The following is a 72,089-nucleotide window of genomic DNA, read 5'->3' as shown; positions in this document are numbered from 1 at the left end:
TGCCCATGAGACTAAGTTGCTTTCCAGAAATTGACAATTTCCAGAAGTGTTTTTTCTCTCTGTTCTATCTCCAGCATAATCAGCATCACAATAACCTGAAAGCTTATACTCTTATGTTTTCTTATACATCAAGCCAAGGTTAGTGGTGCCTTTCAGATATCTCAGGATCCTCTTAACGGTTGTTAAGTGGGTTTCCCTCGGATCTGATTGGAAACGAGCACATAAATGAACACTAAATAGAATATCTGGCCTAGATGCAGTTAAGTATAGAAGTGATCCTATCATACCACGATAGAGCTTCTGACAAACTTTACCACTTGCATGTTCTTTCTCCAGGATGCATGTAGGATGCATTGGAGTCTTAGCGATTGTAGATTCTGTCATGTTGAACTTCTTCAGAAGTTCTTTAGTGTACTTGCTCTGATGGATGTACGTTCCTTCTGGTGTTTGATCAACTTGTATACCCAGAAAGTACTTGAGTTCACCCATCATACTCATTTCAAATTCAGCCTGCATCATCTCAAAAAATTCTTTTCATAGAGATTGATTAGCAGATCCAAATATAATATCATCAACATAAATTTGCATAATTAAGATATCATCTTTGTAAGTTTTACAAAAGAGAGTTGTATCTACTTTACCCCTTACAAACTCATTCTTCAGAAGGGACGAGCTGAGTCTCTCATACCATGCTCTGGGAGCTTGCTTCAGACCATAGAGAGATTTCTTCAATTTGAAAACATGGTTAGGGTTCTTCTCATCTTCAAAACCTGGGGGTTGATGAACGTAGACTTCCTCTGAGATGTAACCATTTAGGAAGGCACTCTTAACATCCATCTGATGAAGAATTATGTTGTGATTCACTGAGAAAGAGATCAGCAGTCTGATTGCTTCTAGTCTTGCTACTGGAGCAAATGTTTCAGTATAGTCTATTCCTTCCTGCTGACTGTAGCCTTGAGCAACTAGCCTTGCCTTGTTTCTGACTACATCTCCTTTCTCATTCAGTTTGTTTCTGAACACCCATTTGGTTCCAATAACATGAACGCTTTGAGGTTTCTTCACTAGGCTCCAAACATCATTCTTGGAAAATTGATTCAGTTCTTCTTCCATAGCCAGAATCCAGTCCTTGTCTTGAAGAGCTTCATCAATTGACTTAGGTTCAATTAAGGACACTAATCCTTTCAGACTGAGCAAGGTCTCTTCAGAGGGTCTGAAGGTTGATCTGGTTCTGACTGGTTCATCTTTGTTACCCAGAATCAATTCCTTAGGATGAGCCGCAGTGATTCTACTCTTCTTCAGAGATTGTGAATCAGAAGGGACCAGCTTCTTCTGGTTCATCTTCTTCTGGCTCATCTTCCACTGGAGCTTTGCCTCTGTCAGAAACATTTATGCTTAAATCTGCAAACTTCTCAACTAGCTTTGACTGATCAGAGTCAAGATTATCATCAAATCTAACATGTATAGATTCTTCAATTGTTTTAGCATCAGTATTATAAAATCTAAAACCTTTAGATCGATCAGAGTAACCAAGTAATAGACATTTAGAAGACTTAGCATCAAACTTATGCAATCTATCCTTAGTGTTAAGAACATAACAAACACAACCATAAGGATGAAAATAAGAAATGTTGGGTTTTATTTTCTTCCACAATTCATAAGGAGTCTGTTCAGAATTGGTCTCACAGAGATTCTGTTCTGAATGTAACATGTTGTGTTTACTGCCTCTGCACAAAAGTGCTTAGCCATGCCAGTTTCTTGGAGCATGGTTCTAGCCATCTCCTGAAGAGTTCTGTTCTTCCTCTCAACAACACCATTTTGTTGAGGAGTTCTGGGACAAGAGAAATCATGTGCAATTCCATAGGAATCAAACAGACTCTCAAACTTGTCATTCTCAAACTCTCCACCATGGTCACTTCTGACACGCACAATCCTACAAGCCTTCTCGTTTTGCACTTGGGCTATGAAGGTAGAGAACACAGAATGAGACTCATCCTTGCGGGTTAGAAATTTTACCCATGTCCAACGGCTATAGTCGTCAACTATGACCATCCCATATCTCTTGCCACCTATAGACTCAGTTTTCACTGGTCCAAACAGGTCGATATGCAGAAGTTCCAACGGCCTTGAGGTAGAGACAACATTCTTTGCCTTGAAAGGGACTTTTGTGAATTTGCCTTTGTGACATGCTTCACAAAGAGCATCTGAAGAGAACTTCAGAGTGGGTAAGCCCCTGACAAGGTTGAGCTTACTCAGCTGAGAAATCTTTCTCATACTGGCATGCCCTAACCGTCTATGCCATACCCATTGCTTCTCATTAACAAAAAGAAGGCACTTCACATTCTGAGCTTCCAACTCAGATAATCTGATCTTATAAAAGTTGTTCTTCCTCTTGCTGTTAAACAGAACAGAGCCATCGATCTGACTTACAGCCCGGCAGGACTTTTGATTGAAAATAACATCATAACCCTTGTCAGCTAATTGACTTATAGACAATAAGTTATGAGTTAAGCCGTCTACCAATAAAACATTGTCAATGCATGGACTACTATCAACACAAATAGTACCAGTACCAACAATTTTACCCTTCTCGTTGCCACCAAAGCCGACTTCGCCTCCAGGCTTAAGTTTTAGCTCTTTGAACATACGCCTTTCTCCCGTCATGTGACGCGAGCATCCACTGTCCAGATACCATGATTGGTGTTTCAGTGGAGCTATCAAGGATATCTGCAACATAGATAATCTTATCCTTAGGTACCCACTTTCTGGGTCCTCTCTTGTTAGTTACCCCAGAGGTTCTGATCACCTTGGGTTTCTCAACATGATAATGTAAAGGAATTTTAGCATGATATTTAGACATGGAAAAGGTTCCCTTTTTGAGAGGGGGGTTAGCAATTTTAACAAGTAATGGTTCAGGCAATATAGTACTAGTGGGTACAAAGCATTCATACAAGGATTTAGCCTTAGGCATAGAAGGCTCATTTCTACTGGAACTAGAATAGCCAATGCCATGCATTCCATTTCTGCTTACACCATATATCATCGAAGCCATTAAGCTTCTATCTACGCTTTTAGCCAGGAATCTTTGAAAGGATTTTTCATACTTAGATTCATTCTTGCAATCAGAGGCATCACAAGCAACTATTTCTTCTAACTTAGCAATCTGGTTCTTAAGCACAGAGTTAGAATTCACTAAAGCATGATTATCATTTTTCAACTCAGAAATAATTTTCTCATGTTCAGAAGGAGTCTTAGAAGCAACAGAGAAATCCTTTTTCAACTTTTTATGCTTAGTCAATAAAGAGTTATACTTATCCATAATATTAGACAAGACATGTTTTAGTTCAGAGGTTGAGAAAGAAGCGAATACCTCATTTTCATCGTCTGAGTTAGGATCTTCTTCTGATGCTGAGTCAGAGTCAGTTGCATCTTTTGAATCTGCTTCTTTGTCTTTGACAATAGCCATGAGTCCTTGAACTTCACCATCAGAGTCAACATCCTCTGACTCTGATTCGTCAAAAGTCACCATCAGACTTTTCTTTGTATTGAAGTGCTTCTTTGGCTTCTTGTCCTTTTTTAGCTTTGGACAGTCACTCTTGTAGTGCCCTGATTCTTTGCACTCGAAACATGTGACTTCCTTGATTAAGGAATTCTTCTGGCCTGATGAGGATTCAGACTTTCCTTTGGCCTTTCCAGAGCCTTTGTACTTGCTCTGCCTATGCTTCCAGATACGGTTGAACCTTTTTGAGATCAGAGTCAGCTCATCTTCATCAGAATCTTCTGATGCTTCTTCAGATTCTTCTGCTTCAGCTTGAATAGCTTTTGACTTCTCAGATTTAGCCTTCTCAGATTTGGATTTCAAGGCTATAGATTTCTTCCTCAGATCCTGCATCTCTGAGCGCTTCAGCTCATGACATTTCAGTATGCTGATGAGTTCTTCTAAACTCATACGCTCAACATCTCTTGTAAGCTCTATAGAAGTAACTAAAGGCATCCAGCTTTCAGGAAGACTTCTGATGACCCTTATGACATGATCTTTTGTAGTGTAGCTTTTGTTGAGAGGTCTTATTCCAGCTACAAGCAACTGAAATCTGGAAAACATATCCTCAATGGACTCGTTAGGCTCCATGATGAAGGATTCATACTTCTGGATCAAAGAAAGCGCCTTTGATTCTTTCACTTTCTTGTTTCCTTCATGAGACATCTTCAAGGATTCAAAGATGCCCTTGGCAAACTCACGATCTGTAATCTTCTGGTACTCTTCATAAGAAATAGCACTAAGAAGAATAGCTCTAGCTTTGTGGTGCTGTGAGTAAAGCTTCTTTTGCTCAGCAGTCATCTCTGATCTGGAGATCTTCTTGCCATCTGCATCAACTGGACGCTCATAGCCATCCATAATAATATCTCAGAGATCTGCATCGAAGCCCAGAAAGAAACTTTCAATTCTGTCTTTCCAATATTCGAACCTTTGACCATTGAACATGGGAGGCTTTGCATTGTAACCATCTTTTTGCATCTCACTGGTGGTAGCCATTTGTTTTTCACAGTGGCCCGGATCACTGAACACTGTTAGGTGTGGTAATCAGAACTTGCGCTCTGATACCAATTGAAGGTATGAAAAACGGTAGAAAGGGGGGGGTTTGAATAACGTTTTCAGAATAAAACTTCCACCTTAAGATTTTAACAAATCTTTCGAGACACAAGTAAGGTGCTTAAGATAAGAGATTAGAAAAGCACACAAGGATTTTATCCTGGTTCACTTGATGAATCACTCAAGCTAGTCCAGTCCACCCGTGAAGGTGATTTCTTCCTTCTTAGAATGAAGGCAATCCACTAATCAGATAATTGTTACAACTGCACTTGAAACCTACAAGCGACTAACAATACACTGACTTAGCTCACACTAAGATTCACTCTCTTAGTCTTCTCTAGGATCCGATCAACCTTGATCTCCTAAAGGTAACTAAACAACTGTTGAAGAAATATTGTTTACAAAGAAATTGCTTCTCAAAAGCTTGTAGTAAACACAACGAATTCAATGAAGAAAGAATGCTTAGAAGATTTGAATATAGCTTGCGCGTGTGAGATTCTTCCAACCGCATCTTTCAATCTTCAGCCTCTATATATACTCCAAGGATTAGGGTTTGAACGCTGCATGGGAATGCTACCGTTGAAGGGCAGATCTGGAATTTCCTGCTTCTGTTGTGGCTGAGAATGTTAGGTTAGGTCGTCAGGATAGTACATTTGCTTTTGTATTTTGGATAGTGACTTGACCTTTAACCTTGTAGACTTCTGATCAGAGGAATGCTTCGTGTTGGAACTTGTGAAGCTCGTTGATCAGAGTCAGAGGGAAGCATGGATCCTCTGACCACTGTACCTTCTGATTCTGAACTCAGAGGAGAAGTACTTGGTCTTCAGAGCCATTTTGCTTCTGGACTTCAGAGTCTCCACTTTTCAGCTTCTGGATCTTCAGAGTCTTCTACACCATCAGAACATCTGAACCTTCAGAGTGTCTGGGTTGTCAGAACGTCTGGATCTTCAGAACTTCAAGTGAGTTGAGTCCATATCAGAGCTTGATTAACTTCAGATCTTCTGAAGCTTTTCTACTGTTCAGATTGAACATAGAGATTGCGAAAGCGTTGCTTGGGTCACTCTTTAAGCACAGTGCTTCTGATTTGTGTGAGTTTGTGTTAAGGTCAGAGCCTGTTAAGAACACACTCAGAAAGCACGTTAGAGTACCATAATTTTTCATACTAAAAAGTTAACTTGTAATCATCAAAACATAGAGTTGTACTACTCGATCAAAACTTGATCTTACAGTTATGTTTCAATAAATCTTAGTGCATATGGAATGTAATGGAATTCTTTCTAATGTTGTTATAGCATATATCTCTTAGTATTGATTCCTCACGTCAAAGAGAGCTTCCAATAGACTTCACAAGTCCGATTCCTCACCACCTATGAGAAGTCTAATTGAAGATTAAGTTTATTTTAGTTTCAGGCCATCAACTACTAGTCGTTACCCTTATTCCTAAGGTGCAAAATGCTCTAATAAATGTAACCCATTTCCCCATTTCTAAACCAAACTTCCATTTGTGCATAGAAAGGTAAGATAACTTGCATGCCTCCAAGCTAATATTATAACAGAAGGCTAGGCTCATAGAAAGAAAACACTTTATTCCATATGAAAACTCAGAAAATTAAAACATAAACAAGTAAGGGATCCATATCCCAAATGCTAAATGAAATGGCTAAGGTAAACATGTTTCTAACCTAAATAAGAGCCTTAGAAAAACTCCACATTGCCTTACACAAGCTTAAACTTCAAAAAATCCAAGATACAAACTAAAAACACTAAGTTCTATTTATAGGAAAAATAAAACGCACAGGCACACATGTGCATGCAGCAAGATGTGTAAGACCCTGAGATTAATAACTAGATTATTTATTTATATTCGTTATATTAATTAATTGATTATTTATATTTTATTATTCTTATGTTATTTTCTGACTCGAACCCTATTATGAGTCATGAAAATTAATTATATGATAATTAAGTTCAGTCTATGACTATGGATGATACTGTAGTCAGCTTAACTAATATCACGAGCCATATTCGCACCCGACTAAGGTCGAGAGTGTCCGAAAAAAGCTATATCCGCTCCTAGAGCACTGTCCAAGAGAATTTTAGAATTGAAGGAAGAATAAGAACCTCTAGGTATTTTTTCCATGACCAGTGTTTCGTTACGGAACTCTGGACTATACGCTTGTTAGGTTTTGCTTCCCGGAAGTCTGTCGAAGCTAGACTTTATCTTCTCGGGGACTTTAATTAAGACCCTGAATAAAGAGTTTTTCTATTCGGAGCTTCTAACAAAGTTTCCATCCGCGTTGCCTCATTCCTTTCAACGTTTGTGATCTTTTTTCCTGAAGGAAGTTTCTTCATCCGACGTCGACTGTAAAAAGTAGTTTTTCGGCGTCAATCGACCCACACCGTCTTTGAGACGTTTTCCTCATTGAAATGAACCTTGATTTGAGTTTCGACATTTTGTCGCCGAATACTCAAGTTTTATCAGCGGATGAAAGTACCAAAACGACCGGAACCGCGAAATCTCAATTTTTCGGATTTCCCCCTCACCTATAAAAAGGGAAAAAATGAGAAATTTTCTTCCCCAAAGTGGCTGAAACTTAGAGAGAAGAGAGAGAGAGAGAGTGGAGCATAGATTTTTCATCATTTGCCCGATCGTCCCGATTTCAGAAGCTACACGTAGGTGCAGAGGTAAGGATGCTTGATCTTACTTCTGTTTCTTCTTCTCGTTGGGTTTTCCCATGTCTTTCTGTGCTCAAAGTTTGGAGCAAAATGTCAAAATGTCCGATAGCTTTGATTTTTCTTTTCAACTAACTTCCCCACTAACCCAACATGCTATAATCACTGTCGGTTTATTCGGATTTGCACCGAGTCGCCGTAGATCTGAGTTTTAAATTCCGAAACCCATTTTCTCTGCGAATTTACATTTTGATTCAAAAAGTCTTGATCTTTCTTAGTTCATTTAGAATTAGTTGCTATAAACGCCCCGATCTACGACCTTGTCAAATTTGAAAAAAAATTTAACTTTGAGTTTTGAGCTTAAAGTTTGGACCCAAAAGCACCTAGTAGCATAGCAATTTCTAAAAAAATTCCGAGCATTGTTTTACCCTAGTTACGACCTAAGATTACCTAGGAATTAAATTAGATCGAAGAAAAAGTTCGAAAAACCCTATTTTTGTAATGGTTGAAACTTATTTGGAGCTGTACCGTGTCCAAAAATAATTTTTTGGGTTTGTATGGCCTGAGCCATAGCGTAGCCCTCTCTGTTGTCAAAATTTTGGCTTTGGTTTCGTGTCAAAACATATTGTTATTTACTTGATTGTTTACAAATACTCTTGATTTATATGCTTGATGAAGTGATGCTGAATGTTTGCTTGTGATTCATGTTGTGAATTGCTTGTGGATGTTGTATTGTTGCATTGTTAGAAAGGAGATAAAGTATGCCATGGGATATGGCGATACTTACGAAAATGGCCCAATGGTTCAGATAAAAGATATGTCTTATGACAATAAAAAGATTTAACATCTGAGGTAGGAGGGTATAGGGAAATAATTCACCAGCTTAATGTGTTATTGATACTTGATTTTGAGAACTAGACCTACCCATCACATGTTAGGAATCACTTTAGGGAGATAGATAATATTAATTATAAAATGAAATTAGTAGATGATAGGTGACAACCTTTTTATCAAATTGGTTATAAAAATTTCATAACCATTACCAGAATGAATAAGAATTTCCTGCCTTAAAACCCAACTACTTGATCCCCATGGATCTCACCTCTAATCACATTGAGGTGTACTTATTTGAAGAGTAAGGTACATATGTTTGTTTCTAGTTCGCTAGAAATTATTGAGGAGAATAAGGGGGCGATGGATGATGTTTGTAAACAAACTCTCGGAGCGACAAGGAGTAGGAAAGTGTTGTCACTGCCACTAATGAGAGTGGGAATACATAGACGCCAATGGGTCTTGTTCAGAGATGAATAGACACGGGACTTACACAACGATACACCTCTCATGTCCGTCTCGGCAGGACCCTTGACGTTGGGGTTGGCATGAAGTTTAAGGCAAAGAGTTGAGTTGTGTATTTATGTCTATGAGCTACTGAGCGATCATGTCCGGTAAAGAGTGGAATGTAAGGAGTGTCCATGTTCCCGAAACGAATTTCCGAAGATTAAAGAAGCCAAGGCTTCGGGCCCTATAAAACATATTCATCACATGATAAAAAAAAAATGAGAACAAAAAGAATGCATTAATATGAAAGTAGCCATGAGAACAATCCTCTCATGTAGATTGTCTAAGGAACAAAAGAAAAAGGACCCATAAATAATCAGTATAGCTCAGAGTCCTAAAATACCCATGTGCTAATTGGTGAAGAGAGAAGCTAGTGAAAGAGCCTCATTAAAACCTCCAAAGGGGAAAACCCAGTGGGAAAAAGCCCAAAGGAGGAAAAAGAGTGCTCAAGCAAAAGCCATCACCAAAAGCAATTACACAAGCTGGGCACTACAGAAAATACGGACTACAATTGTACATATAGTATTATGCAGCAAAAGAGAACCAGGATCCTAAGATATAGCAAAGGCAATTCACCCAAGCAAATTAAAATTACATGCTTATGACAAAAGAGCTTCTCACTAGAATAACAATTGAAACCTTCACTTGAAATTTGATAAGCTCGCAACACTTGCCTTCCAAGCTAATCCAGCATTGTTTCATTATCTAGAGAATATTGGGCTTGCTTGACGTGAGAAAAAAAGACCTGCAGACCTCCATGGCTTTCTTAGGATACCAAATATGATTCATATTTCACAGCAAGGGGATCCACGGTCCAATATCTGCCACAACCAGAACTTCCATGAGAAACCAGAACATGCACCTCAAAACAATAGCCCATATATCCATGATCTTACAAGAGATCATCAAAATGCCACATGAAAGAATCACTCTCAACTCCTTTCTTTGCCAAGAAATATGCCTTGTCATTTGCCTCTCTAAGAATGTGACGAACCTCAAAGCAATTTACCTCAGCTAAAAGAACATCAATGTGGTTCAAAGTATTTAACAACTTCCAAGGACGATTACACAGAGAATTCACCCAAGAAACAGCCACCATGGAATCGCTCTCAATAATCACATTTCTAATAAGAAATTGTTGACAAAAGAGTAAGGCATGATGAATAGCAATTACCTCGGCTTCAAAGGCGTAGCCAAGCCCCAACCGTTTCGAGAAATAACCTATTATACCCCCAGAGGAACTTCTTAAAATTCCTCCAATACCGCAAATTCCGGGGGCACCAGAGCAAGCACCATCCACATTAAACTTGAGCAGCCCCGAGCAAGGAGGGATCCACGACGAGATTTTTCTAGTAGAGACCTTGCGATTCACCTTAAAGTGAACAAACACTCCTCTCCTTCCCTAAGTGAAATCGGCTAGCATACATCATGGGCTAGGTTTTCCTTTTCTCTTCTCCCTTCATAACTTGGCTCAAGCCCAACTAATTACCCTCCTAACTACTGATTAAGAGGATAAAATAAATCAAGGCAAACTCCTTCTCTTGATTTTAGAGAAATAAATTCGGACTTAAGAACTTTCTTCTAGCAAAATTGCTAGTACAATACAGCCTGACCTTCCGTCACTAAAATATGACTATCTCGGGCTACAGAGGTCGGAATGACCTGAAACCAACGAGAGAATTTAGCTAACTCAGAGAGCTACAACTCTCATGAAGCAAGCTTTCCAAGATTAGGTCTTTAAGACCTCTCAAAAATTCCCACAAGGTCACGGACAGATTAGCAATTAAATCAAACTTCACTAGAAATTTCACTTTTATTCAATAAATCACTTAAGCAATACATAAGCAAGGTTAGGGTCTTACACAAAGTATAAGATATATGCACATAAGGCACTCTGTTATACAACTCCCTGTTTCAAGCCAGTTCTCATACCTGAAGGATGAAGTACCATCCCCAAGTTAGGGCCTGAACATACCTTTTATGTAGTCGTTTGCTTTTATAACGCCATGCCAAACATAAGAACTCCCTACCTTGTAGTCTCCATCGAGCACCGAATCATTCCTTAGGTATTTTTGGAACACAACTTGAGTCCAAGGCTTACCTCTGTCATGAAGGAGGCTATCAACAAGTTTCCCTAGGAGGCCTCCCTGTGGAGTAAAATGAGGAAGCTTTGATCCATTCTAGAGAATAGAAATAAATTATGACTGCACACCCCGCATGATTAGATTAATAATCGAAGGTGGTAATCCAAAGTCACATAATGTGGCCCGAAGAAAGTCCCAATTCACATGATCATAGGCTTTCTCTAGGTCAATCTTCAGAGAAACAAGCCAACCACCGTTCTTATGCGAGTGAAGCGTATGCATAAGCTCTTGTGCAAGAATGATGTTTTCCTTTGTGCTTGTTACCGAGATGAAGCTTCCCAGCAGAGGTCCTACCAGGTCTGCATGAAAAGGCCGAAACTTGTTCACCAGCACCTTAGTTATGAATTATAGGCCACATTAAAGAGACTTATTGGTCTAAGGTCTTTCAATCGTAGAGGGTCCTCAACCTTAAGAATGAGAACAATCAGGGTCTCCCAGAGATTGGCCTCTGCCCGACCCTCCCTGAATGCTTGGTCCACCATCCGATGAATATCATGCCCCAGGATGGCCAATATTGTTTGTAGAGAGAACGCCTGAGGATGGCAATATTATTGAGGCGAGTGCTCCTGACTCCTAGTCCACAATTCTCCTTTGGAAAAGTGATTTCCTACCATGGAACCAAATTCCAACTTCAAGTTCTATCTCCTTTTACCCATATGCGATTCCGCAGCTTCCTATCCACAAATTCACACACAGAATCTGGAAGTCATAAAGCTTGCATGGTGTACAATGGTAGGAAAGATTAAACTGACTTGGCTAGGCATATGCATCCAGCTCTATTAAACAACCTGTTCTTCCAAGATGCAAGTCTAGTATTAATTTTATCCATGACAGGAGCAAAATCATTCTTTGTGACCCTGCCTTACAAGAGCGGGAGTCCAAGATACTTCCCCAAATTTGTCGCACACCGGATCCTAAAATCTCCGAAAAACACTATTTGTCGGGTATGGCTATCAACATTAGTTGAACAAAACATCATTGAATTCTCTAAGTTTACCCTCATACCTGAAGCATCATAGAAGCCCTTAGGAGTGTCAACCACTACCTGCATCTAATTCCTAGAGGCTTGGCAGAAGAGAAGGACATCATCAGCAAAGAAAAAGTGAGAGGTTCCCACACCACCCCTCATAATTCGGATGGGATGCCAGGTGCCCTATGCTACTATCTTTTGAATTTGAATTTATAGTCGCTATATGCAGAGAACAAAGTGATAAGGGGATAATGGATCTCCTTGTCAGAGGCTTCGCCGTAGAGTAGAATGAGGAAGCTTTGACACATTCTAGAGAATATAAATAAATTATGATTGCACACCCCGCATGATTAGATTAATAATCCAAGGTGGTAATCCAAAGTCACATAATGTGGCCTGGAGAATGTCTCCATTCACATGATCATAGGCTTTCTCTAGGTCAATCTTCAGAGAAACAAGCCCACCACCCTTCTTATGCGAGTGAAGCGTATGCATAAGCTCTTGTGCAAGAATGATGTTCTCCTTTGTGCTCGTTACCATGATGAAGCTTCCCTGCAAAGGTCCTACCAGGTCCGCAAGCAAAGGCCGAAACCTGTTCACCAGCACCTTAGTTATGAATTATAGGCCACATTAAAGAGACTTATTGGTCTAAGGTCTTTGAACCGTAGAAGGTCCTTAATCTTAGGAATGAGAAAAATTAGGGTCTCCAAAAGATTGGCCTCTGCCCGATCCTCCCTGAATGCTTGGTCCACCATCCGATTAATATCATGCCCCAGGATGTGCCAATATTGTTTGTAGAAAGAACGCCTGAGGATGGCAATATTATTGAGGCGAGTGCTCCTGACTCCTAGTCCACAATTCTCCTTAGGACAAGTGATTTCCTACCATGGAACCAAATTCCAACTTCAAGTGCTATCTCCATTTGCCTATATGCAATTATGCAACTTCCTATCCACAACTACACACACAGAATCTGGAAGCCATAAAGCATGCATGGTGTACAATGGGAGGGAGGATAAAACTGACTTGGCTAGGCATAAGCATCTAGCTCTATTAAACAACCTGTTCTTCCAAGATGCAAATCTAGTATTAATTTTATCCATGACAGGAGCAAAATCATTCTTTGTGACCCTTATACCTAAAGCATCATAGAAGCGCTTGACTTCTCAAAATCATCCTCCGAAAACGTTGTTGGGTATGGCTGCCAAAATTAGTAGAACAAAGCATCCTTAACTTCTCTAAGTTAACCGTCATACCTGAAGCATTATAAAAGCCCTTAGGAGTGTTAGCCACTACCTGCATCTGATTCTTGGAGACTTGGCAAAAGAGAAGGACATGCCTCCACCCGACCCTCCTTAAATGCTTGGTCCACCATCCGATGAATATCATGCCCCAAGATGTGCCAATATCGTTTGTAGAAAGAACGCCTGAATACCATCTACTTCTGGAGCTTTAGAGGGACTCATAGCCATATCAACACTCCTTACTTCCTCCAAGGATACCGAATGAACCAAGTCCATTCTACTCTCTAAGGAAAGAGTGGGGGTAGGGTTCTCCATAATTTAATTCCTGTGTAGCTGAGAATCATTAGCAAACAAGTTAATAAAAAACCTTTGTGCCTCCACCTTCAAGGCCTCCGCATCCGAGCACCATACGTTCTCGCTAGTGAACATCCCATGAATTTTATTGTGTTTCCTCCTTATAATGGTTTGTGTATGAAAGAATTTGGTGTTCCTGTCTCCAAGATTCACCTAGTTTTCCCGTGACTTCTAGTACCACATCATCTTCTTCTACAGAAGTATCTGCTCATACTTCTGACGCAATGTTTTCTCAAGTCGGATGGTTGATTCATGTGCCCACACTTTAAGCTCCCTTTGAAGTCCCTGAAGCAGTCTCTCCACCCTTTTCTTTCTTAGATTAATACTACCAAAAAGTTTCCTTGTTAAAGACCAAGGATGCCTCTATGATTCTATGGAGCTTCCCCGCAAGGGAGCTCGGGGGTTGGCCCCACACTTCCCACACCAAGGGTTCATAGAGAGGGTGTGTCGACCATGTTGCATGAAAGCGGAATGGACGAGGCCCACAATCTCCCAGGGCAGTGGTACACCTAAGGAGAAGTGGACAACGGATTGGACGGAGTAGACACGCGAGAGATGCTCAACATAAGCCTCTTGAAAGAGGCGTCACCATGAAATGTCACCCAATGCCTTGTCAAGTCTCTTTGCCATCACTCGCCTACCATCCAAGGTTCACTGCCATGTGAATCTAGGCCCTGTAAACCCCAAGTCGATAAGCTCGCAAGCTTCCAACATGTATAACATCCTTGATGACCGGGTGTTTAAGTTATTTTTATAGTTTATTTTTATGCATTTTAATATATTATTATTAATACTTTGGTCATTTTAGGTCAATTTAGGATTATTTCATGCATTTCATTATTTTTATGTGTTTTTAGTATTTTTCTATAATTTTTATTTATATTTTATTAGGATTTTCGGATTAATAAAGGGGAGCTGATCTGGTACTGATGGACCACGAGAATTATCATGCACTCGCCGCAAATGGATGGCTGATATTTCGTTGACGCCACATGGCACAATCACGGCGGAGGTCCACCATAAGGCCTGGTTCGCAAAGCACTGGATTCCACCCACTTAAACTTTGGCCCAATCGCCATCTGACACGTGGCACTTTAGATATGTTTCATTTTTATCCTATTCCAAGCGTGGAAAAAGAAACATAACGGAAGGAAAAGGAGGCAGTGGCAACAATTTAGATATTAGGTTTTTGGGATATATTTATAGGGGATTGGAAAGTGAATTAGAGGGGGAGAACGGTTGCAATGTGAATAAGGGAGAAGAAGGATTTTGGCACTCCATTGATTATCATAGGTTTTTCGTCTTTCTCTTTAATTATGTGTGGCTAAACTTCTTAATATTGGGGATTTGATGTAGTTTTCTCTAAACTATGTTTTGATACATTTCAGTTATATATGAATGGTTATTTTAGTTCACGAATTTTTTCTTTATTTTATATTGAATCCAATCGCGAAAGGGTTTCATGCTATCGTTTGCACAATTGGGAAATTGGTATATGATAGGGATCTAGGAAGTAATTGAATAAGGGTCTCTACGCCTTAGGGATAAGGGTAGCAATTTATTTGTGTTTGCCTGAACATGAAATTGAATCTCTAGTTAATTAGGATTAGGTACTAAGGAATTAGCTATCACTAATTAACTAGAAGGGGTGCTTGACTAAGAGATTAGCAAATAAACATATAGGCTTAGCACTATGAACAGATTTAACTAATTTCATATATAATTGAAGTTGGTAGAAACATAGCAAGGGTAAACGAAATCAATTCCCCGGTGCACTTTCCTCTAATTAATTTCAAATCAATAATTGTCTTTTCTACGTTTTCCTATTGCTACGTACCAACAACCAATCATCTTTTACTTTTATTTTTATTTTTGCTTCCTTTCATTCCAAATTTAGTTAACAGAGTATAACTTGTGGTTCGATCTTTTTATTACTTCGAGCAATCTATACACTTGCAGATTTGCTATCAATCATCATGGCTCGCATATCCGAGAATTCGCCTCCCACCACCTCCGTTCGCGAGCACACTTCATTGAAATCACCTAGTGCTACCTAAGGCTTCAGAAAGGCTAGACGGAGAGACTTGAGATGAGACCAAAGATCCTCCCTTCATGTTGGATTAGGACTTGCATACACAATGGAACACAACCATTTCCGGCAACCCTCCTAAATAGACACAGTCACCACCTTGGTATTGATATCGACAACCTGAATGACTTGAGGTATAGTAATAGGTGTCATAACCCAAATCCCGCAGCTGTGACCAGACGCCTCAGAAGCACAAATAAGCTCATATCCCACTCCCCTCCCGAAAGCTTCCACCTTCTCAAATTGGCAATGGGATTTAAAGACTGCAAAAGTGGATGGATGAAAATACTTAATCAAGTCCTTTACCCTACACTTTCCACGAACTCCAACTTCTCCTCTAATGTTCCAAGCTATTACACTCCGATTTTTGCTATCCATAAAAACAGTGGATGTTGTGGTCGAAAGCACTAAGCTACGTCCTTGGTGCATCCGGACACCAAGGGATGCCACTGTGTTGTCCTGGGTCAAAGGTGGACCCATGCTCAATTTCATTCTCCATAAGCAACTTATATCTATTTCCACTATGATGTTGCATGTGTACTACAGATTAGGTTCCATCCTCTAGATTATATACCTTATGCGACCCTAACATTCAAAATTTGGGTGTTATTGTCGACCCATTAATGCTAGGGCTAGCCACCACCATTCTATTATCAGGTGCTGTTAATTCACGCTCATCATGGGCAGCTGGGTCCCTTCTGCTATGTTTGTTTTTCCATGTTAGTTGTTAGTAATGTTAGTATATTAGTCCTCTTTAGGGTTCGAACCCTGAACCCTTCACCCCACCCAACCCTTATGTTCCTTGTTCTTCCACTTGTGTTATCCTTCGGAGACTTTAGGATTTCTCGTAATGTATTGGGAGTACAGGACCACAAGCAGAGCCCATGAACAAAATTAATTTTATTTTCGTCAAATGTATTCATATATGAAAGGCATCAATATATATTAGAAAAGAACAACTTCTAGCATGACGTGTCGCTCCCACAGGCCAAGTTAGTGACGTGTCGCTCCCAGATTAATTCTCACTTAATATTTTACACGTCAGCTCTTCCACCTTGGCCCTACTTGCCACATGTGCCCTGATTTTTCTTTACCTTATTTCTCCTTAACAGCTAAACCTAATGCTCTTCCTCCTCCTCTTTTTTCAATGGCACGGCTCACCCTATCTTTTCAATTGCACGGCTCATCACCTACCAACCTTTCTTCCCCAATTTGTTCCAACCTCTGGGTCGTTCTTCGCCGACCCTCGAAGAGAGCAAGTCCCTTCACAAACCGGAGCAGAAGCAGAGATGGCTGCGTTTAGGGTTTCAAAATGGCCTTATGGGGGGGGGGGGCTGCGTTTAGGGTTTCAAAATGGGGGGGTGGGGGCTGCGTTTTATGTGCTTCTTGCCTCAAGGATGTAGATTCTCCTTATTTCCCCACTTCCAAGTATGCCTTTTTTTTCCTTTGAAACATTGTTTATTTTATTATTGATAATTTCGTTAATTTTTTTTATCTCTCTGCAGGTCTGGGATTATACAAGTTTGGATATGTTAGATATGATGCAAGAGATGTAAATAAAGACTTTCTTGGGTAAGTGTGGTCATCTGTTAAAATAAAGTGAAGCTCTTCACAAAATACCTATTGTGTTACTAATTGCAGAAACATGATCACTCAGGTGCGTAGAAGAGAATAAAGTGATGCATAGTGTCTTATTATCATGTATGAAGGTACTCACATTGTCTGTTTGTGATATGTAGTATGTAATTCTGATATAGTCTTTAAAATCAATTGTAGAAGAAAAAGAGTGTCTTTATCTAAGAGTAAATGAGATTCATTCTCCCGTTTTAATCCGTCACCGCATGCATTTTTTGAGATTTGTAGGAAATTGAGAGTGTTTGTGTTTGTTACTAGGTGGAGGTGCATTGGAAGATAATGGGGATGTTGTTGCTTCTGCTTCGGCTTTTGGGAATCATTGTAACTTCCACCATAATTATTTTAGTATTTTGAATCCTGTTGTGCCGCCTCCTAATGTCATTTTTTACTGTCAATGCAGGCAAAGATTTCGGCATCAGAAATCAAGGACTTTTTTTCTAATGGTGCCCTGTCTATAAGATCGGTGGGGCCAAGCAAGTATTCAAGTTTTTTGGACTATGGATATTGGGTTGCTGATGTTATGTGTTTGATCAATCCTTATTTTGACATGGTTCCAGCATTATGGTGTTCCAACCAAGCCCCGAGCTACCCGCTCCACTAGGGTAAATAAGTTCTGCTTCTCATGTGGTACTGATTAATACTATCTATTTATTTTATAGATTATGAAAACAATCAATTTGATTTTTTAATGCGATGTTTTCTAGGGGAGGGCTACATTTCATAGAAAGGTGGAAGAAAACCAAATGCTCGCATTTGAGTTATTGGCCACCGTAGCAGCCGATTTACTGCAAGAGAATCAGAATCCTACCACTTCTTTCTGCATATGCAATTGAAGGACATGGTGCTGAAGTTTTCTAGCTCTTCCAAGCAATCATCAAGATCTGGACCAGGTTCAAGTTCAAGAGGAATGGGACCAATAGAGAATCTGAGAACACTGGCAGAAGGGGTCCAATACCCTGACATGGGAGGACTTGATTCAACCTCTGCCCGTGCTTGGGAACTCAGAACCTCCTTGAAAATTGTGAGTGGCAGCTTTGTTCCTTTCATAGTTTTAGGTGTTTATTATGTTATTGTTATGATCTTAATTCTTAAATGCTTCGTTTGTTTCTTTTGCTCGCGAGATAGAAATTGAATTATGTTTCCTTCTTCGTGGATGTTTGAAAATTCTCTTACAATTGATTTCGAAGTCAAAATCAATTATGATTTATGAGAGTGGCATATTTTGGAATATTCGTCAATCATCCCATTATCCTATATTTTGGCTGTCAAGAGTCAGTGCATTTATGAGTGTGTATTTGATTCCAGGCTGATCCTGCTGTAGCTGGGGTTCAGTACGACAAAGAGTTCATTGTATGCTCTCTTGATCTACTTTCTGGTCTAGCAGAAGGTCTTGGCAGTGGAATAGAGAGTTTGGTACTCATCCCTAACTTAAATTTCGAAATATGAAAACTTGCATTTCTGTTTGTTAATTACATTTATTTTTCTTAGATATTATTTTCCTGAAGTATTTTCCTTTATTGAGCTCTCAAAAACTTCCATCTATTTATTTTCAAATTGATTGTGGTTGATCCTTTCCCTAAAAGGAATACATTGTCTTCAATCTTTACCTTGCTTCCAAACCTATAGTTTTTGTTTTATGCATAAATCCTTGAAATAGACTGTAATTCTCCATCTTCTGAACTATGTTGTTTGACATGCTGATATATGCTTGAGATTTGTTAAATCAGAATTTGTATGATTTCTTGAGGTTATTACTATTTTATAGGTTTCAGATTCTTCTGAGGGACCTACTTCTGCATAGTTGTATGGATGATGCTCCTGATGTTCGACAAAGTGTTTTTGCCTCAATTGGAGACCTTGCACAAGTAAGTTAAATTTATAGCTGTGGACTATATAGTTATACACCCTTGCACTGGGCATCCATTTGTGAGGAATCCAAATATGATAGTGTTCCAGGATATCAAACTTTTTTAGGGAAGATTAGAGAAGATTTGAAAGGCCCAATTTATCCTTCCATGACCAATCTTTTTTTTTGTCTCAGATATGAATGTTTTCCTTTAGCTACTGGAGGAAAACACATTAGGTTATTAAGATATATTTGTATCCTATCTCGGTGTCATCTAAACCATCCCATTACTCCGTGTATACTGCTAAATATTGTGTTAGCAGAGAGGGCGAATATTCCATTTTCCTTCCTTGATCAAATCGGTTATATAAATTTGGGATCTTACATTTTTTAGTTCATGAATTGTTTGTGTTCTCATGCGAATGAGTGCTACAGGGAATGAATACTCAATGCAACTTCAAACTTGCGTCAATGTTATGTTTTATTAGTGTGAAGTGAAATATGAGCAGGCTTTTGTCTGTCCTTCTGTCTATTGTAGCATTGTGCCTGATTTTTCAAAGTTTAATGTTCCATTTTCCATTTGGCAGGGCCTTATAGCTATAGGGGTGAAGAAGGATCAAATTTTCATTGGTGACATAAATACGCTTTACGAGAGTGGGAATCCTACTGTGGATGTGAAAGTTGATACATACTCTAATGTAAGAAATAGCTTTTAGTCAAATGTTCTTTGTTTTGTATATAGATAGTGTTGCTGCGACTGCTATGCTTGATCTTTGACGAGTGATTTAAGCAAAAGTTCAAACTTTCTAAAACTGGTTCAATTGTATATAGATATAAGCTGAAACCCGTAGTTATTAGTATGTTGCGTCTTTGAAATTCTTACCATGTTATAAACACTGATATTTTCTCTGATTTACTTTTTCAGGTTTCCACAAAAGTGACTTTGAATGATATCTTCCGTAGTAAAAAAGTAGCTTTGAGCTTCAATATGATCACAAGTCAGGAAAGGTGAGTATAATCTAGTTTTCCCACTATGCGATGATGTTAACACTTAATACATGCTTCATAAAACTTAAGAAATGCTGTTTTTTGTTGCTCTTTAACTTACTTTAAAGTTTAAATGTCACCCTTAGTTATCTATCTTGGAAGATTTCGATAAACAAACAACATGACTTCCTTAGAAACTAATCCATATTAGCAAAGTAATGGATTTTAACAGTTTTCAGCGAAGTATTTGTAATCAACAGAAGGAACTGTATTCTGTAAGTTATGCTGAATCACAAGTTGATAAGCTAATGCACCTTATCATTATGTTAAAAAATCATGATTTAGTATCAGCATATGTTTTTTATTTGGTTATTGTACTTTCAACAACAGTGCTGCATAAAGCAAAGAGTTGTTTTAGCCGTTCAACAAATATAATGGGTCTAACATTGCTAGAGGGGTTTTCTTCAATTCATCTTCTTTAGTAGCATGTGATTAGTTTCTCCTTGCAAATAGATCTGATTGGTTATGGCAACCACTGGAAGGCCATAGCCAAAAAGTGGCTTCAATTGATTCTTAGGCTTTCATATCTGTCAGCAAATTTGATTACTATCTTTGCACTATCATAGCAAGATTGATGTTGCACATATTGCTATTATGTTTGGTGGTCTTTAGTCTATTCTACTCTAACATGTCTATCAATCTCACTTTATGAGTTCTTGATTTTCTGTGACTTGGAATGCAGAGATTGTTGGAAGCTACTGATTTGGAAGCAAGTTTCATTTGAATTAGCATAAGTTCATATTAATTCCAAGTTTCTCTAACATGGTATCTAAAAATTTTCTTCTTTGATTACATGTGAGATGTCCAGATATTATAATGACTTTTTTTTTTGGTTTTGTGAAAGTGTGCTGGATAAAGAGTGCTATACTTGATTTGAACTGAGGATGATTGATCTACAGAATAAGCAAGGAACTGCAGATGAATTAGAGGATAGAAGGAGTTCTCAAAATTATTTGCTGGCTTGCAAAAACCATAGTGAATAAGCAAGTAACTGCAAGTGAATTAGAGGATAGGAGTTCTCAAACTTATTTGCTGGCTTGCAAAGACCATGGATATTGTGGGATTCTTCGTCTTTAAACATGTAATATGTTTTAATAACGAGAACTTACAATGGTTGATTTAGTTGGGAAGCTGCTCATTCTCTTTTTTAAATTGTGAATTGTACATGTATGATCTTATCTCAAGACAAGTGCGTTTAATTAAAGGCTTAATTGCAACTTTGGTCCCCAACGTTTACCAATGTCACGATTTTGGTCCCCCACCTAATTTAATTACATGGATAGTCTCCGACGTTGTAGGCCGTGTGCAACGTTAGTCCTACCGTTTATTTCTTAATGGAGGAGGCTTACGTGGACGTCCAGTTGGAGAGAGAAAGAAGGTATGAGGAGAGAGGGAAGCATGTGAGTATCACGTGACCCTTATCTGAACCCATTATACCCAAACCCCTGACCTCCCTGGAACGAAGAAGGTAACGCGATTTAGATCCCTAGGGTTTCAGATTTGGGTATAATGGGTTCATATAAGGTTCACGTGAGTTCACGTGATATTCACGTGCTCCCCCCTCTCCTCAGATCTCCTTTTTCTCTCCAACTAGACGTCCACGTAAGCCTCATCCATTAAGAAATAAACGGTATGACTAACGTTGCACGCAGCCTACAACGTCGGGGACCATCCATGTAATTAAATTAGGTGGGGGACCAAAATCGTGACATTGGTAAACGTCGGGGACCAAAGTTGTAATTAAGCCTTAATTAAATGTTTAATCTATCATGATTATGATTTTTTCCTTGACTTAAAAGTTTGTACGAGAAGTAATATTTTTTCCTTGATTTGTTCCCTGTTGGGTTTTTATGTATTTTATGTTTTGGTTTTCATTTCAAGTTGTTACCATTCTTACTCTTATTTATTTATGATTAGCAGTCAGTTTTATATTGTAGGCATCGGTATTAGAGCAGCAGTGGCATCAAGTTCCGGTTAACTTATAAATGAAACTCTAAGAGCCTCTATTTCTTTAGTCTTTTTTTTTCTGCATATTAATATATCCATGAATGATTTCTGTTAAAATCTCATTTACATATTAAAAGTCATAGGATACTGGGGTACATGTGGTCTTGGGAAATTTTTTTAGCTTTTATCTTTCCACACCTCTTAATTATCTTCAGATTGTCAAGTCTTTATTTACATGTTTAGGCTTTACCTATCTCTGTAAAAAAATGGCTCCCAAGGGGCGTACTTTCATGTTGATCTCTTTTCCTTTTGAATTACTTTCTTGCTGTAATTTTCTGACTTGAAAACCTTTGGATTATGTTCTACAATTCGAAAAGTCATGATAGAGGAGAAGGTTCACATTAACATTGTTGAAACATTGGAGATGAGTGTTGATATTGAGTAGGATAAAGAGTCATTCACACTGAAATGTTTTGCTGCTGCTATTGCTTTTCTTTTTGGACCATGTATGTAATTATTTGGTTGCTGAAAGAATTATTTGAGAGAGAAGCTATAGTCCAATTGGCAAGACAGAAACTTCATTGACTCAATGCATGAGTTTGTTTTTCAATATTGGCAAGGCTTAAGTAGATTTTGTCATTGATAAATGAATCCAATATGTACAGACAACTAAATTTGTGCTTCATTTCTAAATGTAAGCTTGCAATTTAGCAGTTATAGGTGTCTTAAGGTGTTTTAATATTATCGTGTTCCTTTTTATATACTTAAACCGCTTCATTTTTCTTTCTAAGAATTCCATAGCTAAGTTTAATCCTGAAGTGAAGTTCTTGCACTTGCACATTGATTTGCACATTGATCTGTTGATTTTCTTCATCCAAATATTTACTTAAGCATGGACTATATGTAATTAGTAACTGAAATAAGCAGAGAAGGAATTCTGATTACAGATTTTGTCCAATATGTTGAATTGCGACATTACTTTGATACCTGAAAATAGTTGTTCGTCAAATTCACGTCTGCACTTTTTTAGTGGGAATAAAAAAAATAGATATCTATATATAGATAGAGAAAGTCAGCAGTTCCGGTGCGTCTGCTTTATTGTTATGTTATTTATTAGTCACGTACTTTTTGGACTGATGGTCTTCTATGATGCTGAAATGAAGTTCCATGATTCATTCCATAGAGTTTGGCTCTTAACTAGCAGAAGTTGGACAAGATGTTCCAATATATACTGTGAAAGTAAAGTCTCAATTTGCCTCTTTCCTTCTCCTTATGCTTCTCTCTTGATATGCTACATTTAGTTTTCTTCAACTATTTCAGGAAATTCATCCACCACAATTAATCCTTCCACAAGAAGCTTTCCCAAGGCTTCCACCCCAAGATTCATGAAGATATTTGGTTTGAGTTCAAACATGGAATGTGTCAAGTCTTCTGTATGTGGACACGGTAGCAAAGATTCTCACTATGTATCTGATTTTTTTCGTGTTAGTACGGAAACTAAATTGCATTGTTAATGCTCTCCAACAAGTTGATCTTAAATGGGACATATTGTGCTTTATATAGCTTTAGAGCATTGAATTTGAGTTATAATTTATACTTTATAACTGTTTCGTATTCATAGATTTGATTTTAATTTTTCAGCTATTTTCTCCTTAATCCACTAGCCATTTCAAAGTGGCTAATGCACCTTCCATAGTCTATCAAAATTCAATAGATGAAAATGTGACTGACTTTAAGAGTTTTATTTGGTAAGCTAAATTAATATATATGAAGGAGGAGCAAGGGGCTCCTCAATCCCATAATTACAAGGAAGACACAGGCCTGCTTTGGTAAGAACCGCAGCCAAGCTTGGTCACAAGGAAAGAAAGCAAACAAAGATAAAAAAACCAAGAGTACAATACAAGCAGCAGGTCAAAAACTAAACAGCTCACTGTTGCTGCAACAACCTACCCAAATCTAAGAGTGCGAATCAAAGTGTAACGCCCCAATTTCTCAACTGAGGAATCACATTAATAACCTAACAAAGTCTAAGGACTATTCTGCAAATCCCTAAAATCCAAGGGTATTTTTTTTTTCCTGAAAACAACTAAACACTTCGGCTAAAAGGTTGGAAACATATCATAACTTTATTTAAATAACCTGTTTCCCGACATAATAATATACATAACATAGAGTAGTTCACGACACCATAAACGGGGTTCCAAAATAAGTACGCTCACTTAGACAAGTGGCGAAGATAAGGTTTAAACAACAGAGTTTTCAGATGGGGAAAGAAACTCAGACATAGTCCTCCAAAAAGGGAGAAGCAACTGCTTCATCCACCTTTACTCGACCGCCCACGGTCACGATCTCCAACTCGAACAGCTAAGCTTCAGCGGAAGGCTCTCCATCGCCTAATAGCGTTAAGCGCCCAAACAACAAGTAACAAACAGAAAGGGTTAACTCCATGCAATTACCATGTATAAAAGAGAAAATCATGCTATTCAAATTTAATTACCTAGCTTGGTAGATAAACTAGCAACATAACTCAACTCATATATCAACAACTTAACATAGATTAACTCAGATAGTAATAACCTCAACAATGTAACATCAAATAAGATATCAATAAACCAATAACTAAAATCCAACAACATAGGGTCAGGTGTTAGTTCCCTATAATGCAACTATATGCTGCTACCAAGATGGATCGATCAGCAACGTCTCTCAAGACGGGACAAACGTGGAATGACAACCACTGAATGCCACTTAATAACGCCTCAAAAGACGGGACAACCATGTGGAACGATGTTGGTAAATCCGCAAGTGTACGAATCCACCCGGTTTTAAATATCGAACCACAGGGATTGTGAGTGACTAAATTCAGTTTAAGCTTTGAGTTTGAAGGTTGGTTTTATTGAATAAGAGATATGTTGAAGTAGTAATAAGGAAAAAGGAAAATAAAAAGACAATTCAGAAAATAACATGCTTTGGGTTCTTGTTCAACTAGTCAATTTAAGCACATCATTCTATGCACATGTTCTCATGGATCTCTCCTTGATGATATAGCCTAGTTACTCACTTATTGATTCCTCACATAAGCAATTCTCTCATAGTAAAAGCTAAGCCCAATTCCTTGTGTACTTAGTCATTTATATGAGGTTTTAGATCATGCAATTTCAGGCCATCAAACCCCAACCCTTCCTCTATTCCTAGTAGCAAGTATAGAAGGGGTAATCCCAAATCGGTTCCCTAATCTATAACAAACTTCCGTTCTGATTATAGAATAGTATAAAGCAAGCATGCATACAAGCTTAGATTGAAATTCAGAAAATGGGATTCAAGGGAAGAGGAAAAACATGTGGGAAAGAACTTAAGATTATAACTCAAATATATAGAGTCTTACAAAGAAATCCAAAGCAAAAGAAGAGAGATTAGCCAAGCATGGCAAGAACCATGCTTGGCTAAAAACCTGAATTACAAGCTTAGAAGCCCTCTCACACTCTCCTAGATGCTCCTCTACCTCTGAGTTTATGTAAAAATGAAAGTAGTATCCCAGATTCCAAAAGAAAATGACTAAAATCCTATTTATAGGCAAAAATCACGAGTTTGGGCTGTTTCGGTCGCTCAGGCGCCAATTCAGAGCGCCTGAGCGCCAATTCCATGCTGAAACTGAGCCTCTGGAAGGTAATTGGCGCCTAGGCGCCAATTCAGAGCGCCTGAGCGCCAATTCCAGAGCGCCTGAGCGCCAATTCAGAGCGCCTAGGCGCCAATTCCAATTTCTAGAACAGGGCAATTGGCGCCTAGGCGCCAATGGAGCATGCCTAGGCGCTCAGACTCGCTGGAAAGTCCCTTGATCTTCATTTTAACTCCTCTTTATGCCTCTTTAAGCCTCCCTTCAATTCACCAAGCTTCTTGACCTTCCTTCTCCTTCAGTTTCAGACCTGATTACTCTCATCAAAGCTCAAGGAAAAATATCAAGACTACCAACCATTTAATTGCACAAGGGACTCAAAACTAATGACAATTAACAAAAGACTCAAAACTATACTAAAATGCAACTAAAGTCCTTATAAAACTACATAATTACTAAACTAATGCAAATGCACAAATAAAAGTAAAAATGCAGGAGAATGCATGAAACACTACATGAAACATAAGAAAAAGACTCAAAACTAACAAAGAAAAACCCTAAAAACATCATATAAACCCGGGTCATCACACCACTATACTCAACGACAGCTCGCCCTCGAGCGTCACTAAGATTAGCTTACCCTCAAGCACAAAGAATTGCTCCCAACACACATGCCAAAAGAAGGATACATTTTTAGAAAACCGGGGGATCAAGTAAATGCAGTTAGTTCCAAGAGAAAGATTCAACAATCAACTTCATGCTACTCTTAGATAAAGAAGAATTAGAGTCCACTATGAGAAGCATTTAGAACTAACATCCTAGCATGAGACAATTGTTAAGTGCACTGAGCACACAAGCAAGTTCATAGGTTCTGAGAATCATTTCCTCAAGAGCAACTAAAGTTGACAATGCATTATTGAATGAGACTTCAAAAGGGTTATGATGTTGGATAGGTAAAACACAAGGTAGGTGGTCCCTAAGGAAGACTAAGGATGCACAAAATTTGAGTGTGGTCCTTCATGAAAACCGGAGCTTAAAGCAATTGATACTTAGCACACAAGTCTCTCAACCCCCTTTTGTTTCAGAAATTTTTTCTTTTTTTTTTTCGGACTCCACCCATTCCATGGAGTTCATTTTTTTCTTTTGACTTTTTTTTTTGGAACTCCATCCGGCCATGGAGTTCATCTTTTGAATTTTTTGAATTTTTTTTCTTTGGGGCAAGAGACAATTGCATTTTCAATAAACTAGCTCCATTGAGAGTTAAGAACCACAACTCCCCATTTTTTCAACCAAACAACCAGCCCACATAACAAAGGTAACAAAGAAATCTCCATAAGGCTCAAAAGGGTCAACTAGGGACAAAGATGTTATAAAACAATTTCTGAAGTACAAGAAAACCTACCAGTCTCAAGAATGCAAGTCTCCTAAAGCTACACTCAAGGAGGCATAAAATGAAACACAGAACCAAGAAGTGCAAGTGAGTCAGGATCCTCCAGGGAAATTATATAGTGAAGGGTCAAAGATGGACCCTTGTGGACTCACATCAACTATATCCTCAAGACAACACTTAGAAGACCGAAGTCTCGTCCTCTCTTTCCCAAACATACAATCACTCCCCAAAAGAAAGCACAAAGTATCAACTTAAAAACATTTTCAAAACCAGCGTCATGTGAGTGAGCAAGACTTGGGAACATGTCATTTGAGTAAAGGGTAAAAAGACCAAGGTATGAAAGACTCTATAAAAACGAAATGCATGATAAAAAAAAGTTAAACAAAATCTATAAAAGAAAAATATGCTAAAAATGCATGGACTAAAATTCAGAGTAAGAAAAGAACCTCCTTCCAAGTGATTGAGTGCTTCCAAGTGTTCTCCTTTGGTCTTTCAAATGCTGGAAAACAAGGTGCTCAAGTGCTAATTGCCACCGCTCGAGCGCCATTGTATCCTTTTTATTTCCTGGAAAAAAAAAACAGAAGAAACAAAACGTAAAACAGAAAAAAGAAACATGGGTTGTCTCCCATTCAGCCCTAAGTTTGAGTCTTAGGTAGACTTTACCTCAAACTCGTAACTCAAACCAAAAATCACAAACAATCCCCGGCAACGGCGCCAAAAACTTGTTGGTAAATCCGCAAGTGTACGAATCCACCCGGTTTTAAATATCGAACCACAGGGATTGTGAGTGACTAAATTCAGTTTAAGCTTTGAGTTTGAAGGTTGGTTTTATTGAATAAGAGATATGTTGAAGTAGTAATAAGGAAAAAGGAAAATAAAAAGACAATTCAGAAAATAACATGCTTTGGGTTCTTGTTCAACTAGTCAATTTAAGCACATCATTCTATGCACATGTTCTCATGGATCTCTCCTTGATGATATAGCCTAGTTACTCACTTATTGATTCCTCACATAAGCAATTCTCTCATACTAAAAGCTAAGCCCAATTCCTTGTGTACTTAGTCATTTATATGAGGTTTTAGATCATGCAATTTCAGGCCATCAAACCCCAACCCTTCCTCTATTCCTAGTAGCAAGTATAGAAGGGGTAATCCCAAATCGGTTCCCTAATCTATAACAAACTTCCGTTCTGATTATAGAATAGTATAAAGCAAGCATGCATACAAGCTTAGATTGAAATTCAGAAAATGGGATTCAAGGGAAGAGGAAAAACATGTGGGAAAGAACTTAAGATTATAACTCAAATATAAAAAGTCTTACAAAGAAATCCAAAACAAAAGAAGAGAGATAAGAGCCATGCTTGGCTAAAAACCTAAATTACAAGCTTAGAAGCCCTCTCACACTCTCCTAGATGCTCCTCTACCTCTGAGTTTATGTAAAAATGAAAGTAGTATCCCAGATTCCAAAAGAAAATGACTAAAATCCTATTTATAGGCAAAAATCACGAGTTTGGGCTGTTTCGGGCGCTCAGGCGCCAATTCAGAGCGCCTGAGCGCCAATTCCATGCTGAAACTGAGCCTCTGGAAGGTAATTGGCGCCTAGGCGCCAATTCAGAGCGCCTGAGCGCCAATTCAGAGCGCCTGAGCGCCAATTCCAATTTCTGGAACAGGGCAATTGGCGCCTAGGCGCCAATGGAGCATGCCTAGGCGCTCAGACTCGCTGGAAAGTCCCTTGATCTTCATTTTAACTCCTCTTTATGCCTCTTTAAGCCTCCCTTCAATTCACTAAGCTTCTTGATCTTCCTTCTCCTTCAGTTTCAGACCTGATTACTCTCATCAAAGCTCAAGGAAAAATATCAAGAATACCAACCATTTAATTGCACAAGGGACTCAAAACTAATGACAATTAACAAAAGACTCAAAACTATACTAAAATGCAACTAAAGTCCTTATAAAACTACATAATTACTAAACTAATGCAAATGCACAAATAAAAGTAAAAATGCAGGAGAATGCATGAAACACTACATGAGACATAAGAAAAAGACTCAAAACTAACAAAGAAAAACCCTAAAAACATCATATAAACCCGGGTCATCAAACGACAACTACTGGATGCCACTTAATAACGCCTCGAAAGACGGGACAGGTATGTGGAACGACAACCACTGCACTGCCACTAAGTTCAGCCCTATATGCCAAAATCAATCAACAATAATCATGTCTTATCCACTTGAAAGCAGTAATGACGGAAACCCGTAAACGGCCGAAGCCTCTCAGAAAACGGAGACACACATCTCAATAAGTTTACTCGGCCGAAGCCTTCAGAAAACATTTGGCACAAGCCTCAGAAACAGTCAACATAAGCAAGCATACAACATTGCAAGCCTAATAATCATAATCTAGTGCCACTCAATATAAACATCTTCATCTCAAACGCAGGCAGTGCGATAAAAGCAGGCAAGACTCAAATGACGCTCTAAAACTGAGTTACCCTTACCTTCGTGAGTAGAAGTTGGGCATGGAAGTTGTGAACCTAGAATAAGGAAACACAATCATCAACACAAGTCGTACTAGGAGCAACACGATCTACTAATACTAATCGAAATTGTAAAGAAAGCTTCTAAAGCTTCAGAGTTCACATTTAGGCATGAATGGACAACGAAGGCTTCGTTCGCTAAAACGAGCATAACTCGAGCTACAGAACTCGGAATGACACGAAACCAACACCAAAATTTCGACAATTGAAAGAGCTACACAATGGCTCAGGTTATAGAGACCCAAAAATTATTTTTGGACATGGTACCCTAACAAATAGGTTTCGGCCACTCTCAAAAATAGGGTTTCCGAACTTTTTCTTCGATCTAAATCAATTCCTAGGTATTCTTAGGCGATATCTAGGCCAGGGAAACTCTCAGAAAAATTATCGGGTCGAAAACTGTCGCAGGGGTATTTTGGTCAATATTTTTAGCTCGGAAACTCAAAATCAGAATTTCGAAAAACAAATTAGATGGGGTCGATACCAACGACGATTATGACGACTAATCCTACTAACGCTAAGCTCAGTCGAGGGTTTTAAGCCCAAAGGACGGAACTTTAGCCAAAAATGGGTATTATGAGCAGAATTGAAACTCGGCGGCAATTCGGCGAGAATCAGCGAAATGTAATCCGCTAAACATGCTCTTGGGCACGCATGAAATAAGTTTAGATAGAAAGATGAAGTTATTTGGACAGTTTTACAAAAAGCTCAAAACTTTGAGCACAGAAAGACATAGAAAAAAAAACGACAGAATTGACGATCAGAAGTAAGGAATAACATATATACCTTGATGTCGATCCCACGTAACTGGAATCAGGACGATTGAACAAGAAACGAGAAATCAGCTCGGAATCCTCTTGCTCCTCCTTGCTCTCTGCCAACTTGGGGAAAAGTGAGGAATTGTGGACTGATGATGATTTTGAAGGAGAAATGGTGGTGATTAGTATATTTATGTCTTGTGTTGTCAAGTTATAACATATATATAAGTGAATGAAATGGAAAGATATGTACCAAGGATCAGATAAGGACGAATTGGTGGAGGGATAAGGATGGGTAGATATTTTGTAAAGATATTTTGAGAAGATATTTTGTAAACCGGTACAGATTTGTTTAGATATCGGAGGATTTAACTCATAGAGTTAAGATAAAAATATAAGAATGATATATTATTATATCAAAAATTATGGGGAACTCTATGAAATGATAAAATATAAATTTGAATCACTTTGAGCAAAATAAAATGATCTATGAACCAAGAAATGAGTAGAAACTGAGCTAAAGAATAATTGTGAGACAATTAGAGCAAATATGACGTCGTCATATTATGCGTCTGAGCTAAGTACAATTTATAGGAAATGGAACACGCGGAAAAATGAAAATTTCGCGATTCCGATTTTTTTCCTACACATTCCTTCGTGAATCCTAAGATAGGTTCTGGCGACAGAATTCCAAAACTCAAAAGAGGTTTCTTGGAATTAAGGTAGACAATCCAAAGTCGGTGTAAATCTATTTTACCCGAAAAACTACTTTTTGCAGTGAATGTCGGATGGGAAAACTTCTTTCTGAAGAAAGATTGGAAAGCTCGAAAGAAATAGGTGTACGCGTGTGGAATCTTCGTTTGAAGCTCCGAATAGAAAAAGTCTTCATCAACCGTTTATTCTAGGTTTCTTGAGCTATCAGGGTTTTAGTTTCGGCAAACCTCCGAGAACTAGAATCGGACGTTCGTACATTCCAGTGTTTCGCATCGAAACGCTTGTCATGGGAGATTTAAGAGAAGTTCTAACATTTCTCTGAAGATTTTTTTGGAATTAGTTTCCATCGTGTCTTTAAGTGCAAATTAGTCGTTTACTAACGTTTTCGCCCTAAGGCGGAAGTGAATGAAACTCGTGCTATAGCCTATAGCGACTATATAACTATTCTTAACCATTTCCTGAACCTTCTTCTTCATAACCCTAATCCAAACATTAAACGAAAGTCAAGTTCCTCTCACGCTTACAAAGAATCCTACGCGTGAGCTGGAAATTATTTATCTATTAAATTCTAAAATCTTGGGTCTTACACAAAGCATATTGAGACAGTAGCTAGGATTGACATGCCAATCATAAAAAGAACAATGGAATGTTTTTATTTTACCATTTAACCAGTTCCATGCCCTATACTTTGGAGTATCCAAAACCTCCTCAGCATCTAAATGGCCATTGTAAAAAATTATCTTATTCCTTACCAGCATATCGACCAGATGATTTTAAGAGTTGGTCTTTCTTTTGTAACATGGGATTTGCTTTGTTACTGAAGGAAGCCATACACAAGTACTTTTTTACAAACTAAAGAATTAAAAGCTCTCATGGGAAAAGCATTTTACATGAAAATAATTCACGTACAAATTAATAGAAAAATACATGTATATACATTTTTCTTAGTTTTTAATAATTATGAGTATATAGATACAATAATGAAAATTTGGTAGTAAATATATGTCGTACTGGGACTAGAAAAGAAAAGATTAATATATATATATATATATATATATATATATTCGTTACATTTATTTATTTTAATCGCATGAGGAGGAATGTTTTACATATAAATAATTTCATTTTTGTAACAAAAAAACATTTTAAATATAATTTAAAATCATTTTAGTCTTTTTCTTTATTTTTTACAATAGTTTTAGAAGTAAGTACATATATAGAAAAATATGATAATTTGATGTTAAAAATATATCATCCTAAGATTAGAAATCATTATATATATATTTATGTATTAATTACTGGGTTTTAAGCTCAACTCCAACCGGGAGGTACGTACGTAAATTACTTTTAAAATAGTAAAAGAGAGTTCGCTGAGTGGATTCTTAAGGTGAGCGACGGAATGATTGACACCATCGACGAGGATGAGACAACGATTGAGATTCCGTCGGATTAGTTGATCGGACAGGGTCCTGGTCCTCTTCTTGAGTTGGTCAATTTTGCTTATCCGGACTTAGTGGCGAACTTGGAAAATGATTCGTACTTCCAGGAAAGAGTGATTCTCGCCCCTACACTCGAGAGCGTCGAGCACGTCAACAACTACATGATGTCAAAGCTTCCTGGTGTCGAGAGAGAGTACTTGAGCTACGATACCCCGTGTAGATCGGATGAGGATTCCGAGGTTCACGCGGAGTGGTTCACCTTTGAGTTTTTAAACGACGTTCAGTGCTCGGGAATTCCAAACCACAGACTGATATTAAAAGTTGGAGTTCTGATCATGCTTCTACGAAACATAGACCAAGCAGCCGGTCTGTGTAATGGGACCCGGTTTAGAGTCACTCATCTTACTCAGTATATAATTGTTGCGACTGTTTTATCAAGAATCAGGCTGGGTAAAAATGAGTACATTCCGAGGATAACCTTAACGTCTTTTGACTGTGGTCTTCCCTTCAAGTTCTCTCGAAGGCAGTTCCCGGTGACTTTATGCTTTGCGATGACTATAAACAAGAGCCAGGGCCAGTCCCTTTCTCATGTCGGTTTGTACCTTCTGAGGCCTGTGTTTACTCATGGACAGTTGTATGTCGCTCTCTCAAGGGTGAAGTCTAGAAAAGGCCTGAAGGTGCTCATTGTGGATGGGCAAGGGGTAGTTTCGAGCTCCACGCGCAATGTTGTCTACAAAGAAGTTTTTGAGAACGTGTGAGCGGAAAATGACGCGCATGATCACGGTCACTGCAGAGTAACTCAGCTACTGTTTATTAGACATCGTAAAACCGTCCCCTTATATGTTTTGGAGAATTTGAGGTTTCGTTAACCAATCTTCTTATTAGTTAATCAGTCGTTTGCTTCGCATTTCAGACACTTCTATTTCATCTTTGTTTATTATTTATTCAACCGCATGAATTTCAAACAAGTGATTCAATTTAAGACTTTTCCGCCACTATGCTCAGCGTATCAGACACTTCAATTTCATCCGTTGTTTAATATATTTTAAATAATCAACGTATTGACTCATGTATAAAAAAAACGTATTGATTGATGTATCAAATACGATAAATCCGTCCCCTTATATGTTTTGTAGAATTTGAGATTTCGTTAACCAATCTTTTTATTAGTTAATCAATCGTTTACTTCGCATTTTAGACTCTTATATTTCATCTTTGTTTATTATATTTTAAAAAATCAACGTATTAATTTACGTATAAAATACGACATATGTATTCCCTGTGCATCGCACGGGTAAAAAAACACTAGTATATGTAAAAATAACATTAAATATGTAGTCTTTATCGGTAATCATATATTTTGTGATGAAAAATTTTTACTGCTTAAAGAAGAAAGAAACATATTGATCCTAATAACGGCTTTTTGTGTCAAAAGGAAGTAGTCCACCAAGCTTCTTATGCAAATAATCTCTCGGCAACATGTTGCCGACATTTTTTTATTTTTTATTTTTTTTTTAAAGCCAGTACGTAGTTTTCATTAATCATAAGAAAATGCATCTACAAAGATAGCCTCTGCAATTGAGCGAGGAGGATTATCCCACCACACATTAGAGGGGAAATCATTTGCTAAGGCAGCTAAAGAATGGGCAGAATTATTAGCCTTTCTTTTTACATGGTTAAGGGAAAACTTAGGGGACATGGAAGCTAGGAACTTGCAGTCTAAAATAATTGGCTCAATGTATGGCTTGCAATGAGCCTCCCTCATAGCTTTGTAGACTATCATTGAATCTGTCTCAATTATCACATCGTCCATGCCCAGTTCTTCTATAAGGCTCAAGTTCCATCTCAATGCTAACGCCTCTGCCATAGCTGGATCAAAGAGAGAAGGCTCCATAAGGGTAGCAGCAAACATCATCCTGGCATTATAATCACGCACCACTAATCCAAACCCTGTAGCCTCGGTTCCTGTCCACCCTGCATCTATGTTCACCTTTAATGAGTTTTCTGGTGGAAGTTTCCAGGTCACGTTAGTGCTAGTGTCACTTCTCTGCTGCATCTTCTCTTGTGCTTCCAACCATTCCATCAAACTTGCCAAAGTCTTTTGAATTGCAGCAGCAGGATCCTGGAGTTGGCCATTGAACAGATTCTCATTTCGTGCCTTCCAAATAGCCCGCAAGGCTTGTGTGATTGTCGCCATCTCATCTGGTTTGTAGGACAGGTAACATGATTTAATCCAATCAGCAAATCCTTCCTCAATCGTATCTGATAATTTCCTTTTTTTTGTGTTTTGTTTGATGGAGCTGGGGAAGCCAAGGTGGGAGCACTTGTCTCACCTGGCCAATTGTACAACTTTAAGGAATTCATGACATAAAGAAACACAATAATAATAAGAGATAATGTGTGACTCAATATTCAAAATACTTAACAAGCCTGTGTTTTAAGGCGTAATTATGAAAACTTAACAATTCTACTTACACCGAAATATAAACATTTTTGTCTAAATCAAATTTTTCATCTTCAACTGTACAAAGGAATCAACAATCATGTCATCCTTTGTTGTCTTGTACTCCAACCACTTTTACTTGAATCAGCTATGAAACACTTTTTACTTGAATCAGCTAACGGCTTTTAGCTAACATATAGTCTTACAACTAAATTTTGTCAAACATACCATTATACCAAGTCTTAAGTAGAACCAATGAATGTAAACCATGCCAAGTGAAACCGCAACAGACTTTTCTGTTTCTTCCACTCTAGTTAATACAGAATTAACATTTCAAAGTCGTCCATGAATTTCACATTTTCATCACAATAACACAAACCTCCTGTCAACCCAAGACTCATCTCAAAGGAGGAAAGTACATACTACCCATTTAACACAATCTGTGAGAGATGAGGCAAAGGACCTAATTAAGTCAGTCAGCAGCTATTTCTAATACAATATACAAAGTCACATTTTCAAAAGATACCAACTTGGCTTTATGTGGCGGCAAGCAGGACATCAAATAGAAATATAAATTATTTCCCCATCCTTGTTCTTTTGTTGCCCAATTTCCATCTCTGCACTTGTACCAGAGAGAATTCAACAACCAGAAGAGGGTTTTAACAGCCTCCAATTGTTAGAGTTGTATGCAATTGTCCTTTGATCGCCATGAAAATAATAATTTTCACCCGGAGTTTAAACTTTGAATTCATCAAACCGGTACCTGCTCCAACTTTATACCATGGCCCATTTTCACTGCCAACCTTAAAAGCAAAAAATAGTAAGATTAACAACTCCATAAAAATTTTGACAAGAACTTCACTTCTATTAATAAAAATTGTTTGAAACAGTCCATGTTCTCCTCTGCCAGCAAGAGAGAAGAAACACAAAGAGTAGAACAAAATATTGACAGCAACATCATGTAAAATCAGACTAGTGAATGTTGCATCATTAGTGTGAGTATGTGTGGAAAATGATATAGGGATAAATGCTAAAAAACAAAACAATAGACCACTAGTGCAGAAAGTTAAATATGTAGAATTACATCACATATTTAGTGCTTATCTACCATCATATTTTTCGTCATAAGCTTTTCTGACTGCTTATAGAAGAAAGAATCATATTGCTTTGCTTTCTACATCAAAAGTAAGTAATCCACAGAGTTCTAAGTGTGATCCCTCCTAAGCATCTATGCCACCAGGGTTACCTAGCTTCCGACAACAGACGCTTCCCACGCCAACAACTTAGCAACCTGAACAGAGGACTTCAAGAGAAAATTAAGAACTCCTGATAACATCTCACAGAGATAACATCGCCATCCCTTGCAATTTGCCTTCAATGCAACTCGTTTTCCGCTAACCCCAAAGACTCCACAAACCTAAGAAGAAGAACAACGATAAGAGAACTGAATCATATTTGGATTTGAATTTCATTCAAAAATTTGCATCTTGAATATTAAAAAGATGCGGATAAAGTGAAAAACCCAATCAAGGCCCTCCCAAACGTGACTCGTAATAGCCTTTTGAGTATGCTGAAATTTAGAACTTACAAATCTCTATATCAGAAGTGTAATTATAAGAACTAAAGTTGACGACTTGAATGTTAACCTTTGATAAATCATGGTGCTTACAGGGCTGACTCCAAACTCTATTAACTTCAAGTTCTTCATTGGAGCCATTTTGGATTTTACTGCATGTGTTGCAACCTTGATTTTAAACCTTGTCTGATTTTTTGCTGCGCCAGTTAAGTATTGGGAACATTTTTTGTCGTATATCAAACACTGATTACCAGTTGCAATATCTGAATCCATCACATAGCCCTTTTTACCCTCACCATTAATTATCGTGATTTCAAACTTAATTGGCCCACTATATTCTGATGAGTCCTTTGCAACGAGGATGAAGCAAAAAATGAAACCCAACAAAGGGGATAGTCGAGCAGGAGATAGATCAATAATCATTTCATCATTTCTTGTCTTGAACTGCAACCACTTTGGAACACCGCTCCACCCTGGATACTCGTACCATGCTTGAAAGGGAGACTCATCTTTATGTTCTAGTGTGGATGAATGTAGATATGTAAGTTTCATCAAGTTTATTTGTGCATTCAACTCAATATCCCTGAGTGAACGTCCATCCAAGTTCATGCAATTCCGGAATGAAACCTTTTGCCTGTTTTCCTTGAATTGTTCGGCAGCCGTTAAAGGGAAGAATACTGTCTTTAGAGATCTGCACCCTCTAGCAATAAGAATTTGAATGGACGGGGGAAGCACCGGTATTGACTGAAGTAAAGCACAATCACTTATGTAAAGTTCTTGCAATCTGGTAAGATTTTTGATGCTTGAAGGTAAGCTCTCATATTGAGTTTCTCTTAAATCGAGTAGTTCTAGCTTGCTTTGACATACAAACGATGAAGGAAACACATTGGAAGGAATTCTCCTCAAATGTAGGTCTGTTATATTCTCTAATGACACTGACAACTTCCTTAGACCCGTACAACTTGTAAGGTCAAGAAGCCATAAGGAGCTTAAACGGGTGTCACTTGTAAATTCTGCAAGGGACACACACCCTTTTAGTATGAAATTCTGAAGCTTGTTAAGAGAGTAAATAGATGGATGGACACTCTTCAATTTCACACAATCCACAACATGTAGATACTCAAGATTTAGGGCCTTTGAAAAGTCCGGCAGCTCCTCAAGGAAAGAGAATTCAGCGAGGGAGACTTTCTTTAAATTAACCAAATTCTGAAACAAAATGAAGAAATCAAAGATAAGCATATGTTTAGAAAGAACCTTGCAAGTAAGATTATGCAAAGTACGTACATCTTAAACAATATTCATTACATTGGAGACCTTGTAAAAAAATTATAACACCTAGAACAAACGGCAGCATTTAATAACACCTATCAAACAAAGCATAAATAGATTCCAATTCCATAATATCATCTAAAGAACAAATCAATCAAAAAATTCAAGAAAAACCAAAACTTCTACACCGCATGCAGAGCAATATTCTTTCATTCACATATCTAAACCCAGAGTCAAAGTCTTATATTCTGAAAACATTCCTTGTATGATCCAAAATATAAATAGAAAAGTGTCACATAATTACCATTACTCCGTGCCAAATTCTTTGCATACGGCCTCTTCGCAACTCCAATCTAACAAGACTTTCAGCAGAAAAACACGTTGGTAATGATCCTAGAGGGCAATCGAACCAGAACAAATATTTTAGATTAGGTGGCCAAGCTTTAAACCTTGGAAGAAAAAGATCCAACCGCTTTGCACGACCTCCCCCTTGAATTTTCAAAAATTGTAGTTTGCTCATCTTAGCAAATACGTAACGGCTTAACTTCAAATTCTGAATTGATGAATTGTACATAATTATGCTTCTAATAGCCTCAGTCCCCTGCCATGAAAATAGAATAAAATTTAAACACCATTAAAAACAACAATTCTCATAAAAAAGACAAATGTTACTAAATTTGGACTCTTACCTTGTTATTTTTCAAGACATCACGAATGTCGTCGGAATCCCATAGTCGACTGCGTAGTCCAGGGTCCTCAGATTCTTGTCGAACAATCTCCCGACCCATTTCTTGTATAATTTCATGCATGGACACAAAATTATCCTTAGAAATAGTCACTAGAGCTCTATCTTTAAGCCTTTCTAAACCAACAGCAACCGAATTATCATTTTCATGATATTTCAATAAACTTATTAATGAGCTCATGGTCATGTTCGAATCGTTGAAGAAGCACGCAATATCTAAAAGAATATTTTTCTCTCTGCGATCAAGATCATCATAGCTTACTCTCATTGCTTCATGAACTTTTTCAATTGATATCTTTTTAAGTTTGTCTAGCTGACTTTCCCATACTTCCTTGCCCTTTTCACAAAGAAGACGACCCAAAACTTTAAGAACCAATGGAATTCCTTTGGCATAATTGACCACCCTTTGTGATAGATCATCATACTCTTGTTCAAGATGAATTTGGTTAAATGCACTCAAATTGAAAAGTTCAAGTGCTTCACTATAACTCAATTCCCCAATTTGGTATATGTCATCGACTTTGTTAGAAATAAGTACTTGCTTATCTCTAGTTGTTATTATTATTCTACTACCTGAGTGAAGCCAATCAACCGTTCCAAATATATTTTCTACCTGATCTGTATCATTCACATCATCAAGAACAATAAGAACCTTCATCCGACCAATCCTTTTTTCAATATCACTGGGCAATAAATTTGGGGTGTAAATTTTCACATCTTCTGCTAATAGTTTTGAAAAGAGTTTTTCTTTCAAAGATTGTATTCCTTCTTTTTGTAGTTTATCTTTTACCTTTGACAGAAAACAAGATCCTCCATACTCGAAACATTTTTTGCCAAATATCTCTTCTACAATAGTTGTCTTGCCAATACCGCCCATACCCCAAATTCCGATGATGTGTGCCTTTGTTGACTCCTTCCATAGCAATGATTCCAAATCTGCAATTGGTTTTTCCATTCCAATAAGTCTTTTTCTGTTAACCGGATACTTAGGCATACTCATCAACACACGATTGATGATTTCTTCAAGCAAATCAGCATCATTCCTAAACAACAAAAAGAGAGAAAATGTAGTAAATATAATGGGATTACTATAAATAACTCTCGGTTGTAAGTTTGTATATAGGAGTTCAAAAACAATAGAATGTTCCTTTTCTTGGGTTTCCCGTTCCCCATAGTGATCAATGGTTTACAAATGTGACGTAGCTAACCTGAAAACCTCATGCTACCATGGAAGATAGTATCTTCCCACATTAAACAACCAATTTTTTTAGGGAAAACAGCCATATTCATGTCATAATTTTAAGAAGGTCAACAACTATAACAATTAGAAGGCTTATGTTGAATGTGGTTACTGTTTTTCTTGGACCTGATTTAACCACTAAATTCAATAAACCAACAAAACATGGCTAGCCTGATCTACTCGTAGTTTGAATGAATGAGTTGCAGCAATAACTAATACATGAAGCAAAAGCGTACATTAAATTAAAACGTAGAAAATAAATATAAAGCTTTTTTTATTTGACAGAGCACATTTTTGTGCACTATAAAATATCAGTGATGTTTTTCATATACAAAACTCAAACTCAAGACCTTGCTTAAGGGAAAATAAAAAAATGTTCCACTTGAACCAACCACCGGTTAGTCAAGTTTTTGTTATGAAAGAGACAAGCTTATGATAATATGCACATATGAAGAGTAAATTGCTGGAAAATATTTTATGCGGAGAAAACTTACCGATATTTTAATGAAGTGATTCCTGATAAATTAGCTAATGAGGTCAATGCTTGTCTCCAGATTTGCACCCTTGGAAAATCATACCTCTTTTCAAGTTCAGTAAATGCATTTTCATAACTCCCCCTTTGATGTCTTACATTCGAAGGTTCTACATTATAGAAAATAGGAACAACAATCCGTCCATATTTCTCTTTGCACTCAAGTATTTTCACGAGTTCTTCCAAACACCAATGTGAAAAGGCATAATTTTCGGAGAATATGATCAATGAAATGGACGATCCTTTAATTGCTTCAACAAGTGATAGCCATATATCTTCTCCCGTCTCAAGTTTATCATCTACGAAGGCGTTTATTTTTCTTCGAGCAAAAGCTTCAATCAAATGACTAAGAAAAGTGTCACGAATGTCCTTTCCATGAAAGCTTACAAATAAATCATACTTTATTGGAGGAATGTTGTTTGACCTTGACTTTGACACTTCATCCTTAAGTTTGTCAAAATAAAAGTATTATATTCTTCATATTATAACATAAATGAAATACATCAACAATTGAAAAACGTTTACTAAATTATAAGTAAAGACATAAATACAGCATGTAGTGTTTGAGAAGCAAATTAATTGTTTTATATTTTTTCTTAAGTGATACGTACTAATGCGCAAACTTGCGCTTGATCCTGCCAAAGAGCTTGTGGGAAAGATCAATCCAAATCAAGATTTTAAAAAGTAAATAACTTAACAAATTGCCAGAGATATAACAAATACAAATCGAATTAGAAAAATAAAATAAAAATTAGAAATTCCTCCGTGAATTGCAATGCATATTAATAGCAGATATAATCCGTAAAACCATCATGATAAGAAAACATCACAACAATAAATGAGAGTGAAATTGTATAAGAGAAAGTGAGAAACAACAATCACCTTTGTGACAATTTCTGTCTTGATGATTTCTTTCTTCTTAACTCTAAAGTACATCAGTATGCAACCAGTAATACATGCAACCAGTACAGCACATATTATTTGAGAAGCTCCAGAAGAAGATGTCATTGAATTGAAACAAGTGCTGCTCTTTCTTTGTCTCTACAATCTGTCTGAATCTCAATAAGGGAAACACAAGATAAATCAGTATAAATAAAACATATAAAAAATGAAAATGAGTGGAATTAAAGAGGAGGAGGAGGATATTTCATACAAGAAATTACTGAAATTGAAAGTAATTTTACCTGATCTGGGTGCTAGAAATCTGATTCAAAACTTGCTATATTATTTTTGATTCTCTATGCTCTAGCTTGATCTGAAGAAGAAAAAGAAGCAGTCTCATTTGACTTGACCGAGGCGGCTAACTACTGACCCCACTATCACTATGAATATTGATTTTCTCAATGCCTCTCAACATCCACACACTTTATCCATCCCAGGAATTTTTAGCATTAACCACTTGACATTAGCAGCATGGTTATAAAAACCGGACCGGACCGGCCGGTTCGACCGCCGGAACGGGAACCGGTGAAAACCGGCCGGTTCTCAGTTTCTGCCGGTTTAAGGTTTTTTTCTCTTTTTTTGTCAAAATGGGCTCAGCCCATGCCAAATGAGAGGTTGCAAAAAACAAAATTAGAAACACGGTTTTTTGAAAAAAAAAAAAAAAAGAAACACGGTTTCCATCCACCTCAGAAATAGAAACACGGTTTCCACCTCTCAGCAGCATCAAACCCTAGTCTTCCACCTCCGCCGTCGACGCCGTCACGTTCCTCCAACCGTTGCCGCACCGTTTTTCTGGCGTGGTCATCTTCTTCTGTTATAGTCTTCTTCTGTTGAAGGATATGCTTAGAGAGCCTGTGAATCACGTTTATGAAGTGCAGGGAATTGCTGTCAGTTTTCTTCTTCCTCTTAGTTGGAGTATTGACGGGTAGTTGAGTAGGGGAGGGCTGGTTCTAGGCTTCTAGCGGCTGTATGAGAAGGAGGGTGGGTATGCCCTGTTTTTTTTCAAACCCATGTGTACTTGAGGTTCAGCCTGAATTTTCTCCTCTTGCTAGTTTTGATATGCAAGGAAAATAAATTGTTGATTAGATGGGGTCAGAGACGTTTAGGTTTGTATTGTGAAATCAAAGTTTGTTTACACTTAATGATATATACACACACCTCATTTTTAAAACACTTCATTTCCACCTCTTTTTGTTTCTATCTCTCTCCTCTTATCATCTATCACATCTCATACTTTCTCTTTCTTACTTTTTTCTTTCTTCCTATCTCTCTCTTCATTCCACCTCTTACACCTCAAAAAGAGGTGTGTATGTATAATTATTCCTTATTTTAGGATTAGTTTGATTAATTTTTATTATTAAAGTTATTCAGAAATAATAATGTCTCATTCTAATCTTCATATTTCGTTAAAAAAAAAAAAACAAATCATAGCCAACTTAGTAAAAACTAAAAACTGTGAAGTTTTTAATGATAAGTTATATGTGGATCAAAACTGCTAAATTTAAAAAATAGAAGACCAAAATTGGCAAAAATAAAATAAGGGGACTAAAATCAAGGAATCATTCTATTCTATTAGGATAACTAAAAATGCATCTAAGTTTTTTTATTTGTAGTATGAAGTTATGAATATTGAGTATTTTTTTATTCAATATTAGCTTATATATAAATATTTATTTTAAAATAATATTATTTTGATTTATAGCGGTAATACAGGTTGGATCACGTAGGGATGGCAATTTTGCTCAAACTCATGGGTACCCGCCCGAACCCGATCCGATTTGACGGGTAAAATCCGAGTTGACTGGATTTGGGTTTGGGTTTGGGTTTTGCCCGTTATTGTAGCTATTTATGGGTTTGGGTTTGGTATTAGTTAAATCCGTGCCCATACCCGCCCAAACCGAACCGAAAGATACCCGAAACATAAAATTACAAAAAAACCCTCATATATATATATATTTATAAACTTTGTTCTTAGTGTTTGATGATTAATTGTACTTTTGTATGTTTGAGAAAGTAAACTCTAAACTATTGTTGTCTCACTTTAGTGATGGATGAGGATGATGAATAGTATTTGTTTTTTTCTTTCTTTCTATGAGTTTCACTTTTTTTTATATGAAAGTAATTAAGTTCTGGATTGAGTTGCTACGTAACTAATGGGTTTGGGTTTCGGGTAAATCCGAAACCCAATGGATTTGGGCATGGATTTCATTTTATCGCCCATAAGGTTTGTGTTTGGGTTTGGGTTTGGGTTCTGAGATTTGGGTTTGAGTTTGGTAATTGTAAAACCCGTGCCCGATCCTACCCGTTGCCATCCCTAGGATCACGGTTCAATTACGGTTGAACCAAAGGAACCTTGAACCAGTGTCCTCACCGGTTTGATCACTGGTCTGGTTTTAATACCCTTGATTAGCAGTGTTATTAAACTTGACTCGAACCGGCCGATCGGACCAGTTCGACTGTAACTCGGGCACCTAGCTGGTTCGAGTTGCATATCGAATCGGCCATGCAAATGACTTGTTTCGAACCGGAACAACTTGACCGATTCGGTCAAAAAACGGCGACTCGGAGACCCGGTTGGACCGACGAGCCATTTTTGAAAGAAAAAAAAACGTCATTTTTTCTAGAAAAAAAAAAATCAAACCCTGCGTTTTTTCGTTTTGCCCAGAAAAAATTGACGGCCAATTTCATATAAACAAGCCAATAACTCGCAGCACTTCAATTCGCAATAGAGTGAAAGTTAAAAATAAAAAGACTAGATGAAGAGTGATCAGAGGAGAAGGATCCATAAAACTTCATATTTGCTCTCCCAATTTGGACACTTTTGTTGTAATCTCAGTCAAGACTAAGTACAAAGTAGGGGTGCACATGGGTCGGGTCAACCCAATGAAACCATTCAACCGAATCCGATCCAATGGTAAAAATGCGGGTTAAATTGGGCAAACGGGTCAACCGGATGAATTTTATTACGATTCAATCATCTTTGGATCGGATATCGGATTCTATAATAATCCATCCAACCCACCCTGAAATCTAATCATATAATAATAATATATTATTTAATATATATTTTTAATAATTTAAATTTTTACCTAACCTACTAGTAGGGTATGCAATTTATGGAGACTTAGAGTCCTACTACTAGACTGATTTTTAGGAGACTTGGAGACTAATTTGTTTGTAACTACTTATCATATTTAAATATTAGAAGTAATTGCTTAGTTATGTGATGTTGTATAGATGTGTGTAGAAGGTAGTTATGAACTTATAATGTAATTGCATGTTAGAGACTTGGAGTACTTGTTTTTTAATATTTTCTGTTCCAGCCAAGAACATAGAAAGAAGGTATAGTACCTAGAGTGAAAGGATTGCAATGAGAGAATCTAGAGAGAGAGGGAGCGTGTAACCGCTTAGAGATAGAGTGTAACTGAATTTCAAGTTTATTATTGATCAAATGAGCTAAAAGTCCTTTACAATTGGTAACCGCCCCCTATTTATAGGCTAGGGGTTGGGCCTAGCGTCCCTAACTATCCTTAGTGGCCCGGTTGGGCCTCTCGGGGAAGGCTCAATTCCCTGGCTCGCGCGTCGCCCTGAGGCAAGCATCCCTGGGCCCTTCCAGGGGTCTCGCCCAGTCCACAAGTCCACAAGATACCGAGCTCGAAGCATGAGAGCTAAGAGTGTCTTAAATAACAGGGGCGACGAGCATGAGAAAAACTAACTAATGTCAAGGCCTAGTGATCAAGAATAATTGCCAACTTGGCATCGTAGGTAAAGCTAAACTTTGATTTACAAAACGGGCTCCCCTGAGCTCACGAGTCCACAAGTAGACTTGTGGCGACAGCGCTTGGCTTTCTCGCCCGGCTGCAGCTGTGATCGCCGTGAATCGTGGTGGCTTGACGCATGTAGGCCATTTGTAATATGCTGAGGACATGCAAAGGTCAGCGAATCTGCAGAATCTCAACTGCTGCCCTCGAAACGTCCCCTCAAATCATGATAAAGCCTGTCAATTTGAATTCAAACCAATCAGCATCAGCCATTGTAATTTCTTATTTAATGCGCCGTTCCCACTCCCCAAAATCCCTCAACTTCAATCATTTCTTCTGCCATCATGGTGCACGATTCTCCACCTTCCCCCCACGTTCATCAGCAACTACCCACAAAAATCTTATACGCGTCTCCCCTCAACAGTCACCCCCTTCCTATAAAGACGTTGCTACCCCACCCTTCACTTCTTTCGCAACCTCCACTCCTAGTCACCATCTTTGCACACTAAAGCCATGCAACAAACCGCTACTTCGGCACCCACGACGCTCCTCTCGCTGCCCCTCTTTCCGGTCAGTTTCTAGAACCTCAAAGTTGCTTTTATTTCTTCCATTTCACCCAAGATCTCGCACCTTTCCTCCTCATGGCATCAGGACGCCGAACCAAGAACTCCTCCCGCGGTGTTACCGTTGCCACTCCTCTGCGGTACGTCCCTCCGGTCAACCCTCCCCCTCTTGGGGGAGCCCCTCTTGACACAAAAGACATTGCCACTTTCCGACTCAAGTCCTTCGGATCCCTGCCAACTCCTATTCCAAAGGGCCTTCCGGCTGGAACAATCCCCAACCAACCATCCTATTTTGAGAAGTGGAAATCAATTTCTGACTTCTCCTCGAAGTCCGGTGGATTCTGTCATGAGAAACCCCTTGACAATATTCTCTACTACGGCGGTTGCTCAGCCTCCGAGCGTCCTTGGCTTCGCCGCCCCTATAATGACGCGAGCAACTTCCATTTTTTCTACATGTATTAGTACATGTTCACCAGTTTGGGGATTAGGCTCCCCTTCTCCCCATTCATTTGCTCTGTGATGCGTGACATCAACGTCGCCCCGTCTCAACTCCATCCCAATAGTTGGGCCTTCCTGCGATGCTTCGAAATTCTTTGTGACGCAATCCAACGAGAGCCAGAGCCTTCCCATTTCTTTTATTTTTATGGCGTAGCCACCCAATCATCACCACCGCGCCACTGGGTCTCCCTGGAGGTCAGGCCCAACCGCCAGCGCTTTAACCCCCTATAGACTACTATCACGGATGACCTCGCCCGTAGGTACTTCAAAATCGTGGTGTCCCACGAATATCCCGAAGTTTTTACATCAAGGGACGGCATCGCCCGCTTCCCATTTTACTGGACCAAAGAAACATCCCGGATAGCCGACCCGCCCGAGAGTTCTTTGACCAATGAAGACAAGATTGGCATCAGCTTCCTGGCTAAAATTATGGTCCTAGACTGCGTTTGTGTGATCGGTAAAGTAAGGGTTTCACAAACTCCCACATACTTAGGTCTCTTGACCTTCCTTTGATTTGTTCCTCATCCTTTGCTCATTTCATGCTCCCTATATTTTATTGACTTTCCTTTGTTGTCCTTTGAACCAGCGAAAATGAACTTTACCAGCGCAGGCCACCTGGCTGCTTTCGAGAAGAAAAAGTCAACTTAAAGGGCGACAAAACACCCTCCCCTTCCAATTTGGAGAGTAATGACAGGAAACGAGCGCCCCAGAGCCTTGGCGAAGAGGTCTCACAACCGCCGCTCAAGAAGAAAATCAACTCGGTCGCCGCTTCTCCTTCTAGCGGGGAGAGCGTCCCGGTTGCCGCCTCCACCTCCAGTGAGCCCGGTGGACCGCCCAAGACGACTCTAGTCCCTTCCTCCGTCGTAAAGGGTGAGCTCGTCAACAGAGCCCCCCTGGAGTCAACTCTGCCACTACCTCGCTCCTTCAAGCTGCCCCTGGTAGAGCTGCCCCCCCGCCGCTCGCCGGGCAAACCTCAAAACCCCCCACTGGTTCGACGTAGTCGCCGCTTCCATATCACAGGCCACCTCAATCCCCCGTCTCCGAGAATCCTGGGATGCCCGTTACCCTCTCCTTCACGCCGGCACAAGCCGAGAGGATGGATCAACTGGTTCAAAGGCAGGGTTTGGACAGAGTGTCCGAGGGCGCCCTGGCAACACTGCTCCACGCTTTCCATCGCTACAAGTGGGCCGCCGGAGATTTTGAAGTTCTGCGGCAAGAGGTGACTCGCCTTCGCGCCTTCAACTCCAAATTTGTTGAAGTCGCCTCCTTCGAAAAGTTGGCAGAACAAACCAAGCGCTCTAAGGTCAGCCTGGAGTTCCGAGACAAGAAGATTTTGGAACTGGAGAACACGCTTGAGAGGTTCAAGCAGGAGGCGCAATTGGAGTTTGATACAAAGGAGGACTTGCTTGCCTCCAAAGATCAAACCATTTCTTCCATGGGTGCAGAACTTGAGACCCTCCGTGCAGAAATGGTTAAGAAGGACGAAGCTCTGGTTGTAGCCAGGGCCCAAGCCCGATCCGACGTGGAGACCTTTGAAAAGAAGTTAAGGCCAGATGCCTCTACAGCTGCCATTTTCGAACGTGGTCGCGACTTCTTTCTTGCCAAAGACAAGTCCCTTTGTCCGCCATCTGTTTCCCCTTTTGCACGCCTCCTTTTGAATGCATCGTCCTCCTCATCCAGGATGTAGGTATTCGCCTGAGCGCGGACTTCCGCCATTGAACGAGCTGGCTTCCGACTTAGCTTGTTGTTTAGCTTCCCCGGTAGCAGTCCATTCTTGAAGGCACGCGCACAGGATTGTGGCTCCAACTCCTTGATCTTGACAGATGCGGCACTGTACCGCTTCACGTATTGCTTCAATGTTTCTCGTTCTAACTGGCGAACATTATACAAATCATTAATTGCGACCTGCTTGATCTTGCTTGCGGAGAACTGAATGAGGAATTTCGACGAGAAATCACGGAATTTTGCAATGGATCCCCGAGGCAAAGTCGTGAACCAAGCCTTCGCCGGGCCTTTGAATGTTGACGGGAACATCCTGCACTTCACCGCATCAGAAGCTGCACTTATAACCATTTTTGTGTTGAAATAAAGTAGATGATCCTTCGGATCAGTCTTTCCACTATACGTCTCCAGAACAAGATTCTTCATGTTGTCAGGTATGGCTACCTCCCTTACCGCCGCCGAGAATGGCTCAAACTCCGCTACAACCTCCGCTTCTCGTTCTCCTTCGTCCTGTTGCTCAAGGCGATAGTAATCTAACTGCTCCTGCAAGTGATCATTCTGCTGCCGTATGTTGTCAACGTTGCGGATCAAGCGTCTCCAATCTCTGTGAGTGATCGGAGCTTGAGGCAACGACGATCCACCTTCTGAGACCTCCGGCAAGCGTGCTGGAGATCCTTGTTGTGAAGGTGAGGAGGAGGCGGTGGAGGCGAAGGAGGAGTCGGTTGCTCAGGTTGCTCGTGACGAACCCCCTCACGATGCGACCTTCCCCTCACACGACGCGATGGTGAACTGCGCCTCTGCTCCAGCGTTTCGCTGTGTCGACGACGACGAGTCTCCATCGGATTTCAACCGCGAACCAGAAATACAACCAAAAAACACGAAAATCAGAGGAAATTGCACAGAATTCAGAACTTTTCTCAACCAAAACAGCGATCCACGTAGTTTGGGAATCGAAATCTACCGATCCCCACAGACGGCACCAAATGTTCCAGCCAAGAACATAGAAAGAAGGTACAGTACCTAGAGTGAAAGGATTGCAATGAGAGAATCTAGAGAGAGAGGGAGCGTGTAACCGCTTAGAGAGAGAGAGTGTGTAACTGAATTTCACGTTTGTTATTGATAAAATGAGCTAAAAGTCCCTTACAATTGGTAACCGCCCCCTATTTATAGGCTAGGGGTTGGGTCTGGCGTCCCTAACTATCCTTAGTGGGTCGGTTGGGCCTCTCGGGGAAGGCCCAATTCCCTAGCTCGTGCGTCGCCCTGAGGCAAGCATCCCTGGGAGAGGGCCCCAGGGGTCTCGCCCAGTCCATTTTCAATATTTCAGATTTATTTTTATTTTAATACAATGATCCAATCAATCCATCCAAACCAACCCGAAGATTGTCAGATTGGGTTGGTAGGTGAAAATTCACAATATCCAACACAACCCAACCCAAACAGTTTTGATCTGTTTGGATCTTGATTAGCCTGAAAATCCATCCAACCCAACCCATGTGCAGCTCTAGTACAAAGACCTGAAACCATATGATAGAGAATCTCCGCCTAGTCTATGGTTATAATTTAGGGTTTCACCATATAAGAGATAATTAGTTCAGCAAGAAGTACACAAGTTACTGGCGGCGGAATTTATCCGAGAAATAAAATATCCCACATGGTTGGCAAACGTGGTAATGGTAAAGAAGGCGAACGGAAAATGGCGCATTTGCGTCGACTACACGGATCTGAACAAGGCGTGCCCTAAGGATTCCAACCCCTTGCAAGCATCACCGCGAGAAAGATCATAAGTTTCTACTGGAAAAGGATTGTATGCCGGTTTGGGGCCCGAGGACGATAGTCTCGGACAATGGGACGTAGTTCGCAAGCAAAGGAGTTTTGTGAGGAAATGGGCATACAGCGGAGATTTTCTTCAGTGGAGCACCCTCAGACCAATGGCCAAGCGGAGTGAGCAAATAAGGTGATCTTGCGAGGGTTAAAGCGTCGACTCTCCGAGGCAAAGGGGGCCTGGTTGGACGACTCCCGGTTTTGATTTGGTCCTACAACACGACGCCGCACTCAACCACAAAGGAAACTCCTTTCAGGATGACCTACGGGGCGGACACCATGCTGCCTGTGGAAATAGACAATAGCTCTTGGCGGACAGCATCACAGTTCGAGGGCGAGAGTTCTTCTAATATGGCTGTGGAGCTGGCCTTGCTGTCGGAAACGCGGGATGAGGCTCGCATTAGAGAGGCTGCGATGAAGCAGTGGGCTGCAGCGAGGTATGACGCAAAAGTCCGCCCAAGGGCCATGCAGGAGGGAGATTTGGTTCATAAGAAACAGACTGAAAATGTGGGGAATAAGTTGAGTCCGGTTTGGGAAGGCCCTTACAGAATCGCGAAAGCATTGGGGAAGGGGGCTTATCACCTCGAGAGTTTGGATGGGAGGCGAGTGCCGCGATCTTGCAATGCATCAAGCTTAAGGTATTACTACAGCTGAAGATTGAGAAACAGGCCGGATTAAAGGCGAGGGGAATCGACTAAACAAGAATCATGAGAGCCGCGGGACTAAAAACAAAGATATGTTCTTGTCTCCATCTCGGGAGTTTGTTGACTATAACGTCTGATTGAAAATACAAAAATTGTATCAAGCAATTTCAATCACACTAAATTGCGGCGAGTGCTAGGTGGGAAAAATTCCCTGAAGGTGGCGATCCCAACACGACCTTGATGTCTGGGGATTGCTCCGGAAAATCCGACGCTGCTCGCCGTCACTTGTTGGCGACGTGTGCGGATAAATTTCTTGTCCAAAATAACCTCCCCGAAATTTGGGCGAGCTAACCTAACTAGGCTAAGTCTTGGGCAACCCACATGACCATTGGGACCCGAGCCACGGTAAGTCCTCGCCAAATAAAGCTTGCAGGGTCACACCTAATCTTACGGGAAAAGCGTGTGAACAAAGCTTCAGTTCGAAACTGAGCAAAAGTCCTAGTTAAATCCGGCACACCATCAATGTCGTCGCACGTAATTTAGGCCTAAGGAGACTGAGAGGAAAGCGTGGGAAATTTTGGAGAGCGATTAAATAAGACATAGGAAATAAAAGTTGAACCAGTTAATTTGAAATCTGAACGTGCAATTGAAACAAATACGTTAATAAAAAAGTACTGATGTTACAATTATTAAGAATGGTTGACATTATGCTTTCTTTTCTTGTTCCACAGCATCCCCGAGATCAACATGGGCGACCCTGTTAAAAGCTCCCAAGGAGCTGAGGTTAACGGAGGGGTGGAGATGCTTGACTTGAGCTTTAGCAATGAGGAAGCCGCGAACGCGCTCCTTAGCCGCCGCCTGGGTCGCCTCCCCTCTTATACTCGCTTCTAGAGCTTTGGCTTGGGCATCTTTGTCAGCCACGAGCCGGCACTTAGACGCTAGATCCGCCTGGGCCTCGGCAAGTGCCTTATCCTTGCCTGCCAGTTCGTCACGCAAGGTAACGATCTTCTTGTCTTTGATGGCAAGGGTTTCTACCTAGGAAGCAGCAATGACTTCTTTGGCGTCAAGGTCTCGTTGGAGCTCCTCGACCTGGGCCTCAAGCTTTTCTCCTTTCTCGTTTGCCGTTAACAGTGCCAACCTCGCCTCCTTGAGATTTTGCTGCATCTTTTTAACCTTGCCCTCCTCTGCTGCCAATTGGTTGGACAGTTTAGAGCAAGTGTCATTCGCCCGAAGGTTGTCGGAAAGCAGCTTCTCCACCTCCTGGCAGAGCTCGGCAACTCCTGCAAGAGGCCGTGCTCGATGGGCCACTTGGGCAAACAAGCACCCGACTCGGAGGAGGTTGGACACGACTTCCTGGGCAACATCCTGCGGGTCCTGACTAGAAGCCTCCCTCAGTTTTTCAAGATAAGGGTGAGAAATGAGGAAAACAAAGGGATCTTGGAAGGAGCTGCTGGAATGACTATTCGGGCGGTCTGCAGGAAGTTTCCCTCCTTCACCACCAGCCCCGGGAAGGTGGGGGGTTGATCGGTCAAAGGAAGTCGGGCCAGGTGAGGGAGACGGCGGGTGGACAGAGGATGGTGATTTTTGCCCTTCCAATGGGGCCGGAGTGGGAGGGGCGTCTGGAGGCAGTGAGGTGCCCGTCTCACCATGATGAGTGGACACCAGTGGGGAACCCACGGTGGCAGATTTAGATGCGACGGGTCCTCCGTCTGTGTTGGTCAAAGGGGAAGCTTGAGGGTTCGGCTCGCCCAAATTTCTTCTCTTGGGCGAGTCGGCCCTCACCGGCGAGCATTTCCTTTTCTCCCCAACCTGGGATGAGGAGGACACTTTGGCATTCCCAGAGGTGAAACCTTCAGGAGCTCGGCGGTGGAGAACTTCATATTTCCTAAAAAAACAAAAGGTGTTGTTAGCAACGGAAAGGTCAAGGGGAAACCTGAAAGAGCATTTAAAGGGGGAACCTAATCGCGAGAGTAGTTTGGAGCCCGTAGGGGCGCCGAGTAACTCAGCGCAACTAAGACGGGGAAGTCGGGCGAGGATCTCGAGGGCGAATTTCCCTCTTGCAGAAAGGGGTGCATTAGAAGGGTCGGCTACAGGTTTAGGGCACTCGGTCTGAAGGTGCGGAAAACACTAGAAGGGGGGGTTTGAATAGAGTTTTTAAACAAAAGTTTCCCCTTTTTAAGTTTGGAAAAACTTAAAGATAAGAACTAGGTGCTAAGGAGAATGAAGTAGAGCACACAAGTATTTTATCCTGGTTCACTTGAGATAAAAGCTCAAGTTAATCCAGTCCACCCGTGAAGGTGATTTCTTCCTTCTTCTGATGAAGGCAATTCACTAAAATCAATGAATGTTACAACTGCACTTGCAACCTGCTAAGTGACTAACAGTACACTGATTTTCTCACTAGTATTCTCTCAAGACGCTGATCAATCGATCCTCTCAAGACTAGCTAAACACTGAACCAAACTTGATTCAGTCCTCTCAAGATCCGACCAAACTTGGTCTCTTAAGGAATTTTACAAAGTGTTTGTAAAAGGTTTTGGGTTTACAAGAAATGCTTCTGAAAAGCTAATGGTAAACTCAGATGTTCAAGAACAGTGAAGAAATATTGCTAAGAGATCGGTTAGAATGAATTCAAGAATATCATCAAAGTTTCTTAACTTCTTTCTTCTATGTTCAGCCCTTATATACTCCAAGGCATATGGTGTAACCGTTGCTAGGGTTTTGTCCGTTGGAGTGACAATCTTGTAATATCAGGCTGCTAGGTTGAACGAGGTAGGTGGCAGACAGGCTATGACAGTACGATGTGTACTATGACAGCGACCTGTCCTTTCACCAGCTGACTTATGATCAGGAGTGCTTCAGATGGACGTTGGTGAAGCTTCTGATCAGAGTCAGACGGAAGCTTGGATCCTCTGACCTTGCTACTTCTGCTTCTGGACATGTTCCTCATAACTTATGAACTCCAGAGCTAGAATAGCTTGGGTCTTCAGAGCCAACTTCTTGCAGGTCTTCAGAACTTGAGTCTTCTACTTCAGGACCGTTCCTTCTGGAACAACTGGTCTTCAGAACTTCTGACTCCGGTTCTTCAGTACCTCTTGAGAGCTTTCTATCTTCAGAACTTCTGAAGGATTTGCCACAGTTCTGAACGAACATGGTGAGCTTTAGAACTCTCTTTTGGTTACCCTTGGGTTTTCATCTTCCGATGGAATCGGCTTGGGTCAGAATCAGAACCTGTTTGTCACAACTCAAAAGGACAAACGTTAGAGTACCATAATTGTTCATCCTCAAAATCCTTAATTGTAATCATCAAAATATAGAGATGCAACCACTGATCAAATCTTGATCTTACAATCTCCCCCATTTTGATGATGACAAAACAAGTATTTTGATGAACTATTCTTAGTCAATAAACTAATTACACAAGAGAGAAGAGATCAGAGTTAAAACTTATCCTTGTGTAACAGTTTATGTTGCTCCTTCTGAATCTAGGATAGCACCTGATTCTGAGCTGGGGACTCCCCCTGACTCCCCCTGAATCTATGACTTGATGAGATGATGAAGAGTCTAGATTCGGAGTCTTGTGAGGTGATCAGAAGATACGCATAGAAGAGTGTATACTCATCAGAGCTTGATGGTTCAGAACTTGCGTAGATCACTTGGAAACATAGAGTATTGTCCATATGGATTGGGATAAGACGTCAGAGGCATGTTTGTTCAGAAGATTGAACAAAATGTATTCCTTGTTTAGGACGCTTGGCAATATCTATGTGCTATAAGTATTTGATACTTATTCTCCTCAACTGGTTTTATATTATATAAACAAAATTAAAAGTTTATCAAAAACCATTTTATGTACTCCCCCTTTTTGTCATAAGTAAAAAGAGTGAAAAACAAAAACAATAACAACAAAGAATTAACTTAGATAAAACGCATGTTATTATTAATGAACGGAAATGAGTACAGAGGATAAGAAAATACTAGGAGAACAATTCCTAGACACATAAGAAGGCACGAGATTCCTTCATTGAAAGAAGTTGAAGGTGCAAAGGACGAATGTCCTGATCAATGGAAGCTAATTGGGCAGCCAGTTCTTCCTTCAGAATCTCACTCTCATTGATGGTAGGAGTGGAGGCAGCAACTTGAATCACTTCACCTGCTTCTTCTTGATCTTCTCGTTCCCTCTTTTTATGCTCAATGAGCAGACAAATGCTCTCGAATTGAACTTCAAGATCCTTCCGGCGAGAGGCCAGGCGAAGGAGTTCTTTCAGAACTTCCTGAAGAGTATGCAGACAGTGGGTCTGATTCGATGTCAGCCAGCAGTCCAGCAGATACTCAATTTTCCCAAGAGCTTGGGAGATTTGAGTGAGTGAAAGATTGACACTCCAGGGAAAAGTCCGGTCAAATACCAGAGCCTTAATTTCAGAAATCAAATCAACAGAAGACATTTTGATTTGAGGAGAGAAAGGAATGAATTGAATTGCGATGGAGAAGAAGGAAAGTAATAGATTATAAAGAAGAGAAGTAACAGAAAAAACATGCATAAAACTTATCGAACATAAATGCATGTGAGTTACTAAGAGATGTGGACGGTGCATTAAATAAGTTGTAGCAGAAACACATAAGAAAATAAAACATGGTCAAACATAGAATAAGTTCACAGACAAATAAGATGAATAAATATGCATGAAGGATAGATGGGTGGGGTTCAAGACTTTGAAGAGGATGGTAGATTCTCGATCAGATACTTCATCATATTCTCCATTCTGCTTGTAGATTCCCGAATCTGCTGACCTTGTTCATTCTGAATGATGCCTTGTTGCTCAACCATCTGAAACAGCCTCTGCTGATCATCTTGTATCCTATCAATTCTGGCAGCCAGGAGAGCAACTTCCGGATGTGGAGCTGGTTCTAGAGCTTGAATAGGAATAGGAACTTCAGCAGAAACTGGAATAGGTTCTTCCATCTGAACCTCATCAACCTCTGCCGCCTCATGAATGATAATCTCTTCAGCACTGTCCTCTGCAACCTCTGCTGGAATCATCTCAGCATTTTCTGAGGTACGTTCAGAGACAACATATGTTCTTGTAGCCATTGCTCTTCTCATGGGTTCACAGACCCTGTGTAACACCCTCTGCCTCTGCTCATAAGCTCTCTCAGAGGCATCATAAATTCTTAGACGCTTCTCTCTGCTAAGCTGCTTCTCAAGCTCATAAGCCTTACTTTCTCACCATCTTCCGAAGGCAGACCACATACCATCAACCAAAGATGCATCAAATTGATTATCAGTTACCTGATATAGCCATTGCAGTCTTCTGGTTGCTTCATCAGAGAATTCCTGAATGAGTTGAGTAAGACTTTGTGGTCTGAAGGAGGGTGCCAAATCCATGATTGGCTGAGGAGTGTTGGTTGCGTGCCTGAAGGTGCAGATTCATTCACATGAGTCTTCTCTTGTCCCGAATGATCTGATTCATCCATATGCTCAATCTTAGGAATAGTCTCTTGTAACACCCCGATTTCGGTGGCGTCACTTTAGTAACCAAAAATAAACTTAATGCGGAAAAACGTGAATATATTTTTTTTTTTCGATAATAACTAAGACAAGACTGAATTAAATAAAACCCAAATATAGAAGCAACAGAACTAATATACAATATATACTACAGCCCCCGCTGTAGGTAGCTAACCACGTCACGAGTAAACCTCCAGTGACGGGTAAAAAGAAAAGTAGCGCCCGTAGGCAATATGTACAAACCAAATCTAAAGGTAAGTGTCCGCAACACCATCCCTCAAAACTGAGAATAAGCTGGCCCATCGGCCTGAAACAAGACCTCCTATGTCCAACCAACTCTCTGTGATTCCCGTAAAGAAACCACACAAAAAGCTATAGGTGGGAAACTACCCTGTCCCCAAAGAAGTAAATGATGTTCAGAGCTAAGACTCTACTCCTACACTAATCCCATCTCGAGGAGCTCACACCAGCACTAAAACCTACATGCTAGTATGATCGTCGTCCGAATTCGAAATCCAGAACGATCTAGTCTATGTACACCATCCGTTCTCCTCTCGCTACCGCGATGCGCTCCGGTTCCAGCATCTCAACCCTAGTTCCCCCCGAAGGGTGAACCATCACGATCTAGTCCGCCATGGACATCTGACAAAGGGCGTTTGTCCGCCAAAGCACACACAGAAGACGCGAGGGTCAACTCCAAAGAATTACTTAAATAATAAACCCAATAGGTACAGATAATAAATAGCCACTTAGGCTTATAGCTAGAGATGACATCCTAGGGTTGCATATTTCACAATAACATAAACGACATTAAAAACACTTAACATGTTCCAAATAGATTTAACAAATAACAAACACATTCGACAACTAAATTAGTATGCATGTTGCATGATATGCAATGCAGGTTAACCCAGTCAACCAATATGCATTCCGGAACGGATGGACATCAACGGATCAGCCCTAGCACCAGCCACGGTGGGACCATTTCGGCCCGCGTGCCTCTTACTCCAACATCAGCGGTAGTCAGATCAGCAGTAAACCCGTAGGTCTGCCATTTCGGTCTGCTACTAAGAGTCACCTAGCAGCGCTCTTACGCGGAAATCCTGGTCTTATAACCAATTTTGGAATCCGCCGTGGTCCGGTATCTCGCCGTGTTTAAACCACTTAATGAGTGCATGCAATGCAGTGATTAGCCAAACAACGTCTCCGACCTCACTCGACACGTCGCCACGTGTTCTAACTAAATTAATGTCTCTAAAAGCTTACCCTAAGGTAAAGTCGATTCTGCGACAAAAGACACTTCTTCACATCAACATAGTAACTCATGATGATCTCCAAATCATCCGACTCATCTCAATCCGATGGTCACAACTGCTCAACGAGCACAGAGTATCACACTCTCGGAAACTAACGGTTTCCCGGACTTATCCCCAGGATAGCCCCACAACACATAGCTGCTCCAACAGCACAAGAGCATCAATATACTCAACACTTCTCAACTTCCTCAACGATTGGATCCGACGACACTTCTCGTTTTCCAAAAACTAAGATTTGCATCCGAAGCTTCCTTTCGAGTTTATTATCTTTATTTAAAGATTTAGAGGTTGTTTTAATGTCTTATGAGTTTTCTTTTCAAAATAATATCCTTTTAGTTTTATCGCAAATCCTATAAGTTCTCGGGATCTCCTAATCCCCAAATGACTCCAGAGAATGTCTCGATCCATAAACATCATAACAAGGCCCGAATCTCATTCGTCCTATCAACTTTCTCAAAACTCTCAAAATAAAATCGGCATGACCTGCCCGCTATTCTCACTTTTCAGAAACTCAGATTTCATAGCAGCAGCATGATTAACTTATCACAGTCAACAACATGTCATTTATCAATAAATCTCATCATAAACACTTAGCACTTAGCATATAAAGCATGCACCACACATCCTAGATTACCCACATAGCACATAGCATGTAAGTCAATCTCAAAAACATTCAGTAGATAAATCATCTACATTGTCAGCCGAAGCCTCAGAAAAACATTTTCCAATCACACACAATCCAGTGCATAAACAGTAAACAATGTCGAAAACATCGACCCTAAGCATTAACTAGAGATTCAGTGAGATGCCCTCACCTGTAGGTTCTCCAGAGTTATCTCCTAAAGCTCCTTCACAATCAAAGCCTTGCTCCGTTGGAAATTCCTCAAAATCACCTTTAGAGCAAAACCACAGAAATACTATCAGAATCTATCGGAAACTAAGCTATCAATACTTACTAAGGTTACTCGAAGTAGTACATACTCCGAGGTACGATAATCTAGCGCGAAAGGACAAGTTTTCGGAAAAGGAAATTTTCCTCCTCCTCCCCCTATAGGCTCGGCCACTTTAGGTAATTAGGGGACTCGATTTTTCTTCGATCAAACTTGGTTCCTATGCTATCATTAGCCGTAACTAAGGGTATTCTGAACTCGGAAAAATTATCGGATCAAAAACTGTCGCAGGGGTATTTTGGTCATGATTTTTAACTTAGAAATTTCAAAACTGAAATCCCAAAAACCAAATTTGACAGGGACGTCACCAACGACGTTTATGACAACTAATCCTACTAGCACTAAGCTAAGGCGATAGTTTTCAGCCTAAAGGTTGAAGCTTTACTCCAAAAACTCCAAAAATGGGTATTTAAGGCTAAAATTGATTCCGGCGGAAATCCGGCGGCATAACGGAAAATCTAATCCGGCAGAAGTGATCTTGGGCACATAAGGAAGAGGTTTAGAATCAGAAATGAAATATTCAGGATAGTTTTGCAAAAACCTCAAAACTATCAGCTCAGAAAAGTGTACAGAAAAGCTATGGAAAAAGCGATCGGAGGTAAGGATTAGCGACTATACCTCGAAACCTTGAAGCAGCAACTGATTGATCGACGATCAAGCAAGAATTGAACAAAATCTCTTCCTCCTTCTTCTTCTTCTTGGCCGCGGGTTTGGGTGGGGAAAATGGTGGAAAATTTGTGTTTTTCTTCCTTTCTTGGCTATATATAGAGGTTGGCAAAACGCGGTAAAATGAAAGTTTCGCGAATCTGATTTTTCCGGCTTCATTCTCCATGAATTCTAAGATATGTTTTGGCGAAAGAATTCCAAAACTAAAAAGATGTCTCCTTGTATTTTTGGCAACTAATGCATAGTCGGTGTAAAACTATTTTACCCGATAAGTTGCTTTTTGCATCGAATGTCGGAATAGAAAACTTCCTTCTGAAGAAAGATTGAAATCATCAAGAGAAATGGGTGTACGCGTGTAGAATCTTCATTTGAAGCTCTGAATAGAAATAGCCCTCATAGTCGGGTGATTCTAGGGTTTTGAAATACCAGGGATTCGGTTTCGGCAAACTTCCGATGATTGGAATCGGACGTTCGTAGATCCTAGAGTTTCGCCTCGAAACGATTGTTATATATGGAAAAAGAGAAGTTCTAACATTTCTCTGAAGATTTTTGGAATTAACTTCCATAGTGACTTTTCATGAAAACTAGCTATTTACTAGGGTTTCTGACCTAGGTTTAAGCGTATAACGATCGTGCTATAACTTTTATCGACTTCCATACGATCCTTTGACTTTTCCTAAAATTTCTCCTTCATAAATTTATTTCATTTGGTAAACTCTAGTTCAGGTTTCCCTTCACGATACATCAACCCTAATCGTGAATAAGAATTTTGTTCACTTGACACAAGCTTAAAAACTTGGGTCTTACATCTCTTGTCTTTGTCTGGATGTAGCTGTCTTCTCAGGCGAGATGAAACTCAGATCTCTTGAGTTTACTGTGGAGTAGTGAGACAAAGACACATAAGAGGACTCAGCAGCAGCATCTTGGAGAGGATCTTCAAAATAAGGGGCTACCTGCTGGATAGGTTGCACATTGAAAGGAGGTTCTAGAATTTGAACATCCTCATCTCCTTTGTCTTCCACAGCAGGAATCTCACTAGATTCAATTATCAGAAGGGTTCTTAAGGTGGATGGAGGCTTGGGTGTGAATTGTTGAACCAAGTCTCTCAAGGTGGCCTCACTTTGAGCGATACCCTTAATGAATGAATTAAGGAGAGGTACAGACTCAGTGGTGGTGGATGTGGAAGAGGTTTGAATTGGGATGGATGGAATGGAAGTGGTAGCAGTTTGGATGTTTAAGTGGGGAGCTTGTGTTTCGGCTTGAGATATGGTTTGTGTGTGAGGTTCTGTTTGAGGTGGAACTGTTTGGATTGAGGTTGGTAGGGAGGTAGATATAGGTACAGGTTGTTCAGGAATAACTACTAAAGCAGAATCTAAATTAATGCTTTGGGTAGATGTCTTACTTGAACCTCTGAGGGTTGTAGATCTGATGAGTCTGGCAGTCCTTGCTCCTTTCCCTTTGTACCTCTGAAGCATTCTCAGATGCTTGCTTTGGTTCTGGCTCCTTCTTCTGAAGTGGACCCTTCAGAGGCAATTTCTTCCTCTTGCCTATGGGCACTTCATCAGAATCGATGGATTCTTCAGCTTCTGGAGATTCCCTTATAACTTGGAGCACATTCCCAATAATCTCACTATCATCCTGCTCAACTTCCTCCTCAACTTGAATTACTTGAACTCTTTGCCTCTTGGTCAGAGGAACATCATCATCTTCTGTTTCCTCATCAGAAGATTCTTCCATGACAGCTTTCCTCTTGACATTCCTTCTGAGTGAATCTTCTTCAGAGTTAGAGTGAACAGCTCCTCCTCTGTTGGTGGCATCATCTTCTTCTTGAGTTCCAATGATGGAAGCCATAGAACTCTCAGAGCTATCAGACTTTGATTGCTGAGGTGACTGCACTGGAGTTCTTTTAGGAGAAGGTTCTGGAATTGGTTCCCTGATGACCACAGATTTTGATGCAGCTTTCATCTTCTTCGTTTCCTCTATCAGAATCCCTTTGCCCTTGGGATCTGAAGGCTTGCTGCTTGTTGTTCTCTTGGACTTCCTTGTTGGCACCTCAGGAGGACTATCGGGAAGTCTTTTGATAAATTCCTCGAGAGTGATTGGATCTCCTTCACTTCTGAGCATTCTCACATATTCTAGAATGCTGGCTGGATTATCCTTCTTAGACCAGAGAGGATAGTCATCAACAGGGTGGTTCTTCTGACGAACTTCTTCAGATGATTCTTCTTCAGGTTCAACTTGAAATTTGTCAATGATCTGCATTCTCTTCAACTTAGTCCCATTGAGAGCATCTCCAATGGACATAGCCAGATCCTCATGAAGTCCTAGGTCAGACAGAATCTTGAACAGTTTGTTCTGAGTGAAAATATCTGAGAGCAGCCTGCCATAAGGAATGTAGGAGATAGACCTCTTGGTCTCAATTGCAATAGTTCTTGACTTCTCAACACATTCCTTCAGATAGTTGAAGAGCAGAAATGGAAGACATACAGGCTCACCCTTAGAGATATAATACATGATTACCTTTTGAGTTGCATTGAGGTAATCAGTTCCTCCTGTTCTAGGGTGAATGCAGTAGATGAAAATCTTCTGCCAGATCTTCATTGTTGGCTTCAATTCCTTTATGGTATACTTTGTCTTCTCCAAAGACCAGTTGTCATAAATTGCCTTATTTACTAATTTCCTCATGCCAGGAACATTAGCATCCACATTCTTGATTCTCTTGCCCTGTTGGAACTCCATTCCCAGCAATTTTGCAATGGATTCCTCGGAGATGACAATTTTTCTATCCAACACATGAGAAACGACGTAGTAGTCGTTGCATACAGCATTCTTCCAGAATTCCACAACTAACTTGTAATAGATAGGACCACAGAGCCTATTAAAATAGCCAGACCAACCTTGCAAATCGACTTGATCCCTGATTTCAAACCCATGTTTAGCCAGGTTGTCGAAGTCCACTCTTGACTCGTTGCACACAACCAGTTCTTCAATCTTCTTGACGCAGGTGACCGCATTGGCCGCGTTCAGAATTTGCTGAGCTTCTTCAAATCTTTGCTTCTCTTGCTCTCCGACAGTCAGTTTGGAAGAAGTAGTAACATTTGCCTTCGATTTCCTTGATTTGCCCATGATTCTCAGGAATGCAAGGTTTAGGGTTCAGAGAGAAAGGAAATATTGGAGGGAGAAGAGTGAATGAAATAGAATGCACACAAGAGTTTTGAAAACCGTTTGAGTAAGTGTGTTGATTAGATCGTGTGTGAGATCGTGCGTATAGTGGGTTTAATAGTAACCGTTGAGATTTTAAGAAGCATAAGGAAAAAAGCAAGATCAACGGTTTGTAAAATAATTAGTTAGAAAATAGCACAGTGGAGGAGAGTAGGTATCATCATTATAGCAGATACACCACGCGACACAAGGAACTATGTCGCAAAAGAAGTGACACGTGTATTGTTGTCTACCACAGAAGTTTAACCGGTGGGTTAAGTGCTTCTGATCGAGTACCTTCTGAATAGGTAACATCTGATGACTTCAGAAGCACCATGGTCAGAGGTTCTGAAAGTACCTTACTCTGGACAAAAGTCCATGTTCAGATTTTCAAGAATAAATAAAAACCGATCTTCTGCTAAGGGCTTAGTGAAGATATCTGCCCATTGATGGTCAGTATCAACATACTCTAATGATAAAGTGCCCTTCTGAACATGATCTCGAATATAATGATACTTTACCTCTATGTGCTTTGCTCTTGAGTGTAGAATGAGATTTTTGCTGAGGGAGATAGCAGTTGTGTTGTCACAGAAGATAGGAATCTTCTTCAGAAACAAACCATAGTCCTCCAGATGATTCTTCATCCATATGGTTTGTGTGCAGCAAGTGGCAGCTGAGACATATTCTGCTTCTGCAGTTGATAGAGAAATTGTGTTCTGTCTCTTGCTTGACCAAGTGACAAGATTTGCTCCAAGGAAATGGCAACTTCCGGAGGTGCTTTTCCTTTCCACTCTGTCTCCAGCAAGGTCAGCATCACAAAAACCTGAAAGTGTATACTCTGATGTTTTTCTATACATCAAGCCAAGGTTAGTGGTTCCCTTCAGATATTTGAGGATCCTCTTAACAGTGGTTAAGTGAGTCTCTCTAGGATCTGATTGAAATCTAGCATAGAGATGCACACTAAACAATATATCAGGTCTGGAAGCTGTTAAATAAAGAAGAGAGCCTATCATTCCACGATAGAGCTTCTGACAAACCTTAGAGGAAACTTCCTCTTTCTCAAGAATTCATGTTGGATGCATTGGAGTCTTAGAGATGTTGCAGTCACTCATGTTGAACTTCTTCAGAAGTTCCAAGGTGTACTTCTTCTGATGGATATAAGTGACTCCTGGTCGTTGATCAATTTGAATTCCCAAGAAGTACTTGAGCTCTCCCATCATGCTCATCTCAAATTCAGCCTGCATCATCTTAGAGAATTCCTTGCAAAGAGAGGGATTAGCAGAACCAAATATAATGTCATCAACTAAATCTGAACTATAAGAATATCATCCTTATAGGTTATGCAGAAGAGAGTGTTGTCACCTTTACCCCTTACAAACTCATTCTTCAGAAGAAAGGAGCTAAGTCTTTCATACCAAGCTCTGGGAGCTTGTTTCAGTCCATAGAGCGACTTCTTGAGCTTGTAGACATGCTCTGGATGCTTGTCATTTTCAAAGCCAGGAGGTTGCTTGACATACACTTCCTCTGAAATGTAGCCATTTAGGAAGGCACTTTTGACATCCATCTGATGAAGAATTATGTTGTGATTCACTGAGAATGAGATCAGTAGCCTTATAGCTTCAAGCCTTGCCACATGAGCAAAGGTCTCAGTGTTATCAATCCCCTCTTGTTGATTGTAGCCTTGAGCTACCAGTCTTGCCTTGTTTCTCGTGACTTCTCCTTTTTCATTCAGCTTGTTTCTGAATACCCACTTGGTTCATATGACATGGAAACCTTTGGGTTTAGGCATTAAGGACCAGACACCATTCTTGGTGAACTGATCTAGCTCTTCTTGCATTGCCAGAATCCAGCCTTTATCTTCAAGAGCTTCATCAACTTATTTGGGCTCAATGAGAGATACAAGTCCCTTCAGACTCAGAAAAGTCTCTTCTGAAGGTTTGAGCATGGACCTAGTTCTGACAGGAGCATCTTTGTTGCCAATAATCAGTTCTTCTGGATGAGAGGCAGCTATTCTCTTCTTCTTCTGAAGTTGATCAGAAGTTGTTGGAGCATCTTCTGATGCTTCTGCCTCTGGAGCAACATCCTCTGGGCTGTCCTTTGGTTGATTTGCTTCCGATGGATCAATGCTGAGATCTGCAAATCTTTCAAACAGCTTTGACTTTTCTGAGCCAAGCTTGTCATCAAATCTAATTTGGATAGATTCCTCAACAGTTTGATAGTCAACATTATAAATTCTAAAACCTTTAGATCTTTCAGAATAACCAAGAAAATAACATTTTAAAGCTTTAGATTCGAATTTACCCAATTGCTCCTTTGTGTTGAGCATGTAGCAAGTACTCCCAAAGGGATGGAAGTAAGAGATATCAGGTTTTCTTCCTTTGCATAGCTCATAAGGAGTCTTCTCCAGAATTGGTCTGATGGAGATTCTGTTCTGGATATAGCATGCAGTGTTGACTGCTTCTGCCCAGAAGTGCTTAGCCATACTTGATTCTTGCATCATGGTGCGAGCCATCTCCTGAAGAGTTCTGTTCTTTCTTTCAACAACTCCATTTTGTTGAGGAGTGCGAGGACAGGAGAAGTTGTGAGAGATCCCTTGAGAGTTGAACAATTCTTCAAAAGCTTTGTTCTCAAATTCTCCACCATGATCACTTCTGACAGTAATCACTGAAGTTTGGAACTCCTTCTGAACTTGAGTAATGAAGTTTGTGAACATAGTGTGTGTTTCATCCTTGTGCTTTAAGAATTTTACCCATGTCCACCTGCTGTAGTCATCCACAATGACTAACCCATACTTCTTTCCTCCAATGGATTCAGTTTTCACTGGTCCAAAGAGATCAATGTGAAGTAGCTCAAGGGGTCTTGTTGAAGATACCACATTCTTTGCTTTGAAAGGCTTCTTGGTGAATTTTCCCTTCTGACAAGCCTCACACAGAGCCTCTAAAGAGAACTTCAGAAGAGGCAATCCTCTGACGAGGTTTAGCTTGCTTAGTTGGGAGATCTTCCTGAGGCTTGCATGCCCTAGGCGTCTGTGCCAAACCCATTTCTCATCATTAACGGGCATGAGGCACTTGACCTTCTGAGATAGCAGTTCAGAATATTTGATTTTGTAGATGTCATTTCTTCTCTTCCCAGAAAACAGATTAGATCCATCTGTTTGACTGACAGCTTTACAACAGGTTTGATTGAAGATCACATCATAACCTTTGTCAGCTATTTGGTTTATGGAGAGCAAGTTATGCAATAATCCTTCCACCAGAAGTACATCATTAATAACTGGAGTTTTTCCATCTCCTATGGAACCTTTTCCAATGATCTTTCCCTTCTGGTTTCCTCTAAAGCCAACGTCTCCTCCTGACTTAAGCGGCATCAGTTTTTGGAATATAGACCTTATGCCCGTCATGTGTCGCGAGCATCCACTGTCCAGGTACCATGACAGGTGTCTTAACTAAGCTGCATAAGATATCTCATCGTCATTCTCATAGTCTGAGTCATCTTCTGAAGCTATCATATCATCCTGCGCTTCAGCATCTCTGCTAGTGGTAGCCATCAGAGCTTCCACAGCTTCATCTTCTTCTGACTCAGCTTCATCAGAGTCAGTCGCATCAAAGGTCACAAGAGCTTTCTTCTTGAAGACACTTCTTGGTCTCTTGTCCTTCTTTAGCTTGGGACAGTCACTCTTGTAGTGCCCAGATTCCTTGCACTCGAAGTAGGTGACTTCCTTCCTAGAGGACTTCTTCTGACCAGATGAAGATTCAAATCTTCCTTTACTTTTCCTCGGTCCTTTGCCCTTGCTTTGTCTGTTCTTCTAGAGCTTGCTCAATCTCTTTGTGAAAAGAGATAGCTCCTCATCTCCAGAAGCATCTGATAATTCTTCAGAGGAATCTTCCTCTTCTGCCTGATAAGCTTTCGCCTTGTCAGATTTTGACTTAAGAGCAATAGACTTGTCTTTCCTTTGAGGCTTGTGATCTTTGAGTTCAATCTCATGGCTTCTGAGATGACTCACAAGCTCTTCTAGCTTCAAGGAGTTCAGATTCCTGGAAAGCTTCAGTGTAGTGAAAAAAGCCATCCACTCCTTAGGCAAACTTCTGATGATCTTTTTGACATGATCACCAGTAGAGTAGCTCTTGTTTAGCACTCTAATTCCAGCAATCAGAGTTTGAAACCTTGAGTACATCTCTTCAATGGTTTCACCAGATTCCATCTTAAACTGCTCATATTATTTTATGAGAGCAAGCGCCTTAGTCTCCTTGACTTCTTCATTTCCTTCGTGCGTCATGACCAGGGAGTCATAGATGGATTTTGATGTTTCTTTGTCAGAGATCTTCTCATATTCAATATATGATATTGAACTGAACAGCATGGACTTCGCCTTGTGATGATCCTTGAAACGCTTCTTCTGAGCGTCAGTCATTTCAGTACGGGGGATCTTTACTCCTGAAGCATCTACTGGATCAGTATAGCCTTCCATGACCATATCCCAGAGATCTGGGTCAGTGCCAAGGAAATAACTTTCGATTCTATCTTTCCAGTACTCAAACTTTTCACCATCAAAGACCGGTGCTCTGAGTTGGTTGTTGTTGTTGTCGTCAGCGGAAGTATTGGCTTGGGCCATCGTTGTTTTTCACACTAGGTTCTGGATAACTGATCATTGTTAAGTGTATAAATCAGAACCGGAGCTCTGATGCCAATTGAAGGTGCGAAAAACACTAGAAAGGGGGGGGGGGGGTTTGAATAGAGTTTTTAAACAAAAGTTTCCCCTTTTTAAGTTTGGAAAAACTTAAAGATAAGAACTAGGTGCTAAGGAGAATGAAGTAGAGCACACAAGTATTTTATCCTGGTTCACTTGAGATAAAAGCTCAAGTTAATCCAGTCCACCCGTGAAGGTGATTTCTTCCTTCTTCTGATGAAGGCAATTCACTAAAATCAATGAATGTTACAACTGCACTTGCAACCTGCTAAGTGACTAACAGTACACTGATTTTCTCACTAGTATTCTCTCAAGACGCTGATCAATCGATCCTCTCAAGACTAGCTAAACACTGAACCAAACTTGATTTAGTCCTCTCAAGATCCGACCAAACTTGGTCTCTTAAGGAACTTTACAAAGTGTTTGTAAAAGGTTTTGGGTTTACAAGAAATGCTTCTGAAAAGATAACGGTAAACTCAGATGTTCAAGAACAGTGAAGAAATATTGCTAAGAGATCGGTTAGAATGAATTCAAGAATATCATCAAAGTTTCTTAACTTATTTCTTCTATGTTCAGCCCTTATATACTCCAAGGCATATGGTGTAACCGTTGCTAGGGTTTTGTCCGTTGGAGTGACAATCTTGTAATATCAGGCTGCTAGGCTGAACGAGGTAGGTGGCAGACAGGCTATGACAGTACGATGTGTACTATGACAGCGACCTGTCCTTTCACCAGCTGACTTATGATCAGGAGTGCTTCAGATGGACGTTGATGAAGCTTCTGATCAGAGTCAGACGGAAGCTTGGATCCTCTGACCTTGCTACTTCTGCTTCTGGACATGTTCCTCATAACTTCTGAACTCCAGAGCTAGAATAGCTTGGGTCTTCAGAGCCAACTTCTTGCAGGTCTTCAGAACTTGAGTCTTCTACTTCAGGACCGTTCCTTCTGGAACATCTGGTCTTCAGAACTTCTGACTCCGGTTCTTCAGTACCTCTTGAGAGCTTTCTATCTTCAGAACTTCTGAAGGATTTGCCACAGTTCTGAACGAACATGGTGAGCTTTAGAACTCTCTTTTGGTTACCCTTGGGTCTTCATCTTCTGATGGAATCGGCTTGGGTCAGAATCAGAACCTGTTTGTCACAACTCAAAAGGACAAACGTTAGAGTACCATAATTGTTCATCCTCAAAAACCTAAATTTTAATCATCAAAATATAGAGATGCAACCACTGATCAAATCTTGATCTTACACGGTCCAGTAAAACGGGAAGAGAGCTTCCCCTTCCCTTTGTGTAAATGACGAGGGGTAAGCTGGGTGAACGACGACCCGGGCGAGCTAGACGGGGTTCAGGGTCCCCCTGGTAAGGGCTGAGTCGTTCCCGGCCCAGGCGGGGCGCCAGTGCGACCCAGCCATGGGACCCTAGGGATCGGGAATCCACTTCAAAGAAACAGAAGAAAAGGGCAGTTGAGGGAACTACATCGACATTGTTGGAGAGAATTTCAAAACACCTCAAGTAAGCCCAGGCGTGGGGATGAAGTTGGCAAGGGGAGACGTTGACGACACTTAGCACTTGACTAAGAAATGGGGAGAAAGGGAGTTTGATGCCAAGGTCAAGGAACAGGTATTCGTATATGAAAAAGAAATGGGAGTACTTAGGGTTCTTAAGGGCGTGGTGCTGCCACGGGCGGTCTTGGCCCTGGCAACCTGTGGTGCGAAAGAGGTTTTCTAACGACGGGGTGCTACAGAGACCGTCAACCCTGCGGGCAAGGTCAGAGATAGAGTCATCAGTGGCAAGTTCCGAGGGTTGGTCAAGGATCTCTTGGTCAGGAGCGTTATGGACCGGGGAAGGGAGAGTGGCGAAGGTTTTCAAGCGATGGGCTTTGATTTCCTCCACAGAAGAAATGGCTCCTGTTGAAGGCATCGTGAAGACAAAAGCAAAAAGTAAAAACAGGGACGAGAATACTAACAGAAAAGAGGTTGTGTGGAAAGGAGCAGGAGAGGTCGGAGTTCGCAGAGTCGTTAGGAGAAACTGGTGTGAGAATCGGGAAAGAGTATGAAGAAAGTTGGTAATAAGGGATGAGTTAATGAAGAAAGAGGGAAAGGAATGTTTACGGTTAAGTAAGGAATCGTGACCTATAATGACAAGGTGAAGTGGTTATTGGAGGAAAGGACGTGTATTTCGGGAAGCGGGAGTGGCGCATTAAATAAAAATCATGACGGTTGATTGGATTAAATTCAAATTGGCAGGCTTTGTTACGGTTCGAGGGGACATTTCGAGGACCTCAATTGAGGTTCTACAGATTCGCTGACCTTTGCATTTCCTCTGTACGTTACATGTGGCCTACACGCGTTAAGCCACCATGATTCACGGCGGTCACAGCTGAAGTTGGGCGAGAGGGCCAAGCACCGTCGCCACAAGCCTACCTGTGGACTCGTGGACTTGGGGGACCTCGTGAGGAGAGTCAGAAATTAGCTTTAAGCTTTACTTGCTATGCCATGTTGGCAATCATTCATGATCACTAGGCTTTGGCATTAGTTAATTCTGATTATTAAGACACTCTCAACTCTCATACTTCGAGCTCGGTGTCTTGTGCACTTGTGGACTGGGCGAGACCCCAGAGGCCCTTGCCCAAGAGCGCTTGCCTCAGGGCGGTGAGTGAGCCGGGAAGTTTGGGCCTCTCCCGAGGGGCCCAGCTGGCCCACTAAGGACGATTAGGAGCGCTTGGCCCAACCCCAAGCCTATAAATAGGGGCGGTTACCAATTGTAAGGGACTCTTAGCTCATTTGAGAAATAAAAACTTGAAATTCAGTTAGGTTCTCTCTCTAAGCGGTTACACGCTCTCTCTCTCACTAAATTCTCATCTCTATGTTCTTAGATAGAACAAAAACAGAACCAACAACCAACTTCAAAGCATAAACCACAACGACAGGGAGCAATTGAAAACCCAACAAAAGATGACCCTAGAAAATATTATTATTTTATTTAAATTATTTGAGATTTATCCAATGAAGAAAAAAGTATAAGTGACCTTCTTAAATATAATATTTTAATTTTTTTATAAATTGATTATTATGAAAATAGTTACCGAGTAAATTTATCATTTTATCCCTTGATGGAATTTTTTTTATAATCATGATTTTTAGAAATTTCCTATCACCAAAAATATTTTTCTCAATTACAATTAATATTTCTTATTTTTTAGAAAATATTAACATATAAAATCTATAACAATTAAATTTATATATATTTCTTTTTTGTCCTTGATGGTTGTCACCCCCTGTTCGAAATGTGGTTGTATGTTTTTCCCGCAAAATATCTTTAAATATATATTTCTAACAAACATTAAAATTTATAAAAAGATGCAAAAATATAGTATGACACAAATTCCATATTTTATATAATAAAAGTCACCCGTGCATTACACGGGTTACTCAACTAGCAGGTAAGATGGGAGTATCGAACGCAAACTACAACTCTAAGTTGTTGATAAATTTATATATTCTTGTGGTTGAAGACCTTAAGAGAAGGTATCTATTTAAATTAACTTGCGAAATTTTGAGTTATAAATTTAAATGTTGTTAATGGGATTGTTGTATTGTCTACACGTTCATATAAACAGGTATCTCATGAAAAATCCTAATGGAAATTCTGCCACATTGGGTAAAGTACCCAGGGCGTCAATGTACTTATTGAGCAATGATGTGTTGACCGAATCAATTTAAAAGACAATTGCAAAGTTAAGAAACTGCAATGAGGTATGTATAATTATCTTTGACTTATAATTGCATGATAAATTTTTTATTTTAGCAATAAATATTGTTCATATTTTAAAAAATCATTATATTTGAATATTTTATCCCTTAAATAAAAAATATTTTTTGAAAATTAAATTAAAAAAGATTTATTTTACATTAATGATCCAAAGTAATTGCATTTAACAAATAAATAATTCTGAATTTCTTCTTAATGATCGTCATAATCTTTTCTTCATGATGGTTATTTTGTGACCTACGAAATTGTGAAGGAAATTGATTTAAGAACAAATTGGTCTTATCGTGCGTGCCCAATGAGGAATTGCTTAAATGGAGTGAAGGATGAAGATGGAAGATATTTTTGCAGAAAATGCAATAAGAGTTATCACAATGCTACATTTAGGTGTCTCTTTTAAACTTATGCAAGCATATATTAAATCAACCAATAACTTTGTTTATTTTTAATTTTAATAAACTTACAAAATGAAAATCTACAGGGTACAACATTCGATTAGTGGTATATGATGAAACTGATTCTACAACATTCACCATTTTTTACTTAAGGAGATCAGAAGGAGAAATAGGGAAGTACCATCACTGATGTCTCTTTCTAAATATTTGGGCACGATATATTGAATTGGACGACAATTGATACTGCTGGTCATCATAAGTCAAATAAGAGTTATCAGAAAAATAACAAACTGACACTTTACACACACAGTTACACCAAATAAGCCCCAAAAAACAGGTAAAAAATAATAACTTGCAAAAACAACCTTCTGGTTCAATATTAACGTGATCGAATCCTGTAGTTCCCTTGATGCACGAATCCTAGCTTTGCGAAAAACAGCATCTTTGAAAGCGCTTCTGAAAGGGAGAGCATCTGAGCCAGTCTGGACTTCATGATAAAATAAGGAAATATCTTGATAATAATTTTATCCTAACTAAAATCTATTGAATTATATCAGGAAAGAGAATTATATTCAACTCCCATAAGTAATTTCCCCACCATACTTAGAAAGATTAAGAAAAAAAGACCCTTGATGTCTGAAGCAACTTAACATACCATATCCTTTATAATATACACACATTTACCCTTACAACCGCAACATACTCATATCATTTTTAGCCATATGCTAAAGCGATGGTTAATTTGGGGTTGTTTTCTTCGAATAAGTTTGTGAGTTTAGTGAAGATAACCTTTTAGATATCGCATTTTACCCAACCCATATCACATTTAAAGTGTAGATCGCTAATGACATTGGGGTGTCATTTTCCCCTTTTCTTCAGATATGGGCTTATTTTGCTGGATTTTTGAGAATTTTTTTTAGGAATTTGTGGGTTTAGTGGAGAATTTGTTGGGTTCAGTCAAGGTTTTTGAGATTTTACGGGAGTTGCTGGATTCCAATGAAGGCTTTTCGAATTTTTGTGTTAGGGATTAGGGTTGGGGTGGGGATTGGGGTTGCGATGGGGTGAGGTGGGATTTTATTGGTTTGAGTTTTTTTTTTCTGGGTTTGCTAATATTGTTTTTGTTATGATTGGTGCTAAAGAGGATTATTCTCGCTTCTGATGCCTGTCTGGGAGGTGCTATGATGTTGGGAATCATTGTTTTTATTTTATGACGTTTGTGCGCTGATGCAGATGATCTTGAATTAATGTTTTCTGGTTTGAGCACTGGTGCAGAGTTTACTGCGTTAATTTGGAATTTCTCTCATGAGATTATAACTATCACAGTCCAAGTGGTTAGTGGTTGGGCACGGCTGAGGAATGGTTTGTGTTTTGTCTCTGATGGTTTTAGTAAGGGGAGGATGATTTTTAAGCCTAAGCAATTATCTTTGTTGGAGGCTCTGAAGCGTGATTGTTTCTGGTGGGGATTATTTGTTTTTAGGATCTGAAGTATTATCTTGGCATGGTTGGGATTATCA

The 72,089-nt window shown here is 39.9% G+C and overlaps 2 protein-coding genes across 8 annotated transcripts; one reads left to right on the top strand and one right to left on the bottom strand.

Moving 5' to 3' along the window:
• The first annotated feature begins 18,312 nt into the window (after positions 1-18,312).
• LOC130735294 (mitochondrial outer membrane protein porin 4-like) lies at positions 18,313-21,129 on the top strand. Its single transcript, XM_057587356.1, has 6 exons — positions 18,313-18,448; positions 18,801-18,900; positions 19,469-19,579; positions 19,807-19,889; positions 20,611-20,693; positions 20,773-21,129. Exons 2-5 carry the CDS (start codon positions 18,841-18,843, stop codon positions 20,660-20,662), a joined length of 306 nt encoding a protein of 101 aa, XP_057443339.1. The 5' UTR covers positions 18,313-18,448; positions 18,801-18,840; the 3' UTR covers positions 20,663-20,693; positions 20,773-21,129.
• A 13,917-nt stretch (positions 21,130-35,046) lies between these two features.
• On the bottom strand, positions 35,047-42,175 carry LOC130737766 (disease resistance-like protein DSC1). 7 transcript variants are annotated; one of them, XR_009018933.1, is made up of 9 exons: positions 41,760-42,175; positions 41,317-41,387; positions 41,015-41,190; positions 40,095-40,576; positions 38,305-39,403; positions 37,920-38,216; positions 36,417-37,552; positions 36,017-36,187; positions 35,047-35,573 (listed from the first exon to the last, which is right to left on the bottom strand). XR_009018933.1 is itself a non-coding variant. In XM_057589611.1 (7 exons), exons 2-7 carry the CDS (start codon positions 41,138-41,140, stop codon positions 36,145-36,147), a joined length of 3,183 nt encoding a protein of 1,060 aa, XP_057445594.1. In that variant the 5' UTR covers positions 41,141-41,184; positions 41,317-42,175; the 3' UTR covers positions 35,802-36,144. The 7 variants fall into 7 exon arrangements, 1 of the variants encoding a protein (XP_057445594.1); XR_009018931.1 differs by having other exon boundaries at positions 41,015-41,184; XR_009018934.1 differs by having other exon boundaries at positions 41,015-41,180.
• Positions 42,176-72,089: the final 29,914 nt, after the last annotated feature.

The sequence above is a fragment of the Lotus japonicus genome, chromosome 2, assembly GCF_012489685.1.
Source record: "Lotus japonicus ecotype B-129 chromosome 2, LjGifu_v1.2".
Lineage (NCBI taxonomy): Eukaryota > Viridiplantae > Streptophyta > Magnoliopsida > Fabales > Fabaceae > Lotus > Lotus japonicus.
Note: the sequence above shows the minus strand (reverse complement) of the source record. Positions and strands in the feature narration are given on the sequence as shown.

What these genes read in the sequence shown, in the direction of transcription:
- LOC130735294 (XM_057587356.1), top strand. Translation starts at nt 18,841, where the DNA reads ATGGATGATGCTCCTGATGTTCGACAAAGTGTTTTTGCCTCAATTGGA. An exon ending in CAATTGGAGACCTTGCACAA is followed by an intron (nt 18,901 to 19,468) that starts GTAAGTTAAATT and finishes TCCATTTGGCAG; the next exon opens with GGCCTTATAGCTATAGGGGT. An exon ending in ATGATCACAAGTCAGGAAAG is followed by an intron (nt 19,890 to 20,610) that starts GTGAGTATAATC and finishes CTTGGAATGCAG; the next exon opens with AGATTGTTGGAAGCTACTGA.
- LOC130737766 (XM_057589611.1), bottom strand. Translation starts at nt 41,140, where the DNA reads ATGACATCTTCTTCTGGAGCTTCTCAAATAATATGTGCTGTACTGGTT. An exon ending in ATCACTTCATTAAAATATCG is followed by an intron (nt 39,404 to 40,094) that starts GTAAGTTTTCTC and finishes TTTGTTGTTTAG; the next exon opens with GAATGATGCTGATTTGCTTG. An exon ending in AGCACCATGATTTATCAAAG is followed by an intron (nt 36,188 to 36,416) that starts GTTAACATTCAA and finishes TCTTCTTCTTAG; the next exon opens with GTTTGTGGAGTCTTTGGGGT.